The sequence below is a fragment of the Homo sapiens genome, chromosome 20, assembly GCF_000001405.40.
Source record: "Homo sapiens chromosome 20, GRCh38.p14 Primary Assembly".
Taxonomy (NCBI): domain Eukaryota; kingdom Metazoa; phylum Chordata; class Mammalia; order Primates; family Hominidae; genus Homo; species Homo sapiens.
The window spans coordinates 7,807,633-7,879,721 of NC_000020.11; the positions used below are offsets into that span (position 1 = coordinate 7,807,633).

The window sequence follows — 72,089 nt, forward strand, 5'->3', positions numbered from 1 at the left end:
TTAACCACATAAATGTCTTCTTTTGAGAAGTGTCTGTTCATATACTTTGCCCATTTTTGATGGGGTTGTTTGCTTTTTTTTCTTGTAAATTTGTTTAAGTTCTTTGTAGATTCTGGATATTAGCCCATTGTCAGATGGATAGATAGCAAAAATTATCTCCCATTCTGTAGGTTGCCTGTTCACTCTGATGATAGTTCCTTTTGCTGTGCAGAAGCTCTTTAGTTTAATTAGATCCCATTTGTCAATTTTGGCATTTGTTGCCATTGCTTTTGGTGTTTTAGTCATGAGGTCTTTGCCCATGCCTATGTCCTAAATGGTATTGCCTAGGTTTTCTTCTAGGGTTTTTATGGTTTTAGGTCTTACATTTAAGTCTTTAATCCATCTTGAGTTAATTTTTGTATAAGGTGTAAGGAAGGGGTCCAGTTTCAGTTTTCTACATATGGCTGCCAGTTTTCCCAACACCACTTATTAACTAGGGAATCCTTTACCCATTGCTTGTTTTTCTCAGGCTTGCCAAAGATCAGATGGTTGTAGATGTGTGGCATTATTTCTGAGGCCTCTGTTCTTTTCCATTGGTCTATATATCTGTTTTAGTACCAGTACCATGTTGTTTTGGTTACTGTAGCCTTGTAATATAGTTTGAAGTCAGGTAGTGTGATGCCTCCAGCTTTGTTCTCTTTGCTTAGGATTATCTTGGCTATATGGGCTCTTTTTTGGCTCCATATGAAATTTAAAGCAGTTTTTTTCTAATTATGTGAAGAAAGTCAATGGTAGTTTGATAGGGATAGCATTGAATCTGTAAATTACTTTGGGCAGTATGGCCATTTTCACGATATTGATTGTTCCTACCCATGAGCATGGAATGTTTTTCCATTTGTTTGTGTCCTCTCTTATTTCCTTGAGCAGTAGTTTGTAGTTCTCCTTAAAGAGGTCCTTCACATCCCTTGTAAGTTGTATTCCTAGGTATCTTATTCTCTTTGTAGCAATTGTGAATGGGAGTTCACTCATGATTTGGCTTTTTGCCTGTTATTGGTGTATAGGAATGCTTATGATTTTTGCACATTGATTTTGTATCCTGAGACTTTGCTGAAGTTGCTTATTAGCTTAAGGAGATTCTGGCCTGAGACGATGGGGTTTTCTAAATATACAATCATGTCATCTGCAAACAGAGACAACTTGACTTCCTCTCTTCTTATTTGAATATCTTTTATTTCTTTCTCTTTCCTGATTTCCCTGGCCAGAACTTCCAAGACTATGTTGAATAGGAGTGGTGAGAGACAGCATCCTTGTCTTGTGCTGGTTTTCAAAGGGAATGCTTCCAGCTTTTGCCCATTCAGTATGATATTGGCTGTGGGTTTGTCATAAATAGCTCCTATTATTTTGAGATACGTTCCATGAATACCTAGTTTTTTGAGAGTTTTTAGCATGCAGGGGTGCTGAATTTTATTGAAGGCCTTTTCTGCATCTATTGAGATAATCATGTGGTTTTTGTCATTGGTTCTGTTTATATGATGGATTATGTTTATTGATTTGCATATGTTGAACCAGCCTTGCATCCCAGGGATGAAGCTGACTTGATCCAGGTGGATCAGCTTTTTGATATGTTGCTGGATTTGGTTTGCCAGTATTTTGTTGAGGATTTTGGCATCAATGTTCATCAAAGGATATTGATCTGAAATTTTCTGTTTTTGTTGTGTCTTTGCCAGATTTTGGTATCAGGATGATGCTGGCCTCATAAAATGAGTTAGGGAGAAGTACCTCTTTTTCTGTTGTTTGGAATAGTTTTAGAAGGAGTGGTACCAGCTCCTCTTTGTACCTCTGGTAGAATCCAGCTGTGAATCTGTCTGGTCCTGGGCTTTTTTATTTTTATTTTTTTTTGGTTGGTAGGCTATTAATTACTGCCTCAATTTCAGAACTTGTTATTGTTCTATTCAGGGATTTGACTTCTTCCTGATTTAGTCTTGGGAGTGTGTATATTTCCAGGAATTTATCTATTTCTTCTAGATTTTCTAGTTTATTTGCATATAGGTGCTTATGTATTCTCTGACGGTAGTTTGTATTTCTGTGGGATCAGTGGTGATAGCCCCTTTATCATTTTTTATTGTGTCTATTAGATTCTTCTCTCTTTTCTTTTTTATTAGTCTGGTTAGTGGTCTATTTTGTTAATCTTTTCAAAAAAACCAGCTCCAGGATTCATTGATTTTTTTGAAGGGTTTTTCATGTCTCTCCTTCAGTTCCACTATGATCTTAGTTATTTCTTGTCTTCTGCTAGCTGTTGAATTTGTTTGCTCTTGCTTCTCTAGTTATTTTAATTGTGATGTTAGGGTGTCAATTTTAGATCTTTCCTGCTTTCTCCTGTGGGCATTTAGTGCTATAAATTTCCCTCTAAACACTGCTTTAGCTGTGTCCCAGAAATTCTGGTACATTGTATCTTTGTTCTCATTGGTTTCAAAGAACTTCTTTATTTCTTCCTTAATTTCATTATTTACCCAGTAGTCATTCAGGAGCAGTTTGTTCAGTTTCCATGTAGTTGTGCTGTGAGATTTTTAATTCTGAGTTGTAATTTGATTGCACTGTGGTCTGAGAGACTGTTTGTTATGGTTTCCATTCTTTTGCATTTGCTGAGGAGTGTTTTCTTTCCAATCATGTGGTCGATTTTAAAATAAGTGCAACATGGTGCTGAGAAGAATGTATATTCTGTTGACTTGGTGGGGAGAGTTCTGTAGATGTCTATTAGGTCTGCTTGGTCTATAGCTGAGTTGAAGTCCTGAATATCCTTAATTTTCTGTCTCATTGATCTGTCTAATATTGACAGTGGGGTGTTAAAGTCTCCCATTATTATTGTGTGGGAATCTAAGTCTCTTTGTAGGTCTCTAAGAATTTGCTTTATGAATCTGGATGCTCCTGTATTGAGGGCATATATATTTAGGATAGCTATCTCTTCTTGTTGCATTGATCCCTTTACCATTACATAATGTCCTTCGTTGTCTCCTTTTATCTTTGTTGGTTTAAAGTCTGTTTTATTAGAGACCAGGATTGCAACACCTGATTTTTTTTTCTTTCCATTTGCTTAGTAAATATTCCTCCATCCTTTTTTTTTTTTTTTTTTTTTGGAGATGAAGTCTCGCTGTGTTGCCCAGGTTGGAGTGCAGTGGCATGATCTCGGCTCACTGCAAGCTCCACCTCCCAGGTTCATACCATTCTCCTGCCTCAGCCTCCTGAGTAGCTGGGACTACAGGCACCCGCCACCATGCCTGGCTAATTTTTTCTATTTTTTAGTAGAAACGGGGTTTCACCATGTTAGCCAGGACGGTCTGGATCTCTTGACCTCATGATCTGCCCACCTCAGCCTCCCAAAGTGCTGGGATTACAGGTGTGAACCACACTTCATCCCTTTATTTTGAGCCTATGTGTGTCTTTGCAGGTGAGATGGTCTCCTGAATACAGCACAGTGATGGGTCTTGACTCTTTATGAAATTTACCAGTCTGTGTCATTTAATTGGGGCATTTAACGCATTTACATTTAGGGTTAATATTGTTATGTGTGAATTTGATCCTGTCATGATTCTAGCTGTTTATTTTGCCTGTTAGTTGATGCAGTTTCTTCATAGTGTCGATGAGGTTTACAAATTTGGTATGTTTTTGTAGTGGCTGGTAATGGTTTTTCCTTTTCATACTTACTACTTCCTTCAGGAGCTCTTGTAAGGCAGGCCTGATGGAGACAAAATCTCTCAGCATTTGCTTGTCTATAAAGGAGTTTATTTCTCCTTCGCTTATGAACTTTAGTTTGACTGGATACGAAATTCTTGGTTGAAAATTCTTTGCTTTAAGAATGTTGAATATTGGCCCCCACTCTCTTCTGGCTTGTAGGGTTTCTGCAGAGAGATCCACTGTTAGTCTAATGGGCTTCCCTTTGTGGATAACCCGACCTTTCTCTGTGGCTGCCCTTAACATTTTTTTCTTTCATTTCAACCTTGGTGAATCGACGATTATGTGTCTTGGGGTTGCTTTTCTCAAGGAGTATCTTTGTGGTGTTCTCTGTATTTTCTGAATTTGAATGTTGATCTGTCTTGCTAGGTTGGGGAAGTTCTCCTAGATAATATCCTAAAGAGTGTTTTCCAACTTGGTTCCATTCTCCTCATCACTTTCAGGTACACCAATCAAACATAGGTTTTTGTCTTTTCACATAGTCTCATATTGCTTGGAGGCTTTGTTTGTTCCTTTGCGTTCTTTTTTTCTCTAATCTTGTCTTCATTCTTTATTTCATTAAGTTGATCTTCAATCTCTGATATCCTTTCTTCTGCTTGATCAATTCAGCTATTGATACTTGTGTATGCTTCACAAAGTTCTCATGCTGTGTTTTTCAGCTCCATCAGGTCATTTGTGATCTTCTCTAAACTGGTTATTCTAGTTAGCAACTCATCTAACCTTTTTTCAAGGTTCTTAGCTTCCTTGCATTGGGTTAGAACATGCTCCTTTAGCTAGGAGGAGTTTGTTATTACCCACCTTCTGAGGCCTACTTCTGTCAATTCGTCAAACTATTTTCCATCCAGATTTGTTCCCTTGCGGGCAAGGAGTTGTGATCCTTTGCAGGAGAAGAGGTGTTCTGGTTTTTGGAATTTTCAGCCTTTTTGCACTGGTTTTCCTCATCTTCGTGGATTTATCTACCTTTGGTCTTAGATGTTGGTGAGCTTCTAATGGGGTTTCTGTGGGGATGTCCTTTTTGTTGACGTTGATGCTATTCCTTTCTGTTTGTTAGTTTTCCTTCTAACAGTTAGGCACCTCTGCTGCAGTTCTGCTGGAGTTTGCTGGAGGTCCACTCCAGACTCCCTTTGCCTGGGTATCACCAGCAGAGGCTGCAGAAAAGCAAATGTTGCTGCCTGTTCCTTCCTCTGGAAGCTTTGTCCCAGAGGGACACCTGCCAGATGCCAGCTAGAGCTCTCCTGTATGAGGTGTCTCTCGACCCCTGGTGGGAGGTGTCTCCCAGTCAGGAGGCACGGGGGTCAGGGACCCACTTGAGGAGGCAGTCTGTTCCTTGGCAGAGCTTGACTGCTGTGCTGGGAGATCTGCCATTCTCTTCAGAGCTGGCAGGCAGAAATGTTTAAGTCTGCTGACATTGCACCCACAGCCTCCCCTTCCCCCAAGTGCTCTGTCTCAGGGAGATGGGAGTTTTATCTAAAAGCCCCTGACTGGGGCTGCTGCGTTTCTTTCACAGATGCATTGCGCAGAGAGGAGGAATCTAGAGAGGCAGTCTGGCTACAGTGGCTTTGCTGAACTGTGGTGGGCTCTGCCAAGTTCAAACTTCCTGGCAGCTTTTCATTTTGGTTTTGATTTGTATTATTCTGACAACTAGTGAGGCAGAGCACCTTTTCATATACATGCTTTTCATTTGTATATTTTCTATGGTGGAGTTGTAGTTTCAAATTTATCCAAACAAAAAGTACACAAAAGAAAACAAACACAAATCTCTAGGTCCATTTAGTTTTACTGACAAATTCTGCCAGGCATTTAAGAAAGAAAGAAAGAAAACCAATCTATACATCCTCTTCCAGAAAGTGAAAGTAGAGGATATGCTTTTGAAATCATCCTATGAGGCCAGCATTATCCTAATACCAAAAGCAGATAGAAGCATTACAAGGAAAAACTGCTATAAACGTTTATTGTTCACGAATATAGACACAAACATTCATAACAAGTATTGACAAATAAAATTTAGTAATATATGAAAAGCATAACAAATCACAATTAGTGGAGTTTATCCCAGGAATGTAAGGTGAGTTCATCATTCATCATTCAGTCATTGCAATTTACCATATTAAAATTGGAACATTAGTACATGCAGGAAAAGCCTACAATAAAATCTAACATTATTAATGAAACGTTCACATATATTAACAATAAAAATGCTTTCAAAATACATTCTTATATTCTAATAAGAGATATGTATAAAAAAACCTACAGCTAAAATAAAACTTAGTGGTGAAAAACTAATTGATTTTCTCTTAAGCTCTACAAACTTTGGTCTTTGATGTTGGTGAGCTTTGGATGGGGTTTCTGTGTTTACGTCCTTTTTGTTGATGTTGATGCTATTCCTTTCTGTTTGTTAGTTTTCCTTCTAACAGTTAGGCCCCTCTGCTGCAGGTCTGCTGGAGTTTGCTAGAGGTCCACTCCAAACCCTGTTTGCCTGGGTATTACCAGCAGAGGCTGCAGAACAGCAAACATTGCTGCCTGTTCCTTCCTCTGGAAGCTTCGTCCCAGAGGGGCACCCACCAGATGCCAGCCAGAGCTCTCCTGTATAAGATGTCTGTCGACCCTTGCTGGGAGGCGTCTCCCAGTTAGGAGGCACAGGGGTCAGAGACCCACTTGAGGAGGCAGTCTGTCCCTTAGGAGAGCTCAAGTGCTCTGCTGGGAGATTTGCTTCTCTCTTCAGAGCCGGCAGACAGGAACGTTTAAGTTGGCTGAAGCTGTGCCCACTGTCACCCCTCCCACCAACTGCTTTATCCATCTTTCTGTTGATAGGCACTTAGGTTGCTTCCAAATTTTGGCTATTGTGAGCAGTACTGCAACAAACATGGAAGTGTAGATGTCTTTTAGATATACGGATTTCCTTTCTTTTGTGTATATACCCAGCAGTGGGATTTCAGGATCAAATGGTAGCTCTATTTCTAGTTTTTTGAAGAACTGCCAACCTGCTCTCCATAGTGCTTGTACTAATCTACATTCCCACCATCAGTTTAAGAGAGTTTCTTTTTCTCCACATCCTTTCCAGCAATTGGTATTGCCTGTAAAAACCGCAATGAAAAGCCACTTCATACTCACTAGAATGGCTATAATCAAAATGACAGACAATAACAAGTGTTGGCAGGATGTGGAGAAATTGGAACCCTCATACCTTGTTGGTGGGAGTGTAAAATGATGCAACCAATATTATTTGAAGTCAGTCTGGCAGTCCTTCTAAAGGTTAAACATAGAGTTACCATATGAGCTGGTAATTCCACTCCTAATTGTATACCCAGGGGAAATGAAAACATATGTCCACAAAAAAAAAGTATTCACAAATATTCATCTCGAGCATTATTCATAATAGCCATAAAGTAGAAACAACCCAAATGTCCTTCAATCGATGAATGGTCAATAAAATGTGTTATATCCATATGATCACATATTGCAATTTTATTCAGCAAGAAAAGTAATAAAGTGCTGATACATTCTATAATGTGGTTGAACATTGAAAACATGAAAAATAAAAGAAGTCAGGCATAAAAAATATACAAAAAACTGTATTAAATGATTTTACTTATATGAAAAGTCCAGAATAGGCAAATCTATAGAAACATAAGTAGAGTAGAGCTTGCCTAGAGTTGAGGATTGTGGGTGTAGGAAAGATGGATAGTGATGCTAAATGGATATCGAAGTTTCTTTGTGGGATGATTAAAATGTTCTAAAATTATATAGTGGTGATGGTAGTATAAGTCTGTGAATGTGCTAAAAATCACCAAACTATAAATGTGAAGTTGGTGAATTTCATAGTATGTGAATTAAATCTTATATTTTTTTATTTTATTTTTTTTTTTTTTGAGACTGAGTCTCAGTCACTCAGGCTGGAGTGCAGTGACACGATCTGGGCTCATTGCAACCTCCGCTTCCTGGGTTCACGTGATTTTCCTGCCTCAGCCTCCCAAGTAGCTGGGATTACAGGCATCTGCAGCCACACCCGGCTAATTTTTGTTTTTGAGTAAAGACGGGGTTTCGCCATGTTGACCATGCTGGTCTCGAACTCCTGACCTCAAGTTATCTGCCAGCTTCGGCCTCCCAAAGTGCTGGGATTACACGCATGCACTACTGTGCCTGGCCATGAATTAAATCTTAATAAAGTGTTTAAAAATCAAAAGAAAAGAAGCTGACATTTTTTGTCCATCAGACTGCAAAACCCTACAACCATATCAATGGGCTTATAGTTCCTAAGTGTGTAATTCCTCCCTGCCTGGGCCTAGAAGCTCCCTATCTATCCACATTCTTAGCCAGAGGTTTCCTCTTCTTATCTCATAATACTATTTGCCTAGTTCTCAGAGACCCCAGAGTCTTAACTGTCTCTTTCTGCCTTTCTGTCCCAGAAAATTGTGATCAACTACATAGTAGTGATGGGATTTTATCTCAGGACTTCCAGACATTTAATCCACATTTCTCTTTGAAATATAATTATCTGTTTGTAAAACATTAATACAAAATCAAAACAAATATTTAATTTATACTATAAACTGGATATATTAGAATAATCGTTTGCATTCAAGTTAATTTATTTTACATGAAATTTAAATGCATCTTCTACCTTCTGTCTACAAATATTTAAAATGCTTATAAATGAATCATTAATTAAGACTTGCACTACTCTAGGGCTTCTAAACTGATCTTTGTGTCACCTCTGGCCTATGCATACCTATGTAGTTATAATGTCCAAGTGCATGGACTTCTACCTAAGCACCCCCTCAATCTGGAACTGCATCAAGATCACTTGACTTGTTAAAACACTGATTGCTGGGCCCCACTCTCAGGGATTCTGATTCAGTGTTCTCCAGGTAGAGTGTGAGATTCTGCATTTCTGACTAGTTCGCAGGCAATACTGATATTGCTATACCCAGACCATACTTGAAGATCAAGGGGCTACAGCACTAGCCCCTGTATCTCATACTCAAGCCTCAGTCAAAGCTTACATTTATCACTCAGAGGAAGCTTCTGTCAAAGCAGTTGTTTAATAATAAGTTCACATATAGCAGTCCATCATGTTTTAATAATCGCATATTACTGCATTACCTTTATATGATACATTTTGGCCTTTTGTCGTTTGACTTTTACAATTACAATAAAGAATGTTACCAATTATAAGATATTGTTTGCAATTTATAACAAAATAGTGCCCTAATAATTCACTTTCAGGTTTTTAGTTCAGTTAATCTTAACACTATAAAACAAGGGTTTTTTTAAAAAAAAAAAAAGTTAATACATGTAATTATGGTTTCAAATGAGTGGAATTTTCTTGACTTTTTAATCAAAACAAATAATATAAATAAACTGAATGCTGACACATTTAATGAATTAAATGCTATAACTGCTAACCATAAAAGCCAGTAACCAATATCAAACATATCATTATGACCCTACTATTATTATAATATTATTTTAAAAGTGATTTTTTTATTTGAATTCATACAAGAAATTGTAGGAATAAAATGTCACATTAACAGTTTCATATACCAAGTTCCCTATAAACTTTTATTTTTAAAAATGCTCTGTTTGAGAAAGAAAGATGAAGAGAGGAAAGAGGACGGGAAAGGAGAAGGAAGGAAACAAAAATCATTGATCCAGAGCAGTGCTTCTCAAGCATCTCAAGTATTGATGTGCTGGGGAACTTATAGATCTTTTTGGGATCCTGGTCAAGTGCAGATTTTGATTTAGTAGGGTCTGGAGAGGGTCCATGATTCTAGCAAGCTTGTAGGGGATGCTGATGCAGCTTATCACTGGATCTCACATTGCATAGCATGGATCTAGATCATCACATGGCTTCAGAATCACTGATGGACTATCAAGAGGGAGATAAGTAAGCATAGCATTATTGGAATGGGAGTAGGCAATAAACAGTGAAGTATGTTTTCTATAACCCACTGAAGAGCACATTTGCTTAAAATGAAAATATAAAGTTGAAATTATAGCAATCTTATTGTCAAGATGGTTAAACACCTATTCTGATAGTGCTCATCCATTCATTCATTCCTGCAAGAAGCATTTACTAAGTAGCTATTGTATGTCAGGAATTGACTGTAACATTGTGTTGGATATAAGACAATAAAAATCTATAGTGTGGGCTGTGCTTTAGAAATGTGAGCAAAATGTCATGAGAGTTTACAGGAAGGTGAGAAATATCCTGTCTAGGACTTGATTACTAAAAAGCATCAATTATAATAGAGCGATCACATAAATTATACTAATTATATGAATTTTTCTCAAAATGACCACCACTAAATCAGGACATTTAATTCTTCTGGATAAAATGCCTGCAGAGCAAATCAGAATAACTTTAGCTCTTAGAAAATTTATTATTAAAAGAGAAAATATATATCTTTTTTTTTTTTTTTTTTTTTTTTTTTTTTGAGACAGAGTCTCGCTCTGTCACCCAGGCTGGAGTGCAGTGGCAAAATCTCAGCTCACTGCAAGCTCCAAGCTCCACCTCCCGGGTTCACGCCATTCTCCTGTCTCAGCCTCCTGAGTAGCTGGGACTACAGGTGCCCACCACCACGCCCAGCTAATTTTTTTGTGTTTTTAGTAGAGACGGGGTTTCACCGTGTTAACCAGGATAGTCTTGATCTCCTGACCTCATGATCCACCCGCCTTGGCCTCTCAAAGTGCTGGAATGAAAATATATATCTTATAACTTAGAAACACACACACTTTTTAGAACAATATACCAGCTGATTCCTGTTGCAAAAAGGGAATATTCCAAAAATCAGATCACAAAAGTGATTGCATTTATGATGATTAAATATATAACTACATTTCAAAATATATTGTAATGAACTTCTATCCTCTAACAAAACATGATATAGCATGCCATTTTTAATTTACTTGTCAATCGATCATACTTTTTAATTTTATAATTTTACAACCATTTTTAAATTTTGTAATTCTATAATTTTACTTTTATAAGTAAATAGCATCTGTTCTCAGTTTAAATTATATTTATACAGTTTGGATTTGAAGACTATTAAAGATTCAATTTAAATAATCTAATAAAACTTTATTAGTAATACAAACTACTACTTAAAATACATTATCGCATACCATGCAAGTATTACATAATGATTTTTGAATACTAATTTTAAAAGTCAGATTCATTATTTACTCACTTATTCATCTCATAAATAAAAATATTTTATGACATTGTTCTAGGTAACAGGGATACAGGATAATGAAAAAAGGAAAAAAAATCCTGTCTTCCAGGAGCTTATGTGATTGTTCCAGAGGACATTAAGTGAGTAAGTACAAGCAGCTGCTTATATACAGGGAACACAGGAAGGGCTGCAAGGGAAAGGAGTTGTAATCATAAATGGTGTGGTCAGGAAAGTTCTCACTGAGAAAGTGACATTGGCATATGTGTGTGTGTGTGTGTATGTGTGTGTTTTTGTGCGTGAGTCTATATATAATATTAATAATAATATATATACACAATATTAGAGATACAGAGCTTTTAAGAAATTGGCTCACATAGTCATAGAGGTTGGTAAGTCTGAAATCCATAGGCAAGTGGGCAGTCTGAAAATTCAGGTAGAAATTGATGTGGCAGTCTTGAATTTGGAGGCTAGAAACTCAGGTAGAATTTATATGTTAAAGTCTGGAGAAATAATTCCTTCTTCCTTGGGAAACCTCCATCTTTGTTCTTAAGATCTTCAACTGATAGGATGAGAACCATCTACATTGTGGAAGGTAGTTTGCCTTACATGAAGTCTGTTCATTGTAAATGTTAATCACATCTACAAAATACCTTTACAGCAACACATGGACTAGTGTTTGGCCAAGCAACTGATTACTATAGCCTAGCCAAGTTAACACACTAAATTAACAATTACAGACAGTGAAAAGAAAGATATAGGGTTGTAGCTGGAGGATGGTAGATTGTTTAATTAATATTTCATGTGGAAAGTTCAGCCTATTCAAAGAACAATGGGAAGGATCCAGGCTAAATATTTAAGGGAGAAAGGGATAAATAATCCAAGTTAATAAAATGACTGGAAAAGATAAGATATAAAAGCCAGGTTGAGGGATAGGACTTAATTGGAAGTGATATCATCTGACGCTAACGGAGAAGAGGGGTTAGACACTGAGAAGAGTGGAGCTATTTGAAATGACCCTCATGAAGAGTAAAAAGAATAAGATGACCATAAATCGTAACAAAATGGCCAGGAAAATGGAACTATTGAGACTGGTGACCAGGAATGTGTAATTCATGAAATAGTATAGCATATCTGCCATGTGGATCTGTTCAGATGTAAACACAAAGATGGCAATTAAATGGGGACAAAATTAAGATATTCCAATGTAAATATGGACAAAAGAGCCAGTGCCAGCTGGGTTACTGGCAATAATATTATTGCAATAACAAATTTGGGAGTATAAGATTTAAATGGAGAGAAATAAAGGAAAAAATGAGTGAATTGAAAGAAAGAATGGATAGGGGTCTATTGAGAGAGAGAATAATGACAGTGGGTCATGGTTCAAGTTGGGCAGAAAATTGGGAAGGAGACAACATTGTGCTTAGTGTATGACTAAGAATTCATGAAAGTTGAGCAGTTCAAGGTCCAGACAAAGTTCAAGGAGTGACTGTGGGAAGGGGCAGCTAAGGCAACTTGGAAGGGATGAGTATAAGGAAAGATATGTGGATGCTAAAGAATTGGGATGAAGAAGAAATCTATGGACCAGTTGCCCAAGTCTTTGATAAATGAAACGAGTGACCAAGATCTGGATAGAGGACAAAACCAGAGGATGGAGAAGGTGCTATGCCAGGGTAGCATGAGTTCAAAGTGGCAATGAGAAGCAAGGTGTATACCAATACACCTCCAAACTCAGAGGCACATAGAGCCAGAGAAAAGAAATGTCACTGCTTTAAGAGGCTTACAAGGAAAGAAGTGCCCTTTGAGGAATTACAGGTTATATTCAAGGCAAGGAGGTGGAAGAAACTCCATGGTGAAAAAACCTTTTCCAAACTTAAATAACGTTCTTCTCAAAGTTCCTGAGAGTTCATCTTTCCCTATTCATATGTACCTCATTTAGTCCTTAGTCACCCTCTCTCACTCTCTCACATCCCTAACGATCACATATTAATCTCTGTGGGCTTCTTCGTGATTGTTTTGTCCAATTTTATCTGGTATTAGTATTTTCTCATCACATGCCCATCTGAAGATGTTGTCTTCTTTCTTAACCTAAGTACAGAAATCGGATCATGCCCTCAACAGAGTGATTCCACTAGAATTGCTGCTGCTGATCCAGCTGCCTTCTAATGATTTGATTTAGAAAAATATAATAAAATAAATAAAATAAATGCAGAGTCCAAACAAAGGGCAAAAAGAAACCCAGGACCCACTCTGACTTACACAGCTATTAGCATGTCTCTCAGAAAGGTCTTTTTCAACCAAATACCAAAACCCTGAGTTCTTTTGCACAGCTTGTAAGCAAATGTTAGCGTGTGGATTCGATTTACATCTTCCTCGCAAAGAAAGAAAATAGGTTGTGAGGCAGAGGAGAGAGAATAACAAAGATTTATTTTGTAGAAATGGAATCACCACTGCCTGGTTAGAGATGGACTTGACTGATGAGTTTTCCGTGATAGCCTCCCAGCACTTAATCTTAGCCAAATATTAATGTGCTGAATTTATTACAGTTGAGCTCTGAAATTAAAAATGACCATCTGTGGCACATGTGTGTGGTACGTAGAACAGTAATATATTGTAGGCCAGCCCAACAAGACACAAAGGATATCGTGATTGTGACAAGGTGGGAAAACTCACTCAAACACCAAGACAGTTCAGTGAATCTAGTGGACACTGGTATTGGTCCTCTCTGCAGGTATCTGCTTTCTGAAACAATGCACGACATATATGAGATATTTATTAATAATTCCTTCAACATACCTCTATAACAGATGGTGCGCTCTAAATCTGGAAATGCAGTTTGCTTCACTGAAACAGAGCAATCAATTGAACAACACCAAATTCTAGAGGAAAAGATCACAAGTGTCAGACAAAAAGAAAGTAGTTTTTGTTATTGTTGTTTTGTTTTGTGGAGATCAACACTGTAATGAAGCTCAACACTGCAAAGTTGGCCCTCTAGAATTTTCATGTGAATGTCAGGATCAAATTAGGAAAGTGTGTATATACATTTTTTGACATATATATGTATATAAATATATGTATGCATATATACAAAGACATAAATATAGAGCATTTTCTCTAGGAAATAGAATTCACCAGAAATTAGCTCTTCCTACAAAGAGAACAGGATTTATATTTTAAGGCTAAAGATGAAAAAGCTTAATAGAAAACTTATTTTGTGACTTTTTATAGAGGAAACCCTTATAGGAAAATAAAAGGATACATTTGACTAGAAGTGGGAACCACAAAGCATAGATAAATATATTTATTTTGAATGAGTTTATTCATACTTTGAATTATCTGGGTCCAAAGAATAGAAAACAATTAGTTTACAAGTAATCTTGTTATGCCATGTCCTATGTATCGTAACAGAAATTAGGCTATAATTTGTGTGGTTTTGGTTTGTGCATACATGACTGAGTTTAGTTCGTTTGGTGAGTTGACAGCTAGACAAGATAGTATCAGAGTTCTAAAGTATTAGTGACTTGATAATACCTTCACAGTCCAAATGCTGTCCTATTAGTTACCTGGGTCTCTTCATGGGATTCTTAAAAACATTCTGCAGAAGGAAAATTAGTGGACTAGGAATAAAAATATTTCCTTATTACTAGCTGCTCAATACCTTTGATATTGTCAAGTTAGTGATTTTCACACTCAGAATGTTCTGGAAAAAGTCAGAAAGGACTGGATACCCAGAAAGATGTGACATGCAATATCCACAGAGCAGAACAAACCAGAATTGCTTTGGTATTTTACATTATTCAATATCCTTTCAATTGTAAGTGATTTAAACCCAATTCAAATTGAGCAAAAAATATGAATAGGCCACGAGAAATATAAATGACCAATGAAGCAATGAAAATATTTCATACTTCGAAAGAAATTAAAATTGAAACAATGAGCAATGAGATCTTTTTATTTCTAAAATGTGCAAGCTATTGATACAGGTTAAGAAGAATGGCCATTTTCATGCAATATGGTATGAAATGTTTTCAGAAATCAATTTGTCTAGAAAATGATAAAACTTACAAATGTGTCCTGATGTTTATTCATTTAGCAAATAATTTATTGAGTGATTATTATGTGCCAAGCACTTTGTAAAATATCTACCTCTCACAGTGGTTATGATCTGTAAGACAAGATACACATTACAAAAAATATAGGCATACTAATAAAGTAAACAATGTAAAACTGCCATTTTGGCAAGCACTGAGAAAGATCTATGTGGACTTAAAAGTGCCTAATAAAGGTAAATTGGGCAGTCCCAGAATTTTGGGAAAATTTTCTAGGGTGCAGTAAGCCTTAAAGAATTGAGTAAGTAAATGTTTACTAGTAAAGGAAGGGAAGTGGCAGGCAAATGTAATAATATGTACAAATAACATAAGGAAGGAAAAGGAATGAAGCACATAAAGGTCAGTGTATCAGTCAGGGTAAGCCATGCTTTGCTGCAGTAACAAACAAGCCTAACATTTCAGTGATTTAAACTACCAAAATTTTTCTTTCTTTCTTCCTTCCTTCCTTCCTTCCTCCCTCCCTCCCTCCCTCTCTCTCTCTTTCTTTCTTTCTTCTGTTCTTTGAGAAAGAGTTTTACTCTCATCGCCCAGGCTGCAGTGCAATGGCACGATCTCAGCTCACTGCAACCTCCACCTCCCAGGTTCAGGTGATTCCCCTGCCTCGGCCTCCTGAGTAGCTGGCATTACAGGTGTGTGCCACCACACTTAGCTAATTTTTGTAGTTTTAGTAGAGACAGGGTTTTACCAGGTTGGTCAGGCTGGTCTCGAACTCCTGACCTCAGGTGATTTGCTTGCCTCAGCCTCCCAAAGTGCTAGGATTACAGGCATGAACCACCATGTCTGGCCCAAAGTTTTATTTTGTACTCACATTTTATAGCAATTGTGAATTGACATTGCTCTAATCAGCTCTACTTCTCATTCCTCTCACTCTGGATCCATTTGATAAATCAGCCTCTGTCTAGAATATTATCAGTCACGATGGTAAGAGGAAAAGGCTAAAAGGCCTAAAGGTCATTATGTTAAGTGAAATAAGCCAGGCACAGACATACAAACGTTGCATATTTTCACTTATTTGTGAGATCTAAAAATTAAAACAATTGAGCTCATGGAGATAGAGAGTAGAAGAGTGGTTATTAGGGCTGGGAAGGGTAGTGAGGGTATGGGGGAAGTAGGGATGGTTAATGGATACAAAAAGGAATTAGAAAGAAAAAATAAGATCTACCATTGAATAGTACAACAGGGTGACTATAGTCAAAAATAATTTAATTGTGCATTTTAAAATAACTAAAAGAGCATAACTGGATTGTTTGTAATACAAAAGATAAATATCTGAGAGGATGGATGCCCTTTTACCATGAAGTGATTATTATGCATTGTGTGCCTGTGTCAAACTATCTTATGTACTCCATAAATAAATATATCTACTATGTAACTAAAAAAAATAATTTTTTAAATAATAATAAGACTAGTCATGGGACCTCAACAAAAGGGCCCAGGAAATGCACTCCTACTAGGTGCCCAGCTGGAAGAAAGCCAAACTCTCAATGAATAGACTAATCATATGTCCAGTGTGGCTGGAACTGAGTGGAGGAAATATGAGCCCAAGTGAGAAAACCTGACTTTATTCTATAGCCAATGTGAAGTCACTGAAGGCTTTACACTTTCAAGAATTTTTCCTGAGGAGAAAAATTACTTAGTTATGTAACATTTAATTTACAAGCTGGTTTATCATAGTAGTGTTTATTAATTTTTTCAAATGGCCAATAAACCTAAGTATTCAACAGGAAGTCTTACTCAAAAGTCAGTTGCTGTATCTTTATAATAAAATAGGATATAACTAGAAGTAATGGGCTTCGAAAAAATGTGACATGAAAAACATATATTAACTGAAAAAGTATGCATAAAATGCAGTATAAAATAAGATCTACTTAATTTATCTGCTCAATATTTTTAATATTTTAAATATACATTTAACATATGTGCATCAAAACTCTTAGAAGTACTATATAGATTACATATATTTTATCAGTAATTATTTAAGCTAGAATCATGATGTGCTTGGGTTTTACTTTTGTTGTTGTCATTTTATTTGTTATTACCTGTGCTTTATTTACGTCTAATTTTTTACAAAGAATGTTATTCCTTATTAGTAGAAATTTTTTAACTGGCCAGGACTCTATTTGTGATCATTAAAAAATAAATACCTTTTCTCTTTTCTTTTTCCATTAGAAAACATGACTGCACTTTCTGTAGTCGCTTGTAAATTGCATAAAAGTTATCAACATGTTGTTTTTCTTCTTGTTTTAAGTCATCTGAACACTGAAAATTGTGTATACATTAGCACTAGCTCAGACGCAGCCTCTAGTAAGAGGAAGTTTAACATCTATTCTCATCTTTTCAATTGCCTCTTGCCATGAGCGGCCCCGCAACTCAGGTTCCGGATCCATTGTTAGTCTGAGACAATGAAATGGCAAGTTTTTACCCGTCCAAAGTAACCCAATATTTTTGAGATCACAATTCTAGAGACCAGTCAAACACTCCAAATTTATCAAGCGATAATGACTTCAGGAGAATATTCCCTGCCTTCTCTTTTTTGGCATTCTTTTGATTATGGTAAAGGATGGTTGTAACCACCAGTAACGATTCAAGAATAACACAGGATATGTGTCACTGATGCTTTAATAAGAGCATATATATTGCTGAAAAACAGGCTGCCTTATTGTATATTCTTACTCAATCACTGGACATTTTACAGCAGTAAATTCTCTGATTTTTCAAGAAAACATTTGACGCAAAAACTCAAACCATATTTCAGCTCTTTTTCAGCTGCCAAAAAAGTAAATAATCTATTTAGCCAGACTTTGCAGACATTGGCCAAATGTTGGCCTGAACTCTGAGCGTATACCTGGATGGGTTGATACATCTGACACAATTGGGTTACCACAAACTGGGCTGTACATGAAAGGTCTGAAGAAATTTAAAATTAGCCTGGGGTAGAAATATTCCACCAGAAAGAGTATTGGTGAAGAGGAAGATTTGGACTTCTTGTAGGGATTGTTTTGTAGCTTTGTCGCAAATAAGTATGTTTTTGTTCTTTAAAGGGGAAAAAAAGTTAAAGAATGAGATAAGAGTCTCATTACAATCCTTGAAAACCAGCATGTTGTTTATCCAAATTACCTATTTGTGAATTCCCATCCATGGGGACATTGATAAGTGCCATTTAGATCTCATGACTCTTCACTGTACTTTGTATATCAAGGGGAAGTTCTAATTAAGGTAATATTTTATAATAAAAAAATTGTTATTATTTGTTTTTTCTGTTGAGCTATAGCTGGTGCTTCTTCTCACCTAGAGGTCTCCTATTTTGATCTAGTGAATGGAAGTAGGATTTGAAATAAAATTAAGGTCAAAATATGAAAATATGAAAAGTATTTACTGTGCAAGTGGCAGATTATACTTTTTCAACAAAATCATCTTTGAAAGTACTGGCTAATTCCTGCTTGAGAGGTACAAGTAAAGCGGCAGCCAGGAATTCTAGGAAATATTCTGCAAAATATGTCCAAAAAAGCACCAATCAATGTAAAAGAAGTTAATTAAAACTTGAGTCAGTAAGAAAAATAAATGGTGGAAAAGGCAAGTCATCAATCACTATTTCTATTTTCTTCATCTCAAGAGAAGATAAAAAGAGCAGAGGAAAATACCAAGAAAGGATTCAAGTCTGATTAACTCCACCAAATATTTATTTAGAGGCTACTCTATAAAAACATAGATGTACTTCCTCAAGTGAGAAAAAATCTATGATAAACAAAGTCCTTTTACTAGAATCTCTAAAGCGTAATTAGAAATAGGTGAATCTCCGGTGGCTCACACCTGTAATCTCAGCACTTTGGGAAGCTGAGGTGGGCAGATCATGAGGTCAGGAGATCGAGACCATCCTGGCTAACACGGTGAAACCCCATCTCTACTAAAAATACAAAAAAAATTAGCCAGGCATGGTAGCAGGCACCTGTAGTCCCAGCTACTTGGGAGGCTGAGGCAGGAGAATGACATGAACCCGGGAGGTGGAGCTCCTAGTGAGCCAAGATCCCGCCACTGCACTCCAGCCTGGGCAACAGAACAAGACTCCGTCTCAAAAAAAAAAAAAAAAAAAAATTGGTGAATCTCAGCGATGTGATAAGAGTGGGGAGATCGTCAGCACCTCCTAGGGACATCAAGACAAATCCCGGTTGGGCTGGTGTCAGATGCTATTAAGAAGTAGTAAAAAGGCTAAAATCTAGTTATAGTAGCAGAAGTAGTGTTAGGGTATGGCCAGGGTCAGATATCAGGAGAACCCAAGGCCACATCAAACTCTAGTGGGCAGATGAGAGCAACAGTTAGGTATGAATCAAGGCCCTTAGAAGTTATCAAAATGAGTAGTACTGGAAACCAGCGTATATATACTGTCTTTGGTGGTGGTTGGAATTGAGATTCTGCGAAAAGTTAGGTCTCCATCTGGATGAGCACAACTTCATAAGGCACAACACTCCAAGTTTATCTATCACCAAACACAGTGATTAAATTTAAATGTTTATTTCTAATAGATATTTCTACCCAACAAGGCAAGTGTAGAAGCCTCCATTGTCTGAGCTTGTCAATTGCATGCCTGGTCTCATCATGGCCTTACCACTGGCCTAAACCCACTGAACTCTCCTGATTTATGTATTTATATTCATAATTTCCAATAAATTTCTTTAGCTTTGCATTTCTCATAACATCCTGTATATGTGTGTATAAAATTAAACTAAAAATCCTTTGTGATAGTACAAATGAATAATGTCAAGAAAGCTCAGATATTAACCCCAAACTTTTAGAAGATAACATCTACATTCCCTATTTCCCTTAAAAATCTTACCATCAGTAATTAACATAAAATCAGAGACTTCAAGCTGGAAGTTAAGAGGTCATCTGTGACAGTTTTATTAAATGTCCACAAATTTTGGACACTCTTTCCTTCAAAAGTGGGATTACATCTCTCTTTCATCCATCTTTGTGGGCTTCTGACTCACTTGCAAATGGTCAAAAGAGGTAGCACAATTTCTGAGGCTATATCATAGTGGGTAATGCAGCTTCTGTCTTGAGCGCAGGGACACATGCTTTTACTTATATCCATGAGCTTACATATAAGAACCCTAAATATCCTGAAGAAACTATAATGTGCAGAAGTTGAGGACACAGAAAAAAATCACATATACATGCTCCAGTGGCAGCCCCAGCTAATCTCTCAGCCAAGTGCCAGGAAAACCTGAGTGAGGTACCTTGGACATTCAGTCCAGTAAGCCTTCTTTATATGGTTGCAACTACAGGCAATATATAGCTGCAACTGCATGAGACACGCCAAGTGAGACTACCCAGGCAAACCCTTCTGAATTCCTGACCCATAAAAGCTAAGGCAAAATAAATTTTTAAGCCTATACATTTAGAAGTAATTTGTTATACAGTGATAGATAACTAACTGATATACCATCTAATCCAAGTCCCTACTCTGGGATGAATCTTTTGGATTAAATGACTCTAATGCAAGGTATCTTCCTTCACATTAGCCATGAACCAATAGTTTTGGACAACACAATTTTGTTCCTCATGTTAGACCAAAATCTTCATTTCTCTAACTTTAAACCAATATCCTAGATTAGCATTCTCTGGCTTCTTAAACATGAAAGCTTGCCACGTAGACAAAAGCACTCTGTAAATATCTCCTTGGTCTTTTCTCCTGAAGGAAAACAATACCCGTTTACTTTTGGCCTTGCCTCAAAAGATAGAATTTTCAAAATTCTGTGTGTCTTTTTCTGAACATATTCCAATCGGAGAAGTCTTAAAATATAGTGTAACGAGTTTGACACTTCATCCCATAAATCATCTCACAGAATTTGGTGAAATTGTCTTTTCTAGGGCCTCTATTGTGCTAGACACAATATTTCATTAACGCAACCCATGATTGTGCTGGTCTATTTTTTTAACAGCCACATCATACCATTGGCTTATTTTATGGTTGTCATCAAATGGAAATCCCAGACCTCTGCCATCTGTACTGTGGCCAAACAAGCTCACTCAGGCAGCTGACTTTCTGAACCTAAACAGAACTTGAAACTTGTTTCTGCTTAATCTCATTTCAATGGTTTTGGCTCAGTGTGTTGCTGTCAGTTGACGACTTTTATTCTTGAGTCTGTCACTTATAGTTTTAGCCATCTATGCATCCTCACATCTAAAACTCTATCAAAATTATCCATAGAAATACTGAGTCAACAGGGCTAAGAGTATAGCCAGTCAAACTCCATTAGAAAATTACAGAGCCATTTGCCAACACATAACAGGCATATGTTTAGACACTAAATATCAACACTTCTATCATTCAATCTACTATTTACGTATGATATTCTTGCAAAAAATACTGTCACCTGCATTGATGTAATTGAAACAATTGGTATGTATTTTATGCGTGGAATTTTCTGTTCTCTAGAGATTCTAACAAAATGAGAAATCATGTGAATTTGGCATGATTTGTCTTGAACAAATGTATGCTAGCTCCTCGAGATTAGCTATATCATTTTCCAAAGGTTCATAAACCACATGCACGATAATCTATTCTAGAATATTGTATTAAGCTGAAAAAGAAAAGACAGTAATCCTGATGATGTCATCATCACCGTTTTTGAAAGCCAATACATAATTTTTATAGTTCAGATTTCTATCAGAAATCTTCTCTGATACTTCTTAAAAATTAGCATGTAGTTATCTTACACTAGTAGATACTAAATATTTATTGAATGAACTAATTAATAAATGAATGAAAAGATACATGAATCATTCCATTATCCTGCCTTATTTTCTTCATTTCGACATATCACCCTATGAAGGTAATCTATTGTTCACTTTATTTGGAATTCTCTATCTACCCCTGCTTATGAGTATAGACCTTGATCTATCTCAATAATGTATTCACAGTGCCTAAAATATAGCCCAAGGCATAATGTACTCACTTCATGGAGACAAGTTAAATTAAGGCAAAATAATTTAATCCAGCTAGGGCTTAGGTCTCAAACTTTCTCATTACTCAATATTTTTTTGCCATATTCATTCTACTTCTTCCAGTTACAAAAATCTTTTCCTTAATGAAGAAGACTAATTCACAATAAGAGTTCCATTTTCTTTCTGTCATTTGTTAATGTATTTCCAAGAAACACTTAATTTATTCTTATTCTTATGCCCAATATTCTTTCAAAACTGGATGCTTTAATTTAAGTTCCCATGAAAGCAATTTATTTTGGAGGTGACCTCAGGCAAGAAACACTGGGAAGGAAGTTCAGGAAACATGACAGGCAAAAGAAGAATGAAGAGTTTAACTCTTCCATCCAGAACATTCAGAATGCCTCCCTGAATCTTCAGAATTGAAGTAGTCATTCAGATAGACCTCAAGAGGTTGGTGGTGTGACAAATGTTTCAGTGACTTCACATTCAAGCATTTTCCCCACTTTTCCAAACCAAAGTTATGTTCTCCCCATTGGCACCCTAGGGAAGACTGACTTCTCCCCAGCAGATTCACATATATTTAAGTGAAACATCTGTATACATCTGACTCTTATTTCAAATAGAAAGGTTCTCATTATAATCTTTTACATCTATTATTTTCCCCATTTTGCCATTGACTCATTATTTGTCAAAGAAATTCTTCTAGAATTATTATGCTAAAATTAGAGTACTAATATATGATAAATCTATATCAAATGTTCTAAAAACTTCATAATTATAAGTAACTATGTTACTATTGTGTAAAATAAGCATCAGACATTTAATGGCATGAAATATAATTACTGTTCTTCTATTTTAAATGAAAAATAATTTCAAGGTAGTATAATGTATGCTTATTTTAATAAAAGCATGTGCATATGTGTGAGTGTATGTGTGTGTAAACATAATTGATACAGATGGTAGAATTTTGAGTGTTTTTTCTACTTTTTTGTGATACTATAAAAGTTATTTATTTACTATACACAGAACATGTCCATGTCCCCTATAAAATGTACATGTAAATCACTAAAAAGTATAATTTGGTGAACATTTTCTCAATTACAGTACATACTTAATCAGGTGGGATGACAGCTCTCTGTCTGCCTCAAAATAATCTAATTATAGCACCCAGTCTTCTTTATATCTAATGCAAAGTTAAGTACTTATTTTGGGGGTTATTTCCTAGTATATGTTTGGTGAGGCAGAGTAAACAACTTAACTCTAGTATATTACAGTCACTGCACAATAAACCAGATTATTACAGATTAAAACAAATCATTTTTTCATTATTTATAATAATGGGATCAAAGAAATATGGGATACTTTTAAATGGCAGATAACCACACAATTACTTACCTTTGATAGTATATTGGATTCTATAATTACATTAGTATATGAATGATGAAAAATACTGTTATGAATAATACACCTCAAACAAAACAACGAGGCCACACTGTAATGATTCACTAGATCGTGCTCAACAGACATTTACTGAATAAGGAATTATCTATTTTTCTCCTCAATTATCCAGTACAATGTTTTGCCCACAGTAAGGGCTCAATAAATATTTGCTGAACATACTGACCAGGAAAGAGGTGAGAAGAGATGGGCCCTCTTAGCTGGATATTAAATATAATTGGAATTTACCTGGGAAGGAGAGTAGTTAGGAAGATGTAAATTGCATGTGGTGTACAAGCAAATAAACGCAGATGCCACCACAGCAAATGATTAAGCAGAAAACACTGGCACCAAAATAAACAAACGCAAGATTTGCCAATAATGGCAAAAATTGAACTTTTATATTGGACCATACTTTTTCCCACTCAATTCAGTTTAAGACAGACCAACAGAGGCACTGTCAGACACTATGGCTATCTTCCTTGATATTCAGACATCCTAGTTTCCAATAATTTATTATGGACCCATTAGCCATGAATCAGTATAAACCTATTTCTATTGAGGAATTAGTTTCCACAAGTACAAAGTTGAATTTCCTTTTACTTGTCCTAAAATGCTTACTTTCAAATTTGAAAGGACTTCAATTATTCCATGTAGTTTTCGATAATATTTTTGTATCTTTTCTGACCAGAGTCAAAATAGTTGTGCAGTCATCATACTGCAGCACCTTCCACCCACCCTTTGGTCACTTGAACTGCCTTTCTTTGGTTCTTTTTCCACTTTCAGATATTTGTTTAAGTGTAGTAAGCAGAACTGTACTGGGTATTCCAGCTGCAGTTTGGCCTGTCATTGTCAGAATGGCTTCTGCTATGCCGTGGTCTTCCAGTCAGTCTATTTCTAGATACAATCTTTTAAACTGTTATCAAAAGACTGACTTCTTGATTTTCTTTCATAACTTCAGCTTCTAGAATGTCCGTATCTGTCATAATCATCATAGTGTGAAGAACTGTACACATTCCTCCCTTCCTTGGCTTTCATTTGATTTGGTGTCTTCCAATGCCCTGGACAAACTGTATTTCAATCTGCCGTCCACAAATCCACTTTCTGTCCAAATTATGTAAAGCATCTTCAGCATCACAAACATCCTCAAGTTGACCATAAGCAAATCTTGGACGGTGAGTGCAGAAATCAAGTGGAACATACACATCAACTATAGGACCATAACGACCAAATTCACACTGTAAATCTTCAGACCTGGTGTCATCGGCCACATTCCTGATGAGGAGAGACGTGTTAGGGGGACACAAGTAGCAAGACATGGAGGCATCGTGTCTCGGTCGGGCACACTAATGGGCTCAGCAAACCAACTGTGGCTCTGGCGGCCAAGCGTCAGACACACACAGCCCAGAGGGCTCTGCCATGGCAATCCACCTCTTCTCATGAGACTTCACTCCTGGCTCCTACCTCCGTGCAAAGCCCGTTTTTTTTCTACTTTTAATTATCTATATGTCTGATTTTCTTTTTCTAAAATAAAAGCAAATTATTTTGTAATAAGCAAAAAATATTGGCAATTGGTATAAGCAAATGTACAAAACAAGAAAGCAGATCAAGTAAAAGATATTACTTATAGATGCCTAATGGCAGCAAATATCCTTACTTTATCAAAGAACATGCCACTTACTACTAATTACAGTAACAATACATTTTTACCATTTTTCCTATTAAAATAACATTAGAGGATCATAAACTTGTGACTGGAATTGGTTCCTTCTGGTGGGTTCTTGGTCTCACTGACTTCAAGAATGAAGCCGTGGACCCTCGCAGTGAGTGTTACAGTTCTTAAAGATGGTGTGTCCGGAGTTTGTTCCTTCAGATGTTCAGATGTGTCTGGAGTTTCTTCCTTCCGGTGGGTTTGTGGTCTCACTTGACTTCAGGAGTGAAGCCATAGACCTTCATGGTGAGTGTTATAGCTCTTAAAGGTAGTGAGGACCCAAAGAGTGAGCAGCAGCAAGATTTATTTTGAAGAGCGAAAGACAAAGCTTCCACAGCATGGAAGGGGACCTGCGCAGGTTGCTGCTGCTAGCTCAGGTGGCCAGCTTTTATTTCCTTATTTGGCCCTGCCAACATCCTGCTGATTGGTCCATTTTACAGAGTGCTGATTGGTGCTTTTTTACATAGTGCTGATTGGTGCATTTACAAACCTTTAGCTAGACACAGAGCACTGATTGGTGTATTGGGACTTTACCCCTGTCCTATAAAGATGTTATGCCCCAAAAACGAAGTGGAGGGCCATTCCCTGAGGGAGGGAAGGGAACTCCAGAGTTGGAAGAGTGATGCCTTTTGTCCTCACTTATATGAATAGGAAGGATACATTGTCTGAGGCTCCCCATATCCTACGTTCCGGAATAGCTTTTGTCAGGCCTGCTTGTCTGAGGAGGGTTCCTAAAATTCCAGGTAGTCCCCCCTACAATTGGGCTTTGGGCAAAAATTATGTCTTTCTGATTGGTGAGCCTGGGTGCCTAAAGAAAGGGATAGAGTCCTGAAGTTTATACTAGAAGTCATTCTTGCAAGAGAAACTAGAAAAGCACCAGAGACAGGGAGTGGTTTTTAGAAGCGGGACTAGCCTCGGAGAAGAGAGGCGAGAGGAAGTTTGTCTGGCAGGCATCAGGACCCAGGAGGCAAGGGTCAGGATAGATAGGATAGATGGGAGAGTCTCGCTTGGGCGACATGACTTTGAGAGTTCTGCTCAGGGCCACAGGGTCAACCAACTTGTTGTTGGGACTCTGGAGCTGAATGGCTTTCCTCTCTGTCGAACTTCAGCTCAGCCCAGAAGTACAGGAAAAGCAGAAGCTGGTTCCAGGCAAACCAACGCTCCCAACTCCGAAGAGTAGGGGGTCGTTAGAGAGCCCTTTCCCAGAAAACCTGACTCCTGTGTATTTAGTCCGGCGGCTGCGCTGGTCACTTTTAACTGGCTGACAGGTGCCAGGTATTTAGCCCCCAAATTCTAAGGAAAAATAGGACAGAATAGCAAGTGAAAGGGGTCTGATGGTGCTCACTGCTTGGCGATAGTTGATAGTCCCTTCATGGTCGCCAAAATGTGTCCAGAATTGGTTCCTACCAGTGGGTTATTGGTCTCACTGACTTCAAGAATGAAGCTGCAGACCCTCACGGTGAGCATTACAGTTCTTAAAGATGGTGTGTCCAGAGTTTGTTCCTTCAGATATTCAGATGTGTCCAGAGTTGCTTCCTTCTGGTGGGTTTGTGGTCTTGCTTGGATTTCAGGAGTGAAGCCACAGATATTTGCAGTGAATGCTACAGCTCTTAAAGGTGGCGCATCCAGAGTAGTTTGTTCCTCCCAGTGGGTTCATGGTCTCACTGACATCAGGAGTGAAGCCTCAGACTTTTGCAGTGAATGTTACACCTCATAAAGTTAGTGCGGACCCAAAGAGTGAGCAGCAGCAAGATTTATTGTGAAGAGCGAAAGAACAAAGCTTCCACAGCATGGAAGGGGACCTGAGCTGTTTGCTGCTGATGGCTCGGGTGGCCAGCTTTTATTCCCTTATTTGGCCCCGCCCACATCCTGCTGATTGGTCCATTTTACAGAGTGCTGATTGGTCCATTTTAAAGAGTGCTGATTGGCCCATTTTTACAGATTGCTGATTGGTGAGTTTACAAACCTTTAGCTAGACACAGAGCGCTGATTGGTGCATTTTTACAGAGTGCCGATTGGTGCATTTACAATCCTTTAGCTAGACACAGAACACTGATTGGTGCGTTTACAATCCTTTAGCTAGACAGAAAAGTTCTCCAAGTCCCCACTCGACCCAGGAAGTCCAGCTGGCTTCATCTCTCAAACTAGCACTACTTCACATCCATTTTAAGTAAAATTTAGGTTGCAATATTTAGTTTATCTCCAGTTTTTCTTAGATGTTCTACATCTCTTGAACAAGGTAGAGAACAAAAAAAGGTGCCAGGAATTTCTATTACCTTTTTTCTATACCCTAATTTTGAGCGTTTGTGCTGATTAAATACAAAAAATATAAATATTAGTGATTAAGTAAACCTAATAAATTCACTTGATTCAAACATAATAATTGATTTTAATAGTTATCATTGTTTTCATTATCATTATCACACCATCATAAGTAAGTGACAACACTAAAATATTAGAAATTATAAGCAGATTATGTTGGTGGTAGATTATGTAGAATTCTTCCTGAGCATATCTTATAGTAGTATCTAGTCACTTTTTATAAGATGAGCAAAAGAAATAAGATGGCAGCTGGCAGGAAAAAAAATGTTTTTGAAAACACCTCATCAAGTACCTACCACAGAGATAATTGTGCTTTGACAATATCTTAAAGTTCCTCTCAAATTCTAGTACAAAAGTTTTTGTTACAGAGCCTGAATTCAGTTACATCTTGGATATACACAATACTATGTGATCTGTTTCTTTGTTGTTTGTCATCTATCACTCCAAATGACACATATTTGGTGGTAAAATAGGAAGACTTTTAATTCATTATTCCAGAGATAAACTGTTCCCCTTACTGAGTTTTCCACTTCTCAGTTCATAACTTTACAACCTAGAGCAGAATATTTTTGTCATGTCTATAACCTTCCCCAAAAATGTATAGAATTATCCTATCAATATGGTAGCCATAATTTCAAATTAAATAAAATTAAAATTTCAGTTTAGCAATTGCACTAGCCAGATTTCCAGTGCTCAATTGCCAACTATAGCTAGCAGCTACCATAACTGGGAGAACGGTTTTATAATTCAGCGAGTTCTATTGGATAGTGCTGAATCGTATATCAAATGCTGTCCAGTTACTTGTTAAAACCTAATTTAAAGCTAAGATTTTAATAACAGTGTAGTTTTGTCATAACATTTAATATTTGGCTTACAAGGTAGCTGATGTAATTTAAGATAGAATTAAATGCAATTGTTGCTAAAATATTCCACTCTGTTGCCACACTCTAGAAGTTATCTACAAATATACTCACAAACAGGCTGCTTTACTGGGTAACCAGGGTTTGAATTAGCCCTGCAGCATTATTTATTGCTGTGTAAGGAATCATTCCAAAATTTAATAGTATGAAAAGGCAATAGTCATTAATTATCTCCTATGATCTCTATAGGCCAAGAGTTCAGGAGCAGCTAAACTGAGCAGTTGTGGCTCAGAATCTCTCATGAGGTTGCAGTCAGATGCCAGCTGGGGCTTAGCCATCTGAAGACTCAGTGGTGCTGGATGATCCATTTCTAAGGTGGCTCACACAAATGGCAAATTGGCTCCTCTCCAAGGGACTTCTTGAGTGTTTTCACAACATGACTAGCTTCTGGAAGAGCTAGTAATCCCAAATACTAAAGCAAAAGCTGATATACCTTCTATGACCTAGCTTTGGATGTCTCATACCATCACTTCTACCATATTCTATTGGTCACACAGGTCAGCCCCAAGTGATTCAGTGTGGTGAGAAGCACACAAGGACATGAGTATCAGGGCACAATTGTCAGTGGAGGCCATCTTGGAGGCCAACTACTACCCTACACTCAGCCCACAGTGTTTCTTGCTAGAGTATAGGGGTTAAGCACAAAGAGTGAAAGACATTACCAAGGAATTTAGTCACACTGTCTCGTGCCTGAACATAGATTTGTCTAGTGATTCCCCAAAGGAAGCTCCATGTTTCATTCACCCTTTGAGCTTTCCTCAAATGATCAAGATACTGGAACACTTCCTGCTCACCAGCCTTCCCCACATGAAACACATTTACCACATAAGGACAGGAAACTTTACAAAATCAGATCTTTAATTGTTTTGACCTTAGCTGCAAAATGGAATGTCTTGGAGGTCTTTTTTAAAAAATTACTGATACCTAGGTCTCACCAGAGATTGTAATATAATTTGTCTGCATGCAATCCAAGAATTAGAAATCTGAAAAAGACCCCCAGGTGATTCCAATGTTCGGTGACAATTGAGAACCACCAATTAGAGGAAGACCCTTCTGAATGTTCTTTTCTGTGACTCCTCTCCTTCTTTAAGTGTTTCATCATACTTCACAGCCCTTAGTTTCCAAATTCTGGCTCTTGTTTTTCAACACAATCCCTGAGAAAACTCTTCACTTCCCACAAAAGTTGGAGAATATCTTGGTCATTTTCAGCATCTAGTTACCTCCATTAACCCAAGATGCAGCTCATCTTTACAGAATCCCAAGGGGCAAAAACTGGTTCTAGTTTTAAGACCAGAGAAGAAAATAGAATGTTTGAATCCACTTCAGGCCTTGACTGTAGGATGCTGCAAATAATTTTCTCACTATTTACCTAAGAAATAACCACACCTTATCAAAAGGAAAATTAATATTTACCTGAAACAACACAGTTCTATCTAACATAAGAAAACAAGTTCCTCCTGTTAACAAGACCTTAACCCTGCTCCTTGTGAAATAATAAATAAATCACCTCAGCATGATGATGTTAAGGCACATCTGATCCTTTCAAGATCTGGCTTATTTTGCAAGAGAAACAACAGTAGTAGAAAAAGACTTCTATTTTAGCCATCTGGACTAGTGCTAGCAGTTCTATCTATGTGGTTTCAGACCTTCATAATCTGTGCTCTTATAAACAGAAGAGAGGTGTCTCACTTTATTACACCACATCATCAAACAGAGACACTCCATATGTCTATCTTCATAGGTATTTTCGGAAAAAAAAGATCTAGATATCAGCAATTCTCACAATTTTAGCTTGCATATGAATTACCTGGGATCTTGTTAAAATGCAAATTCTGAGTCATGAGTGGGAACCGAATTCTGCATTTTTAACAAGCTCTGGGAGACATCACGTTGCCAGTTCACAGACCACACTCTGAGTATCAAGGATCTAGATACTATAGATAAATAAGAATAATAACTACAAAGCACTTTTCATTTCTTCCCTTTGATCTCATGCTTGTCCACAGAATTAAAATGGTTTTATCTCACCTCTCCTCCCACTTTTTTATTCACAAAATCTATAATATTTAGAGAATTCTATTATTCTTATACTTTTCCTCTTTTTTTATTATGGCAAAACGTCTTCTGAACTTCTTTGTGTTATAAGAGTACAGATGAGTTTGTGAAAGAAAGACTGATAGGAAACAAATCCAAGATCCCACAAAAAGGAATTAAATCTTCTTTACCAACCAGACTAAATATTTCACAAATATGTGTTCTTCTAGAATTGCTATCACAAAACATATAGAACATAATACTTACAAAATGATTCATGCCTGGGAGTATTATGGTTACATGATAGTCGGTAGTTTACTGGCTGTATTGCTTTATTTTATTTTAGTAGCCAATCTATTATTCAGGTCTTTAGGACACAGGAAAAAAAATATGCTCATTAGAAACATAGTACCTCCTAGCTTTGGGGCGAGGAATCTATATGTAGTCTAATTAGCTATAAGAGATAGAAATTATGTTCATTGTTCTACTATTTCTTTGAAGCATTCTTTGTCATTATGATCCTGGGCCATTCCAGTGGATTATCTTCAACGATAAAACCAACTAAAATATCTTCTGGACCTTCCTTGTACATTAATACCAGTTCAAGAAATTACTGAAATATTTTGAATAGTAAATTATTGAGTTAATTACAAGACAGTGAATAAAATTGACACCTTTCTTTTGTCTTTTATAATTATAAAAAAAAGTCTACTGAAAGAAAGAGCAGAACAAAACATTGAAAACAACTGAAAAGACACAAAATGTGTCTTTGTAATCTTGGCTACTTACTACAATCAGGTTAAGCTTTTCAAAAATCCACTTTTATTCCAAAATTATTTTAACTATAAAAAGTCACCAAACAAATATGACTCAGTATTTAACAAATTATATCATTCTTAGAACTGTTAGGTTAAAGTTACTCCAAAATATTTCCAATTAAAGTTTCTGTAATTGATTTACATTTGAGCACATAGAGAAAAATTTACTCCCAAATTGCTATAAAAGTAGTTCGGTACCCAATGTATCACCCTGGAGAAAAAAAAAAAATGACTGTTTCTTTTGCCTCCATGGTATCAGGCAGTCTAATCCTACAATATTTCCAAACCTCACCCATCCCAGAATAAATAAATGTATGAGATGACATTGCAAATTGGACGCCCAATGTTCACAAAAGCTGACTCTTTCATAAGAGTCACCCTTACCACAATCTTTACCTTGGAAATTACATCTGAAGTGGCTGGATCAATCCCTTCAAGCAGCATATGTTGAAATTTTAGTCTAACTCCATAGTAACTATAGCAATGTTTATTTCATTACAAACTATAATAATGAACATAAAGAACTTTGGACATAAATATTTGGTAACAATAGTGAAATTTCCTAAATCTGGTGACTATTGTTCTATTGGCCCCTGGAAGGCCATGAAGAAATACAAAGAACAAGTAACGACATTCTCAGACTCCAGAATTGAAAAATGGCTTAATGGGATTCTTCCCGTTTGCCTAGAAGTTAGAAGATGTGGAATCTTGTCCCACTTTGTCACTGACCATTCTTTTGAATTTGAGCAACACAATCAACATAAATGAGCCTTAGTTAATGTATTTATGAAATAAGAAATGGTTAGTTTCAATATATCTGAAGTCCTTTACATCAAGAAAAATATAAATTGTTCAATTGTATTTTTTTTTTTTTTTTTTTTGAGACGGAGTCTCGCTCTGTCGCCCAGGCTGCAGTGCAGTGGCACCATCTCGGCTCACTGCAAGCTCTGCCTCCCGGGTTCATGCCATTCTCCTGCCTCAGCCTCCCAAGTAGCTGGGACTACAGGCACCCGCCACCACTCCCAGCTAATTCTTTGTATTTTGTTTAGTAGGGACGGGGTTTCACCATGTTAGCCAGGATGGTCTTGATCTCCTGACCTCGTGATCCGCCCGCCTCGGCCTCCCAAAGTGCTGGGATTACAGGCATGAGCTACCGCGCCCGGCCATTTAATTGTATTTTAAAGCAAAATTATATTGTGTGCCTTACCCATTTCCCCTTCTCCAATGATCTCATTCTTGATCTGAAGCTTTTTGGAAAATTTCAGCCAGTAACTCTGAATTATTAATTATACTCCTGGCCTTTTCTAGACAAGGGAATATACAATAGCCTACAAATGTGGTAAACAAATTATTAGTCAACAGATATTTACTGAGAAACTACTAGAGACAAAGTACTATATAAAACTAATTAGTATTAGAGCCTCACTGGAACCAACTATGGGGCATAACTGGTAATATTATTAAACAGTGAAGCTCCCAGGTAATGGATTAGAGTAGAGATACATACCTTAAAGAGGCAGGAGACTCTCCATCTAAGCCTGGATAGTTCCCAGAGGGACAGTGTTAGCATACTTGAGAAAGAAATGCATTTGATAGAAACAGCATTGATCAGCCTTGGAAGCATAGAGATATAACCTTGAGAACCTGTCTAGCACAATTTAGATCCACTGGTACCCCTATTGAAGAGTCCTCAAGGATGAAAGAGATATAACTATCAGGCTAAATTGTAACTGGAATTTAGTTCTTCCAACTAATTCCACTTTCATGGTATCCATGCCCACTAAACTACCATCTGATTCTAATTTGACATCCCACATATCTGTCACTGTTAAGCATGGAAAATATGATTTCCCTCGAATAAAAATAATAGATTTTTCTGACTGGGATTAGCAGCTCTTGGTGCACTGATAAATCTGTATTCTGAGCTTCTTGAAGTGTTGGCAGGAAGAAGGGGCTGTCTATAATGAACTTCGTATAATAATGCCAGACTTTCCCAAGGAAACCACACATCATAACCGGGCTTCTTTCCCCTTAAGCTTCAACACATTTATTTATTCTTTATCTCTGTTCTCTCTTATTTCTTCTTATTCTTATCCTCTTCCCTCTCCTTCAATTTGCCTCAACAAAGATAATGAACTGACGTGGGCTTGGGTTTTAAAAATATTTGGGATTAGACAGATGTTAGAAGAAGGCATTTCAAAGAGAGGGGCAATTAAATTGGGTTGGGGGATTAAGGAGACCAGCCTCAGGCAGTTTAAGGAGTGATGCTAAGTGAGGTGAGACTAGAAGCTTAAGTCATGTCCAGATCATAAAGATTTCCAAATGGCATTAAGGAATCTGGCCCCAGGCAGTTGACTGAGAGTTTTTAGGATTTCTCAAAAAATAAAGACATAGACCAAAGTTGAATTTTAGGAAGATTATGTATATTAAATACAATCATACATGAAGGAGTATGTGTGTAGTATTAACTATAAACTATACTTAACACAAAAGTACATAGGTCAGTACTTTCAACTTCAATCAAAGAGATTACACATTCCTCTTTAGTGAATGGAGGTAAGGAACTTGTAGAAAATGACTAATGTTTACTCACAAGGAGACAACTGGAAGGAGCTGGAGGGATGTGGGTATGTACATGAGTAATGGAAGGAGGAAAGAAAAGAAAGAATAGAGATTTCTATAATTCATCCAGTACCTTTCCTCAGGGGTAGAGTTTGGCTTTCAAATGACCAGCAAGTCAACATTGGCAGCAGCTCAGCCACCAGAGCAATATCCAGGAAGCTACTGGAATCACAGAGGATTTTGAAACACATGTGTCTGGATTTCAGTGTTATTCCTGAATAAGTCTGTAGTCTTCCCTCAACACCTCCTTCTGTGAGAAATGGAAACTCGGGCAACACAAGGCAAGGAGGGACAACTGGACACACCAGCTGAATCATAACATCTGGTGAAGACTTCTCTGCTATCACAGAATCTGAGAGATGGCTAATACTCAGACCAGCTCCCAAGAGTAGCTTTTCCTGCAGGAGGGTGCAACAGCCTCAGGATTTCAGCTCAGGGGGAAATATGTCTGTATGAGTAGGAGAGAAATGGAGTTGTGTGTAAGCATATGTTTGTGGTTTTCGAAGCAGAGGACAAACACAAAATCACATAGCCTCCTGGTCTGATGGGTTTCCCTGACTTGGATGTTTCAGTGATGCAGTTTGGCCCTAGAGCCTTCATCTGAGCTAAGGTTCCCTCCCTCCCTTTTTGCTTCAGCTCAGTGTTTTGCTTGAATCTGAGTCATAAGCTCCTTAAGCTGGCAGGAAGCGGATAGTCGGGCTGGCAGCTTGCTCTCCCCCAAGCAGAGGGAGTGTCTTGGCTGACACCTAAGCAACCTTTTCCATCCCCAGACTCTGTAACAGAACCAATGAGCATTAGAAGAATGGAAGGCTGGGCTATACTCACAGAGTAGAAGAGAAAAACCATCCTATAGAAATCCAATAGCTCAAGCCATGGTTTTAAAAAAAATGGCTTATGGAATTTCCTCAGCCACTCATGATGTCCTTACAATATTTTGTGTTTATCCCTCAAAGCTTGTCTATGTACACTCTCAACCTAGCTCCCACCCCAGCTCTACAGGTCTTTATTCTCCATCCAGTTTCTGAATGATTTTCCCCTCTAGCAAACTCCATCCTTCCCTCTACTTCTCCTAAACCACAGCCACTCTAACAGCTAAGTTCATACTCTGAAAGCTTGCCCTGTAGGGACTTAGAGCAGAATACTACCAAGTATGACATCTTGGCATGCTGAGTACTTTGAAATGGAGGAGATAGGAAAGGCCTCTGCAACAAGGTATCTCCAACCTTTTCCCTCTTTCTTCTGTCTTCTAAGACATGTCATAGAAACCAGATTCCTCTCCCAAAGGTGGGTCATAGAAATTAGAACTCCTCTACCCCAAAGCAAACCATAAAACTTAGAAAGGCCACATTCTGACTTACCTCCCTTGAAAGTAGGCCATAAGACCCTCATTCCAGAGGGTCCTGCCCCATATCCAGGGGGAAATAATGCTACACAGAGAGATCAGGAAGAATCTGAACAAACAGGTCTTGCTAGGGTCTCCTCTTTCCCCCAGTTTATTACCATTAGATCATACCTTTTTTGTCAAATCATGTTTCTCCACAACTATCCACTTCTTTCATTAGACTTAGCATAAAAACACACAGCTTTCCCTGGGTCTTCAGGTCTTCATTTCTGAAGGCTCCCATGTCATGTAAAACTTTGTTAAATAAATGTGTGATGTGTTTCTCTTGCTAACCTGTCTTTTGTTATAGGAGTGTTAGTCATGGCCTTTGTGATGGATGAGGGAAAGGTATATTTTTTTATCCTTTCGGCCCCCATTCATGGGCAAAGTAATAAGCTACAATCTGAAGGAATTAAGGAAAGGCCTCTCTCCTGCCCAGTTCCAGAAGTCCTGCTTTACTGCATGATGAAGAGTACAGATGTGATCAGAAAGGAAGGAAACACTGAGACATTATCACTCATTGATACTCCAGCTCCCATCAGTTGTCAAATTAACTTCAACAAAGATCAAGGGCACAAGCAAAGAAGGAATCAGATTTGGGGGAAGCAGAAAAACTAGGAGAGAAAAGTCTGGCATATGAAGCTTGTCATACCTAATGATACTACAATGTGGGTGACCTTGGAAGCTGTAGTTCAGGAAAAGGGAGGGTGGGGGTCTGAACACCTGGATGGAGAGAATCTGCCAAAAGAGCTAAGGGGTGTTGAAAAGTCATGGCAGAATGTTGGCAGCAATCCTTACCTCCTTCATAGTTTTTCCTTCCACCAACCTGATTACTTAAGTTTAGGACTGAGACTTGGCAGGATTTTTGCATGCAGACCCCAATAGAAAAAGTCTGTCTCACCCAAGACAATTCCAGCACTCTGTATGCTCCTTTCCCAACTCCTTCTGACTCCCTTGCAACATCCCACCATCATGTGCCTTCCCCTGGCCCTGATCCCAGCCTACTCAGACCTCACTTCTGACATGGGGCAAGACTTCAAGCCCAGGGCCTCTGGCCTTTTTTCTACCTGATGATTCTCTGCTTCTTCCTGTCTGCACCATTGCCTGATACCTTCTGATTGCTCAGACCAGAGCTCTACTGTCAATCAAGTGCTTGACCCCCAGAAGGCAGTCTTTGGCTTTCCAATTTAGGGAAAGTAAAAACAAAACAGAACAAAAAATATCCCTAAAATATTTGAAACAGGTTATGTTTGGAAAGTTAAAGCTGGTGAATGCTGAATGTGTAAAATAACGTCTCCCACTATTCTAGAGAGAACTTTGCAAAGCAGCTATAGTTCCTATATTAGAAATATATGCAGTTTTGTTATGAATTGAGCTCTTTCTTTTTACAGACACTGGCTCTTTGTTTATTTCAGATGTGAGCAGCTACACAGCTGCTCCCCCGTTCAATATTTGCAGCATATTAGTTATGAGAGATAACACTGAATTATTAATACAAATAATGTGTTAATACTGACCCACCTGTATGTGGAAAGGGCCTTGGAAAATAGTTTCTACGCTTATTTTAAAATGATATTCAAACGAAATTTTCATAGGGGAGAAGAGGACACACATTCATAAGCACCAGGCTCAAGAAAGTCCATCTCTTTTTTTCAAATTTGTTTAGATGAGATGTGCTCTTCACTCTTTCCCCACAAGTCCATTCTGAACATTTGAATGCCAATCTCCTTGAAGATAGATTGATCTTAGAGGAATTCAAACAAACTAAGATTTTGTGGCTTGGTGTTTGGGCATTGCAGACCTTATCTGACAGTCTGGGTTTAGAAATATAAGGAACAGAAGCAATCAATCAGAAAGCAAGAAACTTAATAACAAACTGGTAGGAAACAGAAGTGACTGCAGGAAAACTTCATTCATTCAAAGAGTTGAAGAAAGACTAAAATGATGAAATGTGACTTACAGAAGAAAGAGTTAGGTGAGAATCTAAATCTAAATTCTTAAAATAATTCTGTCTCTAATGAGATATGTCACCTGAAGCAGAACTAAATGTTTTCTAAAGTCTCATAATATGATATAATATCCCATGGATGATGTACTATTCTATGTTCCTTTCTGATTTCAGCCTCAGAGAGGTGATGCAGTCAAAGGGACATCGTTTATACAAAAATAAGACTCCTCAAAATAAATTCTTTATTTGCATTTTTTGAAATTCTTGAAGAGAACAGACAATCTCCAATAATACTTTAAAATTCCTCTTTACTTTTATCCACAGAAGACATAGAAGAGTTTTCCAAGATACTTTCTTCAAAATAGCAAAAGAATATTTCCCTCTAACCCTCCTACCTTCCAGAAATTGACTCCTACTTACTTCTGGCCCTTCACTGCTTCACCACTTTATTATGACAATTGGTTGGCTGCTTTTTTTGCTAATCCTTTCCCCTCTCCTCTCACATCTCAGATCCCATCCTTCTATGGTCATGCTCTGGTTCTCCATCACAACTGCCAGAAGGACTGGACTGACCCTCCTCAGATGACAGAACTGAAGGGAGCCAAAGTCCTATTTGTCCTACAGTGGATGTGAGAGACTGAACATGCATAGAGGAATGCTTTCCATTGTCATACCAGATCTCTATCGATTCCAATAGGGATGGCACCATGTACGAGAGGCTGAAGAAAAGACCAGGTCAGAAAATGAGACATAGAGTTTATTAAGGGGACTTACATACGGAGACAGTCCAGTGGCAGAGGATGGACAAGAGAACTGCAACCATTTGTAAAAAGCATGCAGGTCGTATAGCATTTTCACTTAGCAAATTCCACCTGGCAACCTCCATTTAAGCCAAACAAAGGCCCTCTATCCCCTGTATGGCCTGCATTCCAAGGATGGATTGGGGATTCAGATGTCCTTCATAGATAAGGAGTGGATCTCCAGGTTGGCCATTGCTGGATTCATTAGTCCAGGACTCTGAACACACTTTCTTCTTAGATCATAGGGTCCTTCTCCTAAGAAGGACTCCTAAGAATATGCTTAAGTTATTGCTCTCAGGTGCATCTGTCATTCACATGTCCATTTTGATAATGACTCATGCATGATCTTAAATAGAAATGATATTTTAAAATATATAGTGTATTCCAAAGGATTTTCCAAATAGAAGCCCTAAACTTTGATGAGTTATTGTGAAGTATTCTATCTTGAAGTAGGCCATATGGCATTCAATGAAAATTAATGCATTAGAGCAACATGCATTTGTGTGGATGATTCTCATGCATATCTTCCTCTCCTCCAATACTCTGTTGTTTGAATACCTAGGTCTCCCCAGACTTTCAGCTATCTCTCCTCTACCCAGGTTGCCCACCAAGCCCTGCCTTGGTTCTCTCCTCATGAGTCTGGAAAGTTTCTCAAGGCAGTAAGCTGTGGCAATTATAGGACTTACCACATTTATTTGCTATCGCTCAAGAATCATTGTTCTGTGGCACTTGGTGACCAACGTCTTAAAAACTTTTTTACCCATGTATTTTGTCTGATTGTTTGTTTGTTTGTTTGTTTTTGAGATGGAGTCTCACTCTGTTTCCCAGGCTGGAGTGCAGTGGCGTGATCTCAGCTCACTGCAACCTCCACCTCTCAGGTTCAAGCGATTCTTCTGCCTCAGCCTCCCGAATAGCTGGGATTACAAGAGTGCACCACCACGCCCGGAAAATTTTTTGTGTTTTTAGTAGAGATGGTGGGGCAAGGGTCTCACCAGATTGGCCAGCCTGGTCTCCAACTCCTGACTTCAGGTGATCAGCCTGCCTCAGACTCCCAAAGTGCTGGGATTATAGGTGTGAGCCACCGCAACTGGCAGTCTGATTGTTTTGATTATTTCAGTTAAACAGGTAAATAAAGTTCTTAATCCATCTTGACCAGAAGGAAAATTCCCACCAGCTGTGGATTTAACAGAAACTCAGGCTATATTTGAACTAAATTGCTAAAGATCCACAGCTTCAGATACATAACAGCCCTTCTTCCACCAACCCTTCTTCCACCAAAACCAGATCTCAAAGAAAATCCCATAACCTTCACTATGTTTTGTGCTTTCATCACAGTGTACAGCCTCGCTCAGGGAGAGCGACCTCTTCTTGGGTGTGTTAGTTTCTGAGGGCTGCTGTCACAAATTTCCAGAAACAACAAAATTTCATTCTTTCACAGTTCTGAAGGCTAGAAGTCCAAAAGCATGGTGTCAATTTATAATTATCTGGAGGCAATTCCAATGTCTTCATTTTATTCTAACACACAGCACCCAGCATTGTACTTTGCTCCTCAAATAAGCTCTATAGTGTTTATATAATGTTTAATTTAATTGTAACAGCTAAAAGGCTTTTCTATGAAGGTGATTTCAGCCTCCAGTTTTCAATTTAGGAATTCCTAAAAAATAGCACCAGGTGTACAATTCTAACATGTCTGTAAGGAACACCTGACTAGGGAACAAACTATTTTTCCCACCTGTGTGGAAGTTACTGGAATGCTAAGCTGGAGAAATTTCACTACCTTGTAAGCCACAGAGAAAGAAAAAGTGGTCTGTAGAAACTATTAGTTAAAGCTAAGACAGAGTCAATCATAAAATGCATTCCTGACTTCAGAGATAATTGAAAAGTGAAAGATAGCAGATTCAGATTCAAACACATACAGTGTAGATACGTGCTTTGTTTCTGAGCAAATGGAGATGGCTATCTTGCAAGTGCCCTTTCACCCTGTCCAGAAAGTTTCCCCAACTTTCTACACTATGAGATTTGACCATCTTCTAACCTCCTCACCCCCAGACATCCAGCTATACTACATCTCACAGGTCCAACCTAGCTTGGCCAGTCTTATTTAAAATTTAAAACAGAAATACCGAGGCTGGGATTCTTTGTAGCGAAGTCACATTAATGGCAATTGTCTGACACATGGTGCTGGGGTGTCTCATAACTTTCCTTTAGACTACTCTTTCCAAAGGCTAAGGGGTTTAATCCTCCCTTGATTCCGCAAAATACCCCGACATCATTCCAGTAAATTCTTTTTTGTGGCTTAAGTCAGCCAGAGTTTATTTTTTGTGGCCTGAAACCCAGAGAACCTTAACTAACACAATGCCCTAAGAACATTTTCGGAAAGATATGCAAGAAATTAATCTTAATTATCTTTGAGAAATGAACTAGGTGTCCTAATGGTGTAGAAGGCAACTTCTGCTGTTACTTCATAACAACGTGTATGATTGGATGTTGTGTTGTTATGGTCTGGAGCAAAGGGTTGTCGTTGGAGCAAAGGGTTTCCAGTTTGGAGTTTAGTCTGATTTGGGGTGTTCATTTTTACACCGTGAGCATGTATTACTTGCATACATTTTTCAGCTAGGTTTAGTGTGTGTGTGTGTGTGTGTGTGTGTGTGTGTGTGTGTGTGCTTACTGTCATATTTGAAAAGGAATAACACGATGATAGCTTTCTGATTTTTCACAGCTCATGTTTGTCCCTATCCTGGTCCAGCCCCCTTATTTCACAGACACACAAACTGACCCTAGAGTAGATAGGACACAGCCAACTATTTTACAGCTACCGTGAGATCATTGCTTTAGACCAGCCTAGAATTGATCTTGTTGATAATGTTCTTGTCTTAAAAAATAATGATCTTATTTTTAAATGCAGTAGATACTAAATGATCAAACATCTTCCTGTGAAGTTGCCTTATGTGTTCTCCTTCTACATCATACTCCAAATTTACTCAGCTTGAAACTTTTGCTGGTTAATAATCTCCTACTTTGAAAAGAAGGTCAAGCTTAGATGGATTTGTTATTGATCACACTTGAATGTGAATTGTCTTAACTGGGTTAAATGTAGGCAGACACTTGGATAAAATCCCTCTCAGTGAATGAGTTGGGTGTTCTGATGGAACTGTGATAAATTTAGGCTATTGGACGTCACTTAGGAATACCGTTGTAGTTCTCTCCTTCATCTTTCCCCGCCACTACCACCTAAAAAGAAAAAAATTAATATGGTCAGAAAAATTATATCCCCTGGAAGGAAATTAGCACAAGTCAAGACAAATAGACTAAATTAGCCATTTGTGGAAATAGTCCATTCTGGGAGTTGACCTGCAAATGCCTTGTCGTTAGAGCAAAGGGTTTCCAGTTCAAAGAGGGCTCAGGAAAATTGGATGGCATGTTATAATTATAAAGCAGTAAACTCTGCAGTTGTATTTTACCTTGCTTAGGATGATGTCATGGTGCTTTAGCAACTGACTTTAAAATAAGAGAGTGTAAGAATGTATTATTGTTCATCCAGGACTGTCTTGAGAATCAGAGAACCACCCAGGATCACTCTGATTCTACATGAGGGATCTCAGTAATTTAAACAGGCAACAGGTGCTTCCTAGGCCACTAAACTTAGTGGAAATGGGGTCACAAAGAGAGAGAAAGGAGGGAGGGAGAAATGAGTGAAAGGATGGAAAAAGGAAGTGACAAATGAAAGGAGGGCAGAGCGGGGAAGAGTAACGGCAAAGAAATGAGGCAAAAAGGAAGGAAAAGCCCCTTCTCCAGAAACAAACGTAATTCTGCCCCTCAAAGTGTTAGACTGTTGGGGCAGAGTAATGATCCTCTCTTCTGGTATATTGTAATAATGTTTTTAACCAGTTTTCCTGATACAAATTTACATTATTTTGTAGTGTGAATCTAAATATGGAAGTTGTCAGCTCACTCCTGCTTAAAATTCACTAGTCCTCCACCTCCTTTAGGGCAATGTGGTTTTTCGGTTAAGTTTGCCTTTCCTATCTCAGAACTTCACCTCTCAGCCATGACCCTTCATAGTGCCCTGGAGTTTTGTTGATCTGTGCAGAATGCCTTGCTTTTTTATACCCTTGAGGCTTTTGGTATTCTATTCTCTCTAGGTAGAATGAAAAGTCTGCCTTTCAACCCCCTAACCATCACCCCTTTTGCCTTGCTGTCTCAACCAGTGAGACGCTCTTCAAACAATATTTCTTCTGTAGAGCCACGCATGCCTCTTCATAAGAGAATGATTCATTAAGATTCTATTGGCATATATCAAATAAACTGTGGTTGTCTCAGTGAATCCCTCTCTCTTTGTAAATATTGAGCTCCTAAGGAACAAGCACCTTCTCATGTTTACCAGCATGTATATATACCAGTCTCCCATGTATACTCATAAGTTTATCCTCAAAAGTACTTGAATTAATGAAGAAGGCAATAGAAACTATTTTCTAGAAAATGCACTCAAGTCTTGAAAGTGACATAAAAATTTCTTGGCGATTTTTAAATTATTTAGGGGTGACTGTTAAGTTGTAGAAAATGAATAGCAATGTGAATGATTCCTGCCCATAGCAATGCAAATGAATTACACAAATCCCTGCAAGTCAGATTTTCATTTGAACCAGTCAAGATCTTACTGGTCCCCATGGCCGGGCACGGTGGCTTAAGCCTATAATCCCAGCACCCTGGGAGGCTGAGGCGGGCAGATCACCTGAGGTCAGGAGTTCAAGACCAGCCTGGCCATAGTGAAACCCCCATCTCTACTAAAAATACAAAAAATTAGCCTGGCGTCGTGGTGCACCCCTGTAATCCCAGCTACTTGGGAGGATGAGGCAGGAGAATTCTTAACCTGGGAGGCAGAGGTTACAGTGAGCCAAGATCGTGCCATTGTACTCCAGCCTGGGCAACAAGAGCAAAACTCCTTCTCAAAAAAAAAAAAAAAAAAAAAAGATCTTACTGGTCCCCTCATTTATCTCATTTATTAATGAGTCAAATAAAATCTTTGACATGCATTCATTTCACATTTGGATGAGAGTCATGATTTTACTATTTTTGAAAATTATGCTTTAACACTGTAATAGAACATTTTTATTGAATATGTCTGTGCATAAACTACCAAATAGCATAGGTTGACTGTGTGTTAATAGAATATAGAGAATGTTTTCTATTAAACTTAACACAATAGCTGTAAGGCAATGTGGAAGTGAAATTAATGTATCTGTTAAAATCATAATACTAAATTAGAACACGAACAGAATAATGTAATAGGGCCCTTTAAAGCAAATGGTTGCCACGTTTACATACACACACTCACACATGCACACCCTACATATATATCTACAAATAAATATGTGCATATGTATATGTTAAAATGTAACTGATACATTGTAGTCAGTATGTTTTCCATAAAGTAATTATAAGTTTATAGGTTTCTCCATCACAAGTATGTATCACACTCTATTAAACATGTGGTCATGAGGGCACAGTGTTAACTCTATTGCTTAACTCTTTTAATCACTCTTACTCATCCTTGCCTGTTATTTGCTTTTCCATCATTTTCCTTAACTAAAGCCTATGTATCATCCCCCTGCCAGACATCCCCCTTCCACTTATTTGAGTGGAAATAGGAACTTTCCCAATGAAGGCAGCTGAACAGACGGCATTAAGCAAAAACGTTTCAAATCTAATGGCCCATTAGTCACACTCAACCGATGATCCATTGAAATGACTGACCAGGTAACTAGGTCAGCTAACTCAAGGGAAGCATTTACGATACAGCTCTCACTTTTCCAAACCCACGGACCACAGCTTCAGCCTCCATTCACAAAGACAGGATATGGACCCAGGAGCCATGTGGCTCATTACCTGTGTGGTGGGAGTTGCTCATAGACACAAGCATGCTTCAGAGGACTGGGAATACAACTTTCTCTAAGACTGAAGTTTAGATTATCTCTAACTCTAAGAGAAGGGCACTGCAAGGTCACCAGTCTAGCACTTTGGTGTTTTTTTTTTTAAAGCACTACATCATTTCTTAAGATACATATTACATATGATTAAAACTTTATCCTATTTTTCTCCCTCTCTTAGCTGGCATTCCTTGGGAGTGGAAAAAAAAATCAAAGGCATTCCCACACAAAGGTCCACATTGAAGTGTGTTTAAGTGTCTGATTAAAACTAACAAAAGACAGGAAATAGGGAGTTAGAATTTAACTCAGTCCTGAACTCACCCTCTTGTGCCTAGGTACCAAGGGGTCAGGAAAGAACCTCTAGGTTCAGAATTAGCTGCTTCTGTTTCCTTTCACTGCTGAGATATTATACTTCAAAAAAATATTAAATTGACAAGAAGCCCCCAAGTGCCTATAACCCCCACAGGGTGGTAATCTGTGCATATCTCTAGTTTTAAAAGGCATGATTCAACCTTACACCTCTTCAAAAGTACAAAAACATCTGTTACCTTTGGTAAATCCCCTTTCCTGTGTATCTGTTTTCTGGATGTACTGAGTTATTTCCCTTTCAAAAATATAAATGAATCAGAAAAAGAAAAGAGGCCAGAAGCAGGAAAAAAACAATGATTTCTTAGCAGATAGCAAGCAACAACTTATTTATTTCTGGTTTTCTCTGCTGAGGAAAGCACTAAATTCATATTCAAACTTAATTTTCTAATCTAGGATGACTTCCAGTACACCAGGTATGATTCTGACTCTTCCTGGTCATTTTTCAAATTCGTCCTATGGTAATAATTGCAACTGCCTCCAGCTTATTCGCAGGTGGAAAGTGCACCTCCTCTGCAAAGGTAGACTGCCTTTGGGACCTAGACCATCTTTGTCTAGAGTTCTCTCACAGCAGTGCTGGCATAGACACTACTCAGGTTTGCGTGTAAGTCTGCTGATTGGAACTGGGAATGCATTTGGTACTTTGCATGATGGTAAACCATAGTTAGCCTTCCGTGATCCACAGTATTGCTGAGGAAATTGGTGAGGGTTATTAAGACTCCAGGTACCACGAGTAGCAAAGGACATCCTTGGGGAGAAATACTCAGGGTTCTAACAACTCAGAGTCCGTGACACTCTTGTCCTTGGATGCCCTTCATCTCATGCCCCATGACTTGAGACAGATAGATGTTCTAGCAGATTCTCTCCAGATATGGAAAACTGCAGATGACTGGAAGTTCCTGCAAGTAAAAATCTCCCAGATGAATTTGCAGAGCAAGCCCGCACCTCCCACACAAAAGGACAAGAGAACTGATCCTCTTTTCTCATCACGTCTGTCAGTTTATATTCTTCAACCCCCACAAAGAAGTGAGCAAATCATCATTCTTCCTTTGACCAAGAAAAACAATGCCTTTCTTTACATCTACTAGTAGAAGCAACATTATGAAATAAAAATGAAAAACATCCAAGCAGTCACAATGTTTAAATAAGAATTGTTGGTGCACTGTCTCCATCAGTTGAGTAAAAGTTTAAAATTGTTTCCTGCTTGCCGGTTCACACCTCTCACCCTCTTCTTTCCACATGCAAACACGCATTTTTCATTTTCACTTAAATCTTATAAGAGGGAAACTCAGGCATTGAGAAGACTGTTCGGTGTAAGTGCCTCGAATAAATAACTCAGTACTTTCAGAGAATAATAAAGCCTATAAAAAAAGAAATAGTTAAAAGTGTCATGTAATTTTGCATCCCAGCTGGTTAAGTTTTGAGAGTGACAGGGGTGAGAACAAATGCTAAACCTGACTGGGCACCAGGACAAGAGCCTCCATCTGGGACTCTCCCAGACAAACCTGAAGTTGGGAGGTCTGTCTCCAGGTAAAGTGATAAAAATTTCTGGAGTGACTTTCAGAAATTTGTACTTAGAGAGGCAGTGGGAGACAGAGGATTGAACCCAATCATGCCTGGCTGAAGTGAGCTTTGGAAAGAGCCACACAAAATTCAAATGCAGGCTGGATTTGTGGGGCCAGAGGAAATAGGTAGATATTTAGTTTATTACACTAGATATTTGAGAGGTAATAGAGGTTTATACTGGCTGGTACCAATAGGATGAATGTGAGGGATTATTGATGTGAAATGAATAGATCTCAAAACCTCATGTCTATAAACAGGGTGAATCAGAGGTGATTTTTCTGAGTAACTGAGTGATGTCTTTAGCAGTACTTTGGGAAAAACTAAGGCCAAAAGGTTGAGTAATATACATGATTTTGCCAACTAATAATGTGACCTCTAGATCTACTTTTTAGTAAAAAGATGCCTCTATTTCAGTGTGATAAGGGCCATGAAGGGGACATGAACAAGAAACTCTGAGGTCCTAAGAACTGATTCTACTTTTGCCAGGTGTGGTAACACCCTGGACTACAATCTAAAGATGGACCCTGCTCGCTCAATCTCTAGTTTAATTACCTTTGGTGAGTAATTGCCCTTTTCTGAGCCTCAGTTATAGATTTGAAGCTCTCATATAGGTATGTTCCTTCATTGCTCTGTACTTTGGAATATGCAGCTCTCTCTAGCAGAATGCCCTTTTCCATCTTGTCTACCCGAGAAGCCCTTTGTCATACCGAAAGTTACCACCTCTGTGAGACTTTCTCTGAAAAATCATCCTCTGGAAACGTAGCCTACCAATCATCTGTCTGTTGATTTCTTGCGGCAGATACAACTTCCTCCTTCCCAGACACCTTCCAGGCATATAGCATGGCTTAGCCCAATGACACATAATCAGAAATCTTTTGAAATGGGGATTCAAGAAGACCTTTTACTTCTCTGGTTAAAAGGAACAGCCATCACATTCTTTTCCCATTTTTCCTTGTTTCTTCAAACCACCTTGAACACCATTATAATTTTGGAGATAAATCAGCCATCTGGCAACCATGTTGCTACCAATGACAGAATGAAATCCAGCAAACTAAGTTGTGGAAGATATGATCAGTAGACTCATTTATGTCATGTTGAAGCACTGAACCAGCCCTGTACCTAATTTTATTCTTCCTATTATAAAGACAAATAAGTCCCTGCTTTCCAACCCCTGTGAGCAAGTCTTTTCTTAAAACTAAAAGCATACATAATTGACACACTATCAGTTAGCTATTGCTGAGTAACAACCCCCAAATCTGCAGGTCACCTAGGTAGCCCTTCTGATCTGGTCCATGTTTCTGTTGAGCTGTCCAAACATCTGGAGGCCACATTGCCAGTCTGGCTAGACTAGGAAGGCTTCAACTGGGACAGCTGATCTCTACTCCATGTTCTCTGTCATCTCCCACCTGGCTAGCCCAGGCTTTCGCACATGGGAGCAGAAGAGTTTAAAGAGAATGTGGAGCATGCAAGCCTCCACCATCACATCTACCATGTTATTGGCCAAAACAAGTAACTAGGCCAGCCAGATGCAAGGGGAGCCATGGAGTATTGAAGGCATGACTGCTTGCACTCAATCTGTCAAACAATTGTAAAGTGTGAGAGTTTGAGAACAAGGATTGTGAGATATTTGTAACTCCTATATAGTAAGCCTTCCCTCACCTTATTTTTAGCCAAATGTTTGCTCTGCTTAATTTACAGGGCTATTGTTAGAACCCTTTATTTCTGAGTTCACAGTAGATCAAGTAGGAGGCCTTTAGAGATGCAAGGAATCAGATTACCACATACTCAATTACTGCTGGTATAATTAGATTTTTGAATGCATACTTGCAGAGCAAAGTTTTCATCCATCTCCAGGGACTTTGGAAGAAGACAAAAAGGAAACCAATACATAGAAGAGCTTTAGCTCCTGGCTGAATTTGAAAGTGGAGTTAACACAGAGTGATTCTTATCCTTGCCATCCAGTTATGATTACTTGTTACCAGTGGATAGCATGTTGTACTTCAATCACCTACTTGAGGTAATACTTATTTTTTTCCTGGGAGCAAACTCTCCCACCTGGTCTACATAGGATCTTTCACGACCACTTTCAGCAAACCATCCTCATTGTTCCCCAGAATAAAGGATAAAGAAGCTTAGAAAACTTGTGAGATCATGTCTTCTAAAGGAAAATTTTTGACCTTGAACAAGTTGGAAGTAGAGAACAGTGCGTCCACCAACTGGGAAATAATCAATGAACATCCTACCCCTAATATATGATGCATCAGAGACTGGCTAAATTCTCACCAGTTTCTTGGCACACAGCCAAAGTACATTCCCCTGACATTCTGCATCTGGGTGGGGACATATGACTGTTTTTTGCCAATGGAATGTGAATGGAAGACATACCTTTTGGTATAATGCAGGGGTCTGCAAACTATAGCCTACAGGGCAAATGTGGCCAATCACCTGTCTTTGTAAATAAAGTTTCATTGGAACATAGCCACCCTACTCATTTACATATTGTCTAAGGCTCCTTTCACACTATATCAGCAGAACTGTGTAGTTTTTAACAGAGATTGGGTGGCTCTCAGAGCCTGAGATATGTACTATTCTTTACGGAAAAAATTAGCTGACTCTTGGTTTAAGGCATGTTAAAGTGAGGTCCTGTTTCATTTGCTCCTCATCTGCTATCTGGAAGATGTCAGGCCAGTTTTTGAAGCACGACTGGATCTTGCAGAGCCCCATTATGAAAATAATTTTATCTCTGAATGGATGCACAAAGCAGAGGCTCCTGTCCAAACAACAGACCCATCCCCATTTTCTTGGAATTCACATTGGAACATGATACAAGCAAAAAAATAAAACTTTATTGTGTTGAGGTACTGAGACCTGGGGACTGTGTGTCATAGCAGCAAACACTACTTTCCTTGACTAATATAAATGAACAGAGTACAATGCTCTACACAAATATGATATTTAAAAATTGAGTAATTGCAGCACGGAAAAACAAAGGCATTGGTCTAAGACCTATAGCAAAGCTTGGAAGAGACAAGAGTGGTTATCATTTCCCCCAGCATTGTGATGAATTGGCAGAGAATTACTGCAGACCAATTCTAGCACCAACCTTAAGGTCCTTCCCATGTGATATGACTCAAGGAAAATTGAAGATTCCAGCCGAAAAGAATATCTGCTTGCTGGCTTGTCACTGATACCTGCCTAATTGTTTTTTATTATTAAAGGCTGCCTTGTTGTTGAAATGTGAACACCCCAGAAAATCATTAGCTACTCAGTATTAGAAAGGATCTCATTATACTCTTTTTAAAGGAGAACCAGATAAATAAGCCAGAAATGTATTTTTATTCTCTCAAGACAGTTAAAGTCCTAGACACCTGGAAGAGAGGGCTATAAAAAGAGATAGGAACTTCTTGCAAAAATAGATGGCTGTCTAACTTTGCCCCCTTCATTGGTATAAGGCATGACTCAGGAACCTGGCAATCGTCTTGAACTCAGAGGCCAAGATGTTTTCCTAACTACAGTGCCCTATATTCCTTACCTGCTTTGTCACTTCCTCTTCAACATGAGTCACTTCCTCTGAGAACTCTTCAGATCCATTTCAGATGATTTCTTCTTTCGTCTTTCACAACCCCTGCAATTAATAAATGCCTTAGGAAAGCACTTATTATACTACATGGCAAGTGTAATTTTACACATCTGTCTCTCCTACCAGACTTCAGTGCAGGGCCATTTCCTGGCATAATTTCTGGAATATAGAATATATCCAATAAATATTTGTTGAGTTAAAGGTAAACTGTTCTCTAGACAAACGGGCCCCCAGATCTGGTTAAGATTTAAAATTTCTTGAGGAATACATAAATATGGACTCCCAGACCTACTGAGTCAGAATCTATAATTTAGACCATGAAACTGTTACTTTTCACAAAGTGATGGTGGAGCATTGAGTTTTACTCTCCAAGAATCTAATCAAGCATTAGTCTTTTTCTTTGGTGGTTGGTACTTGCAAAGCCTCACACATACCATGAAAACAAGGTGGAGAATACATTCATTTATGTATTTAGTCATAGTTATTGAGTGTTCCTTTTGTGTCAAGCACTCCTCTGGGCTTTGGAAGTAGAGTAATGAATAAAATAGACAAGAATCCCTGCCCACATGAAATTTATATTCCAGAAAGTTAAGCAAGACAAATTAAGTGCAGATTATGTTTGTAATAAGTGCTGAAGAAAAAATTAAGCTAGGAAAGGATCAGAAAATGTGAGAGAGGGTCCAATTTTAAGTTAAGCAGCCAGGGAAGGCCACAGTAAGAAGGTGACATTGATTCAAGATCTGAAGGATATGAGAGTGAGAATCATATTTGGGGGAGGAGCATTCAAAGATAAAGAACAAGTAAATAGATCCTAAGAGAGGAGCACCCCTGGAACATCTGAGAAGGAGTCAGGAGAACAGGAGTGAGTAAGAGAGGGTCAGTGATAGGAAATAGGATCCCAAAGTATAGAAGAGGTCACATCACACAGGACTGCGTAGGCCACTGTAATGTCTTTGCACTTCCTCAATGTGAGACGAAAAGCCTTTAAAGGGTTCTGGGCCAAGACTTGACAAGGTCCAATTTACCTATTAACAGCATTTCTATTGCTGCTGTGCCTAAATTAAAGTGTGGACAGGGGCTGATGCAGGGGAATCTATTAGAAAACTTTTGTCCTAATTCATGTAAGTGATGATAGTGGATCAGACCAGGGTGTACCAATGGAGGTGGTGAGAAGTTTTCGGATTCTGAATACACTGTATTTTAAAGGTAATTCCAACAGGTTTTGCTTGTAGCTCAGGTGTAGAATAAGAAAGAGGAGAATCAAAGACAACTCCAAAGCTTGGGGGCTGAGCAAATAAAAGGATGGTATTTTCATGTATCCAGATGGAGGAGATAGGAAATTGAGTGGCTAGGGGATGGATGTAGAAGCTCAATTGTGTTAATTTGAAACACCCAATTGGAGACCTAAATGAGGATAGAAGTCATCAGTAACCTACGTGTTTCTTCCTCACTGATCTTCTCTGGCTTTGACCTCCAATGCCCTAATTCAAATATCTACTTTCTAAGCAAAGGCATAATTGCATATGTTGGTAAAATTACTTTTCGAAACCATAAAGCACTATCAAATGAACATTATTATTATTTATACATGGAAATACCAGGATGATGCCATAAACCCCAAGAAGTGCCTTTCATTTGGTATTTTAACAATCAGGCTCTAAGAAACTTGAGTCCACAGTACCTCAGGGTTTTGGGGCCAGAGGAATAAAGACTGGATTTTTGCAAGCAAATATAGTGCCCTTTATGGAAACCTTCACAGTTTGCTAAACTTTTGGAAAATGAAACACCCATCATTAAACTGTAACCTAAGGGGACATGAAGAAACAACTAACCATGCACACCCACCTCTTCTCTCCCGGGAAGTAAAAGCATTATGCGCAACTAAAGGAACTACAAGTTCAATTGAGAATATGTAAAAACCCATGGGTTTCCTTTTTAAAGAAACCAGAGTCCATACTTGCAATCCATCTCCCACTTCCATCCCATCTCGCAACCACCAGCTCTGCCCTCATTCCCACTCGTCAAATCTTGGTAGAAACAGCTGTCACCACAAAAGTCATACTGGGCCAGGACAGACAGCTGGCTCTGTGATTCACAAACAAATTAACCTTGGGATTTTATTTTGAGCAAAGGGGCTTCCTATCCTATGTCCTTCATGGCCATCCATTTTTTGCCCTTGGGTAAACACACACCAACTCAAATGTCACACATGGGGCTGAAGGACATTTGGGGTTTTCAGGGTCACTACCCACTATTGCTTTTAAAAAATATTTCCTCTTAATCAAAGGCCTTTATCTCTTGACAAAGTTTCCAGTGAAAAAGTGTACCTAGTTTAAGTAGCCAACTCATGCCTGGGGTTTAGCTTCTCAAAGAGGGAGGGGTGTGAACATCGTTGTTCCATTAACAATTTAAGGATCAGCTCTCAAAGTGTAGTCATAAGGCGTAGAATTAACAGATGACATAATGTGATATTTAAAAGTTTTAAGAAACCAGCAAATACATGTCTTGCAGCACAGCACCATCTACTGACCAGACAGAGAAAGAATATGGGGGTGGGGGAAGAAGGTAGAGAGAAAGGATGAGAAGGGCTGAGAAGGCTGGGGGGAAGAGGAAAGTGAAAAGAGGGGAAGAGGAAAGTGAAAAGAGGGGAAGAGGAAAGTGAAAAGAGGGGAAGAGGAAAGTGAAAAGAGGGGAAGAGGAAAGTGAAAAGAAGGGAAGAGGAAAAGAAAGAAAAAACAGGACTTCAGATTTCCGTTAATGCAATTCCACATTCCACAGATAAAGAAACAGAGCCCAGAAAGTTTAGCTGAATTCGCCAAGGATACAAAAGGCTCTCAGGTCTCCTATTTATAAGGAAAATTATTTTCACATTTTTGAGGTTTAAAAAAGAGCTATCCTGCTGTAGAATTTGAGAAATTAATCATCATATATCAAAGGAACTGATTAGAGAGTGCAGATATAGACCCATACGTTGAGTCTGTTATTTTTCTACCTTTGTACAAAGGCAATTCAATAGGGAAATGATAATCTTTACAACAAACTTTGTTGAAACAATTTTGCAAAAACTATGTAACCTCAACTCATAGTTCACATCTTGTGTGAAATTTTTATACACCTTGTATAAAAATTCAATATGTATTATAAACCCAAGTAAAAACTATAGAACCTTAGCCGGGCACGGAAACCATCATTCTCAGCAAACTAACACAAGAACAGGAAACCAAACACTTCATGTTCTCACTCATAAGTAGGGGCTGAACAATGAGAACTCATGAACACAGGGCGGGAAACATCACACACTGGGGCCTGTCGGGGGGTGGCGGGTTAGGGGAGGGAGAGCATTAAGAGAAATACCTAATGTACATGACGGGTTGATGGGTGAAGCAAACCACCATCATACGTGTATACCTGTGTAACAAACCTGCACATTCTTCACATGTATCCCAGAACTTAAAGTATAATAAAAAAAAATGGCACAACCACTTTACAAAAGTCTGACAATTTCTTTATATAGCTAAATATACATTTACTATATGACACAGCAATCCTACTTCTAGGTATTTACGCAAAAGTGAGGAAAATTTATGTTTTTAAAAAAACTCTGGGCCAACTGTGGTGGCTCACACTTGTAACCCCAGCACTTTGAGAGGCTGAGGCAGGAGGATTTGAGCCCAAGAGTTTGAGACCAGCCTGGGAAACATAGCAAGACCCCATCTGTACAAAAAATTAAGAAATAGAAAGTGGTGGTGTGCACCAGTAGTCCCAGCTACTTGGGGCACTGAGATTGGAGGATCACTTGAGCCCAGAAGGCCAAGGCTGCAGTGAGCTGTAATCGTACCACTGCACTTCAGCCTGAGCAACAGAGAGAAACCCTGTCTCAAGAAACAAAACAGAACAATATAAAATTGTGTATGAGCATTTATAATTCCTTTAGGTGTGATCACAGAAAAAATTCTCAGAGCTGTACAACAGAAAGAGTAAATTTTGCTGTATGTAGATGATATCAAAAAAAATGTTTAAAATGGTCTGTAGTCCGGAATACATTTTTCAAAAGCATGGAATTAAAAGTATATTCTACCCTCATACACTATTTGTTTATATAAGTGAATTTGTTCTAAAAAAAAAAAAGGAAATATAGAAAATAAAATGAATAGTGACTCCTGCCTCAAATATCCTATATTTTTAAATAATGGAAACTTAATTGGTAAGTTTTTAGTCCAATATGAATAGTTGGTTACATTATGAATATTTTAAGAATCAAAATTTGTTATACAGAGTAAGGCTAGGCACAGTGGCTCATGCCTATAATCTCACCACTTTAAGAAACCAAGACAGGAGATTCGCTTGAGGCCAGGAGTTTGAGACCAGCCTCGGGAACAAAGTGAGACCCCATCTCTACAAAAAATACAATTTTTCCAGCCCTGGTGGCTGATGTTTGTAGTCCCAGCTGCTGCTTGGGATGCTGAAGCAGGAGGATTGCCAGAGCCCAGTAGTTCAAGGCTGTAGGAAGCTATGACCATTCTACTGCACTGTAGGCTATCTGACAGAGCAAGATCCTGTCTCAAAAAATATGGACAGTGGATTGGGCGTACATTTGTTGCAATCTTTGAAGATGCTTTTAACATGAATTTTTATCCATATGAAATGCCTCTAAAAATTTTTTCTGGTAGCTCACCTAATACAAATAAGTGAATATACAGTTCTGAGTGCTGTCTCTTTCTTTTCCAGCTTAAAATTTACATTCCTATCAACCTTCATGGAGCCATACATTTGTTCCTACAACCTACATGACATCTCTGCTCCAAAGAGTTCAAATGTTGCCCCATATATGCAGAACATTTATTGACTTGAATTTATGATGCCAGGAGTGATAGTAAATCAGCGAGAAGTGGGAGAAAAACTGTTAAGAACCCTCACAACAATGAAAGCCAGTTTGCCACATTAATATTTATCTAATCAGTGGTTTCCTTGCTGCTTCCCAAGGTCTCTAGTCCACTATTAAAATTTGCCTATTTAACAATTATTTTCTATATGTCTGTTATGTAAGGTATTGTGCTAAAAATAAACTCAGGTTATTGTGGTGAATCGAAAGACAAAGGAACTATCCTAAAACAGCTCACCATCCTAGGGAGGATATATAGATACATAAAGTCAGAAATTATGGCACAATAGTATCAGAATGATGATGGGAAGCTTCAGGAGCACAAGAGAGGAAGGCAGGGTCACCAAAGGGAGGGGTATAGAGCATGGTCAGTAAGAAAAAACAATTATGAGGGCATAAGCATTAACCTGGTTTATGTCCACTAACCATCCATTCACCAGGTTGATTGAGGAAAATGGGCAGTAAGAGAAGAAAATATGAGCAAAGCCCTAAAGGCTTAGAAGTCTTTGGCTTTCTGTAATCTTGTAATTAAAGCTTCGCCACATGATGAAGATTATGCTTGGAAAATATAAAAATTCAGTAAAACTTTTTAAAAATTCAAAGCTTGATTTAATTGATCTGTAGCTATCCATTTGAAGTAATCCATTTGGTGTTAAGTGAAAACAGAGAGGCCAAACTTTATCTAGAGAAAATGCTATCCCTAAATGACATAATTACTTGGTCTTTAATTGGGGAAAATACTTTGGTATTAGAGTGACATTCAAGAAAACTGAATTTTCAGAGAATGTCGTCAGTAGGGTAAAAAGTAAAGTGTGTTAGTCTTCATAACCTTTCTAGTTCTGACATTGTACATTTGAAGGTAGAATCTGACCAGACTGATTTCTGATAGATGTTGTTTTAGAAATAGATAGTTACTCTTACTTTTTATGAATTTCCTGCAACAGAAATATCTTGAACATTTAGTCATGCCATTTCTTTGCATCGAAGTTCATCATTGGTAGAAAAAATATCCATTCATTCAGCAAGTCTTTATTTACTGCCTACAATGTGCTGCAATTCAAAATCCTCATTCGTATTATGTACTTGAGTAATAACTCTCATCAGTCATATAAAGTCTTAAGATGTACACAAAATTTCTTAACCAGTAGCTTAATTGCTTAGGTAAGCTCTCCCTCAGACCTCAAAAGCTGTAATGAAATGAGAACTAAAATGTTGCAAAGCTAGCCATATTTTTGATCTGTGCCATTTTTAAGATGGTGTTTCAATAAATATTATTCTTTTACCATGCCATAAATTCACCTCTCTATAACTTTAATAGCCTAGTCATAATTTTATCGTTCTCAATTTTAGTGAATTTGTATGTCTTCAACCATCAGTATTTGCCCTTCCAAAATATTTATAATAAGTAATTCAGAAATAGATTCTTCACACCTACAATGATCTGGTCTTCAACAAATTCGACAAAAATAAACAATGGGGAAAAGGCACATCAACAAGAAAAAAGAATCCCATTAAAAAGTGAGTTAATGCCACGAATAGACACTTCTCAAAAGAAGACATGCAAGTGGTCAAGAAACATGAAAAAAATGTTCACCATCACTAATCATCGGAAGGATGAAAATCAAAACCACTATGGGATACCACCTCAAAACAATCAGAATGGCTATTATCAAAAAGTCAAAAAATAACAGATGTTGGCAAGGTTGCAGAGAAAAGAGAATGCTTATATACTTTGGTGGAAATGCAAATTAGTTTATCCACTGTGGAAAGCAGCTTGGAGATTTCTGAAAGAATGAAAAATAGAATTGCTACTTGACCTAGCAATCTCATTACTGGGTACACACTCAAAAGAAAATAAATTCTTCTACCAAAAAGGCACCTACACTTGTATGTTCATCACATCTCTATTCACCATAGCAAAGACATGGAATCACCCGAGATGCCCATCAGTGGTGGATTGGACAAAGAAAATGTGTGGTACATATACGCCATGGAATACTACACAGCCATAAAAAAGAACAAAATCATGTCCTTTGCACCAACATGGATGCAGCTGGAGGCCGTTATCCTAAGTGAATTAACACAGAAACAGAAAACCAAATACTGCAAGTTCTCACTTTTAAGTGGGTGCTAAATATTGTGCACACAGAGATACAAAGATGAGAACAATAAACACGGGAGATTCCAAAAGGGAGGAGGGAAAAAGGGGAGAAAAGAATTGAAATACTACCTACTGGGTACTATGTTTACTGTTTGGGCAATTCTTCTACAGCTATTTAGCTAGAAACAATTTCTTCAGGTCCTCGTTTCTCCTCTGCAGTAATGCAGCATGGGGCTGTGTGAGATATCCTTTCATGTGGATAATGTATTGCTTTGGGCAGAAGAAAGCACTCCTACAATAAATCCTCTACGTGAGCTGCTCCATAAGGAACTTGAAAAACTGGGCAAAACAATGCAAGAAGCAAGCATGAAACTTGAGGTTGTTATCACTGCCAACACACAAAGTTAAATACATGCAACTATTACCAAGTATGTCTGCCCAAGCTAGTCAATGGACCAACTTCTCACTCACTGTATTTTATATTTATAAGCCAAGAGAGAAACACAACAAAAAAAAATCTCACCCTTATGTTTAGAAGGCAAGAACAGAGGACAAGAAAAAGGTAAATTTTGACTAATATTCGCTATTTATTTTGGGTAGTTATTGTTAACTCTTAGAAGTTAAATCAAAAGAAATGTGGGATTCCACCTGTCTTGGGCAGGGCTAGGGAATGTTCACTCTCATTTTCATTATATCCTCTTTGAAGCTACATTCGCCATGTCCTCAATTTTCATTACATATATGTCATGCACTTCCAAAACTGAACCTCATAGTGGCCAGAGAAGCAGCATGTTGAGAGAGACTCACTGATGGGCAATTGCTTCATTACCTCCTACCCACTTGATAACTACAGAGATTTTGTTCAAGTCCACTCTGTGAATTTCACACTTACAGATTCGTAGCCAACTTAATTCAGTGCTAATGCCCTCTATAAATCTGCTTGGAAATCTTGACTAGTCCTGAACCTACATATCATAGTCCTTAAGTCCCACTAGGACTAAGAACTTGACGTACAGAATGAAATGCATTCCTCATCTGCAACTCCTGCCCTCAATCCCACATCTACAATAGTCTCCATCGACCCCATGTTGTTTCTTAGAAAACTGGGTAGAGGATAGTACCTGCTACAGGGAAGATGGCTGAGCTCCATTCAGAGGCTCTTGTCATGTCTGTATGCCCATCCACAAGCTTTAGTGGACTTTGTTTCACATGGCTTGCACCTGTGACTCCATTCAGAAGACTGATCTTGGGCAACTGGAGCCACTTTGCTGCCCAGGGAGTCAGAAGTACCTGGGAATTTACAGGCTTCAAGGATGACCAACAATTCCAGTTTGCTTAAGACTAAAAGATATCTCAAGATAATTTAGTGTGAAAGCAGGATGGTGCCAGGCAAACCAGGACAGCTGGTCACCCAGTGCACCCCCCACACCAAACTCCAAAAATGGACAGCCCTTACCCTCAAATGGGAACGAACTTTTGGGTAAAACTATACCGCAGAGCTCCTTGCAGGACCCAGCTGAGGCTGGGCATTTCCTTTGCTTGTCATCTTCCATTCTGTGTCTGGTTTCCTCCCTCTCACCTCCCCATGTCTGCTGGAAGTACTTCCTTCATGAGTCTTAGGCACCCATTCTCATCACAGGGGAACATTTCTGGGGATCCCCACTGAGGACACCTGCCTCTCTATGAATGTTAGAAAATTGCATGATGTATCTACCACTGAAATCCATAAGGCAGTCACAAATTTCACTTCAGCCAAATTTTTGAGCCTCCTCTCCTGAAACAAAACTGATAATGGAAATATTGGCAAGTAGAAAAATCCCTCATCTTGTTAATTGTTTTTGTGTTGTTTCCATAGCCTCAGGTCAACCTAGCTGTGGCAGTGATGGCAGCAGAGGGTGAAAGCAGTACTGATGGGCCAAGAAAAAGTAAAAGGAGGAAAACAGAATTTAAATAATAAACCCAAGTGATCAAGACGTGATTATTTCTTCTACAGTGGGGCTTAAAGGCTATTTTTCCTGAAATAAGACTAAAATCTAGAGTACATTTTTAAAAAATAATTTGCTCTACTACGATATGTAGTAATGTATTGATATTATTTATATAGACTTTAAAATATGTTTAGAAACTGTAACTCTGTAAAATATTAACCTGAACTGGAATGGCCCTCTTTAAAAAATATATAATTTTTTTTAAACTCTCCTTCACTGACTTGCTCTTTCAATGAACCACTGAGGTCACTATATGATGAGGAGCAATTTGCAATAATTTACCAAAATAATAATAAGGTAGCTCTATATCCTGTGTGTTTGATTTTTTTAAAAAGGAGTTTCCCTTTCAGGACCCCATGAATGTACAAGGTTCAAACAAAGTGCGGGGAGCTAATGAACAGACTGTGTTTTCCTGTGCCGGGCCCCTGTACAGAATGACTTCATTCAGGGCTACGGCTCGCGCATGGAAAGTGCTGGTAAAAAATCCCACAGAGTTCAGACGACCTTTTCCTAACTTTCGTTTTTTTTTCCCTTGTTTGCCTTTCGGGCCTAAGCCAGGGAAAACATAAATATTCATCAGCTGATATTTGCAGTAGCTGTGAAGTTATGAATGAGGCCATGCGGCTTTCCTCCTATCCCATCTACAGAATGGCAGCTTCTCCACTCAGCTCCCAGCCAAACGACACTTTCCGAAATCCCCAAAGTGTACTAGAAGGCTTTTCAAATTCAGTCTTTTTTTTTCCTTTAATGCTCAAAGCAGAAATGCTGTCTGCTTAATGTTTACCCTAGGATTATAGAAGAAGAAAAAGAAAAACATTGCTTTGCCAAGCTTTAAACTTTCAGATGCCTTGACGTAACAGGCAAATATGCTAGCAGCTCAAAATATTGGTAGTATATATCAATGGATATGATGGGGTCAGGGATTTTTAATATCAAACACTAGACAGATACCTGAGGCATTTATTGTGTGAAGGGCAGAGAAAAAAACCATCGATTTGACCTGGTTCTACTGCTTTGTTAGCATCTGGACAGGTGTTAGAGAGAGATGCTGGAAAACAGTTTTGAATAAGATTTCAAATAGGTCCTCAATGATGAGATATAAAAAGAATGAAAATTGTGCCTGCCATAAGGTCTGGGATGGAGCTGGTCTTTCTGTCGTCCAGATTCCTCACAAATTAATGCTTTAAAATCTGGAATCTTTTCATCTTCCAGGGTCTGTCACTCAAATAAAACTTTAGTAGAAGGTGAATTGTGAATGGAAGAGACCGTAGGGTAACAAACAGCAAATAGCCATCAGTGTCTAGGAACAAACAAAACCTGTTCTGGGCTCAGCATAACCATATGTCTTTGAGCTTCCTGGATCTGGTCCCCGTAACACAGAGGTCTGAAGAGTCACCTTCAGAAACAGGAGGCATCTTTGAAAGTGGTGGTAAAGACTTTGTCAACAACACTTCTGAAAATTGCATTGTGCCAAGAGGCAACAAGTGATGAGTAACAGTGATAATGCAATTGTGGAACAAATTGATTCAAATAGTACTACAGCCCCCTCTCAAGCATTCATTTCTACAGATGACTGCTAGACTGTTTGGTGAATCCAAAAGTAACCAGGATTGTGGCACAACTTTTGATACAAGAAAAAGGTTTGTGATTCTAATAGAAAATGACTTTTAAATAATATTTTAAAAATGTATGATTTTGAAATAAAAAATGGAACAGCAAAAACGTCAACAGCACAACAGCTAATCAATCAATCCCCAATGATTAGTGAATGTAAAGAGTGAGACATGTTTTTATAGATAAAGAATGTATGTATCAATGTCCAATATTCTCCTTTTGACTTTCCTCATCAGTATGTTTTATTCAAAGCTCAATATTTGGTCTCTCCTTGTCTCTGTAGAAATGTTACCTACATGATGGGTTTATTGGGTAATTTTAGGGTTGGAAGATTATTTGTAAGAAGTGTCACTAACTACAAGGTCCTACTTGGTGAAATATTGTCGGGAATATTCTCTATTTTTGAATTTTCATTCATTATTACAGATCAGGATCTCTTATAATCATTGTTCTGTATTTTTTATGGGGTTAGCCATATTACCTATACCTGACAGTGGAAATAATTTTCTAAACCACCAAACCAAAGAGATGAAGAAAAGGGTCTCAGGTGTTCAAATAAGGACCAGTTCCCAGACTGGCAAGAGAGCTGACTGGAACAAATGCTCGTGGCTTGGTTGCTGTCTGTTTCTCCATTCTGAAGTAGCCTTGCCAGGCCCAGAATGGAAGCCAGAGGCCAGTGCTCAACTGTGTTCTCCTTGGCTCCAGCCCTCACCAGAATAAGGCCTGATGAAGAGCTATGGGACAGTGTCAAAGGCAATGACCTTCTGCAGGAAAAACTGGACAGCATACAGGAGTGACGGATTGTCATGCATGTCCAGAGACATTTAGGAGGCCAGCTGAGTTAGCATAGGCAGGAAAATATTTCCTCTCCCTCTATTCCTTGCCCAGGACTGAGAATTTTGAGCTAGAAGTAGCAGAGAGCAGAATTAGTTGTCCATCCTTCTCTATGAAACTCATTTTGCAAATCACATCAGATCACAATGTCAAAAAGCATTCCAGTTTGATACTCATTACACTTATGTTAACAGAGAAGAAAGTCACCAGGTTCAAAAGTGGCCTGTAAAATCTTGTTTACAAGAGATTCTATGTTTTGAGCTTGGACAGAAGTAAACAAAATCTCTCATTTGGCAATTTTTCTTTGTCTTGAAAGGGATATTTACATGTTAAAGACCACTATTTGAGTTATATATTTTTTTCATCCCTCTGCCTTCTCTGGAAATGCTGCATTTTCCCCCATGAATACCTCCCCTGTTCAAATACACAGCTAGAATTTTCAACAAGACAAGAGAACATTGGATACCCAGAATCAGATCACTTGATGCATATCACAAGTGTAGCTCATCAATGTGGCCTATGTAATTTATAAACTAAATTGAGAGATTTTTGACAGTAAACAGGGCATTATTAATTACACTGGGAGAATGAGTATAAAACCAAGATTGTTATGAACACACTGTAACATATGACCATCCTACACATGGATTCTTCTAGCTGATTCTCTCTACTCTTATCTTCAGTTGCCACTTTTGCTATCTAGATAATATGTTGCTTTTCTATGAGGAGATTTATTAACACCTTATTTGGCTGTTGATCACAGCTATACCAAGTTATCATCAATATGCTTCACTTAGCCTGCATCTTCCTGAGATTGTCTGGGAAATATTATCTTCCTTCTGTCTTCTCCTCAATGATTTTAATGGTTTCAAAAGCATATCACATAGCATATCACATAGACAACTGTGTGTTCTGCCTATATGTAGAGCTGACACTAACTCAATAAAAGTAGATTGTTCATTTCCATTGCTGCGGAGAGACTACTCAGTGGATTCAAGGAACAGTATTGGCTCTCTATACTGAAGTATGCTTAGAATCAAGATGATTAGCAAGGTACAAAAGGGTCTCAGACCACTTCCATGGGGTCAGTGTTTACACCTGTTAGAGAAGGGCACCTTTGTAGAACAGCCACTTTAACACATTGGGTTTGGATTTGAGGGTTCCATCATGCCTGAGGATTTCCAACTCCTCTGTGGTGAATTCCTTTTACTGTCTGTTGATCTTGAAGTGTCCAACTGTACCTTTTTTGTCTCATATAGTTCCTTCTGCATTGTAATGTGGAAAACAAAATTGTACCACTTCAAAGGTGATAATTTTTAGAAGTAATAATTGACTAAAGTCTACAGTCTATTTAAACTGATTAAGATAATTCTAACAGGAATTTGCATAAACACACTTTTACTTTTCTTACCATTAAACCTTGATGAATTTTATTATTAAAACTGTATTAATTATCTCCAGCTCTGTGACCATTAGTTGACTGGCCTTGAGTAAGTCATAATCTTTCTGGTCAGTTCCCTAAACTACAGATGAAGGGGCTGGATTTTTAACATTTCTCACACAGCATTCCACAGAACTCTGGTTATTTCCCATATTAATTGTACACATTCACAAAGGACTAATGGGAAATCCCTGGTTTAACAAATGAGATTTTCTTACCATAAGACTTAAGACACGCTAATGGGCAGAGTGTCTTTTCAAACCACAAGACTCAACTTTAAGTTTACATGATTAATTTATGCACATCAATAATAAAGTAACCAAGAAGTTACATTTCCAAGAATAAACACATTAACTTTGGAATAACATGTTAAACTCCCATCAAACATTCTTGGTCTTAAACTGACATTACGGTTCTGGATCACTGATAGGTGGTTAAGCAAACAAAATAAGACACTACTCATAGTGGGTCTCCAGACCATTTCTTCCAAAGCATGTAACTTCCCAGTTGCAACGTGATGCTGTATCCATTAGGTATTATAAGACTAAGGTCAAAGAATATACAGGGTGCCAAGTACACATGAATTCTAGAAAAATAGGTGATTTTTTTTTTCAGAGTCTCACTCTGTTGCCCAGGCTGGAGTGCAGTAGTGTGATCTCAGCTCACTGCAACCTCCGCCTCCCAGGTTTGAGCAATTCTCCTGCCTCAGTCTCCTGAGTAGCTGAGACTACAGGCACACGCCACCATGCCTGGCTAATTTTTGTATTTTTAGTAGAGACGGGGTTTCACCATGTTGGCCAGGATTGTCTCGATCTCCTGACCTCATGACCCACCTGCCTGGCCTCCCATAGTGCTGGGATTATAGGCATGAGCCACCACACCTGGCCAAAAAGAGGTACTCTTTTAGAACAAGTATGTCCAAAATCTTGCCAATGTCCAAAATATTTTATACTAAAAATTATTTGTTGTTTCTGTGGGAAACGCCTATTGTTTTGTTTCCAATAAAGCTTTCCTACTCTGGGGAAAAAGGTACCCCTTCTCTTCCCTCTTCTCCACACTACAACATTTAGAACTCAAAGTAGCCCCCAATTCATATAGTGCCCTTTCTTCCTGACCAAGTTTGATTGGGCAAGAGATGGGCAAGAGACTCAATTAGCGCTCTGCTCTCAGATAATATTGAACTGGAGCTGGAACAAGAGAGTGAATAATTCCTCGTGGCAGAACCAAGAGATAGGAATCTGGGGAGCTGCAGATGGCCATGTGCCTCACTAGGAGGAGGATGCCAACCTAGAGTGAAAAAGTATAAAGGCTACATTCTGAGGGAACAAACCTGGAGAAAAGCAAAAGTAGTCCTTGTTGCTTTCAAACCCATGGTCCCAAGTTTCCCTGGGCCCAATCGCATCCACGCTTTTCCTGTGGCTTGGTATTTCAACACTTCCTGTGATTGAGATACTAAACACTCCTCCTTTTCCTTCACCTGGTTCAAGTTGCATTTTGTTCTTTCCAACAAAAGATCATGAGTTATGAAATTTTAGTTGAACATTGTTTAGGATGCTTAGATAAAAATTAACTTTCTCACAAAGACTAAAGGAGTATTAATTACTTACCACTTTTTAGGAACTAACTCTTGCACAATTGAGATGCAGCATGTATCTTCATCCAACTGATGTGCCCAGTACTGAGTATTGGGCACACCACAACTGTGAGGTGCCCACAGAATTCTTTTTTCAAAGACTGGATTGTAAGACTGCTTCACAGACTACACATGAGTAACTTCTAGCCACATAATCTGACATATTTTAAGTAATGTTAAAATTCTATGACTTTGTGATATTTCAATTATTTATTAATCTCAATTTGATAGTTATTTGCTATGAGAATAGAATCAAATAAGTATTTAAATGCTGCAATCTATATTTGAGAAAATCATACTTTCATATTATAATATTCTCTGTTTATTTCTGTTATGAAAATTAAGCATATTTTTACAATAGCAGTTTATGATCATGAAAAATTCTTATAAAATCAATGTTCTTAAAATTTTCCATTAAATGTTGTGATTTTACATTTTCTCAGTGGCATACTTTTAAGTCTTTGCTATATTTGATTCTAAGCATAGAATGTTAGAGTTTTTTAAAAAGTCAGTAATATCCATGACATTAGTTAACATGTTTATTAGTTAATTTAACAAATATTTACTGAATACCTATAGTTTTTATGCAAGGTATTGGTAAGATAGCAAAAAAGATACATTTCCTCCTTTCATGAAAATGACAGTCTAGTTCTAGCACTATTTCCTCATCATTTTTCCATATTGATGCTTCTTCTGTGCTTAGGACGACATTAAGTTTACCCATACGTCTACTTAACAGCATGTAAGGAAGTAAAGATCATCACATGTCAACCCCAAGACTATGATGGATTCTATAAGCATGACTTGATTTCCAGGCGTCTTTCCCACATGCTTTCTCACCCCTGAAAGCGTTCAGTGTGGCCAGAACTGGAGGCAATGCCACATGAGTAGACAGACCGCCACTGAAGGGTGGTCTTTCTATTGTTCCAGGCACTGTATTTCTGTTACCAAAGTGCAGAGCAGAAAGCAATGTGCCCTGACAGAAAGAGCTCTTTGTCAGGAGTCCAAAGACCTGGATGGCAGCTCTTACCCCAATACTCATCAGGGAATGACCTCAGTGCTCAGAGAAATATCTAATGGCATCTGGACAACCTCTAGAAAATTATAGGTTGTGTCCAAAAACTTCCATCCCTGCAAACTTTCCTCTCACTCTCTATATGAAACTGCCTACAAATTTTTAAAAATAGTATATTGCTTTAATAATTGAAATCCTATCATGTGATAGCAGAGGACATGCATAATTACTGATTTTAGTAAATGCTTTAATAGTGCAGACAAATTCTGATTATGAACATTTTCTGATAGGGGCCAATATTTCTGAGTTTCAAATGAATCTAGACTGGAAAATAATGTTGGCTTTTATAATGAATAGACTACTAAGAATACCTGATTTATGCTTTATTCCTGAACAAGAGTCAAAAAGACAGAATGGTCAGGAGTACATAAAATAAATTATAATTGATAGGAGAGTTAGATTCTTGCAGGATGTGAGTCTTATTTTGTTGTTATTTTTGTTGCAGCTGTATCATCTCTCATTTCCCCTCTACTGGGCAAGGTAAAAGACATTAGAGGATCATGTAAACCTCCATCATCAGGAAGGTTTGAATAAGCAATAGGAATGTAAATATTTGTGAAAACAACTAGAGACTGAATAGTTGTAATTGATTCATCATATATAATTTTAATTAACATTTAAAATAAATGTTGTTATTTTATTAACCTGAAGCCTTGAAGAACTTTGGAAGCAGGAGTGTTAACAAAGAGGATGTTTAGTAGAGGAGGGAGAGATTCTCATTCCTGAACTTCTGGAAAAAGGACGTCTCTCTAATGGGGAGGCAGTTTCGACATTAACCTCCCATGTCCTTTTAACCACTCCCCTCCAGAGAAAGGCCCAAAACTGTGGGGAGTGCTCTGCTTTCCACAGACCTTCTTTATATGTTTAGTTGCTTGCACTTGCATCATTTTCTCCATCATTTGCCTGCCCAATAAAGGATGGACAAGAGATGGCAAAAGAGTTCAAAGCCAATCAAATAATTCTGGATAAATTGTTAACAGACCTGGAATAAGAATAGCCAAGAAAAATTTAGCTAAAATAAGATTTCGGGGGAAAATCTGTGGATTTCATTTAGATTGTGTTTACATGACAACAAAGTATTGGGTTAACTCAGTGGAAAGTAGGCAAACTGTTTATGCAGTTATGTAGACAAAACAGTTGCATCAGTGATTACCTTTTCAAGTTGTGGATTCTGGCTTTCTTATACACTGCCCTGCCCATAATGATGAATTTATAATAACTGCATAAACTAAATTTTTGGTAGATTAGCATTTTACTAATTTCTGAGTCTTCCAATATTTTTTGTGGTTTTGTGCAGTTTGTTGTTTGTGGTGCTTTTCTATTTATTTATTTATTTTGTCATATATGTGGCTGGGAATCTTGGAAACAGTGAATGTTAGCTTTATTAAGTCAAATAATTGAAGAATTTTTAAAAAGATTTTCTTCCTGACTACTTTTGTGGTGTATTAAAACCAAAATATTACTACTTAAAACAGGGATGTTCACACTATGACACATATTATATAAAATTACTATTATTCAGAAATTCTTAAAAAAAGACTTGAGAAATATTGCTCTTTAGTACTTCAACTAGATAGTATGGTTATAGTATCAAATAATATTTAAACCAAAATTCAAACCAACCCCTCTGTTAGGTATTGATATGGTTTGACCATGTCCCCACCCAAATCTCATCTTGAATTCCCACATGTTGTGGGAGGGACCCAGTGGGGGGTAATTGAATCATGGGGGTGGGTCTTTCCCATGCTGTTCTCATGATAGCAAGTAAGTCTCATGACATCTGATGGTATTATAAGGGGGAGTTTCCCTGCCCAATCTCCCTCTTTGCCAGTGCCATCCACGTAAGATGTGACTTGCTCCTCCTTGCCTTCTGCCATGAGTGTGAGGCTTCCCCAGCCACATGGAACTATAAGTCCAATTAAACCTCTCTCTTTTGTAAATTGCGAAGTCTCAGGTATGTCTTTATCAGCAGCGTGAAAATGGACTAATACAGGTATATACCCAAAAAAAAGGAAACCAGCACATCGAAAAGACAGCTGCACTCCCAGGTTTGTTGCCGCACTGTTCACAATAGCCAAGATTTGGAAGCAACCAAAGTGTCCATCAGCAGATGAATGGATAAAGAAAATGTGGTACATATATACAATGGAGTACTATGCAACTGTAAAAACAATGAGATCCTGTCATTTGCAACAGCATGGATAGGACCGGAGGATCATTATGTTAAGTTTAATAGCCAGGCACAGAAAGATGAGCATTACATGTTCTCATGTATTTGTGGGATGTAAAAATGAAAACAATTGAACTCATGGACATAGAGAGTAGAATTTTGTGTAACACAGAGGCTGGGAGGGGTAGTAGGGGATTCAAGGGGAGGTGGGAATGTTTAATGGATCCCAAAAGAGTAGAAAAAATGAATAAGACCTAGTATTTGATAGCATAAAAGGATGACTATAGTCAATAATAACTTAATTGCACATTTTAAAATAACTAAAAGAGGGTCATTGGATTGTTTTTAACAACAAGGATAAATGCTTGAGGAGATTAAAAAATAAAACAAAATTCAAACCAAAACTATATTTTTGTATATGGGATAGCTATTGTCTACTATTATTCAGAATATTTTTTAAAAACTGAGTGGTTTGCACATTAATAATAAAACTAAATAACATAGTATTAAAAATAAAGAAAAATCAGAGCCAAAATATGTTATTGGCTTGGGCAATGCTATTTGTTCATATGATAAAGAAGCCTGTGTTCTTATGTCAAGGAGATGCCCACATTTCTTGAGAAAGACTTCTTATTGGTGCCATTTTGCTGTTTAGGATACAGGGTTTCATTCACTCTGCTGGAAATATTTCATTATATCTAAAAGTTTTGTTCATTCTTTCCAGATTTCCAAGATATAAGTCATTACATTACATGCCAAATATTTTTATTACTATTCTTTTCATAATAGCTTACACGTGCATTATTTTTACTGTTTGAAAGCATCACTACTTGTCATTACGTCTTACTGATTAGCTATATTACTATTCCACCTAAAGGATGAAATCTAACATTCAAGATTATTTTCTCAAGATTTGTCAAGTTTGACTTGAGATTTCTCAAGTTTGTCCACTCAACAGCTGGGCTGTGCCATGAACTCTAAACTTTAGACAAAATTATTGTGCTTTTCTAGGTTATCCTTACCAAAAAGGTAACAGTAAACTGAATGGAAAGATTAATAAGAAAAACAAACCAAAAATAATTCCATAAAGCAGCTTTAGATCAATATAGCATTACCCAAATAATTTTAAAATTTTATTATATTTGTTATTGCAATTAATTTACATGCTATATAGAATAACTTATAAATTGTATTACATTTATCATTGCAGTTTATCTGTCTACCATAAGGGTAAGAGCTACTATAAAATTGTATTTTTTTAAACTGGAAAGCTACATCAAAAAGACTTTATATGACTTCGCCAGGATAATCACATAGCAGGGTTGGTCAACTTAAACTAGTCTTGAGTCTATTAGATTACGTTTCCCCAGTGCTCAATTTTATTCATAACATCTAGATCTGTGCTATTCAATACACACCCACTAGGCACATATGACTACTTAAATTTAAATTAATTAAAATTAAATAAAATGAAGCATTGAAACTAGACACATTTCAAGCACCCAATAGCCACATGTGGCTGATGGCTACTATATTGGAAGTGCGGGTAACATTTTCATCATCACAGCACATTCACCAGATAGCACTGGTCTGGATAACAAAAACCTCTAAGGAAGTTTGTTGTCAAAGAAAAAATGTTCAATAATTTATAATATAATAACCATTGCTATTAATGTCATTATAATGTGTTTGGTAAGGATCACATAGAAAAGTAGAGAACAATGTTGTAAGAATATATGTTAATAATTGATATGAGACTTATGCTGGTTGTTTTTTGTATATTCAAATTTAAAATAAAATACAGTGGGTTAGGCATAGCTGTGCTTCACAATTGTAAGCCATGTGACATTTAGCTTTAACTTAGCTTAAGTCATTGAAATTCAAAGACAAAGAAATAATTTTTTAGACATTGGGTTTGGAAAGTGGATGTGGGGAGATTATGTTAAAACATCACGAGCAAAAGAGTAAGCCAGTTTTTATTTCTTCACATAAAATTCAATGCCAGAAAGCAATCCAAAATGTCTACAAACAGAAAATGTGACCCCAAAGTAGTATACCTATCCATGGTGTCATTCAAATACAAGAACATCAAGTAGATTTTTAAACATGCACAAACTTAAAGAATACCAGCTATTTTTGAAATTACAGTTGGCCAGTGAAATCTAGGGAACCAGGAGGTGAATCAAAGGTAAGAACCAGAGAATGGAGAAGCTATGACAATTATAAGTACCGAGCCCATTTAAATGAAAACCAGTATTAAACAATTTTGGAAATCAATGATAGAGAAGACAATGATTTATACTTTGATAATTTAAAAATTATATATATACATACATATATATATATATATATATTTTTTTTTTTTTTTTTGAGATGGAGTCTGGCTCTGTCACCCAGGCTGGAGTGCAGTGGTGTGATCTCTGCTCACTGCAAGCTCCGCCTCCCGGGTTCATGCCATTCTCCTGCCTCAGCCTCCGCAGTAGCTAGGACTACAGGCGCCTGCCACAACGCCCAGTTAATTTTTTGTATTTTTAGTAGAGACGGAGTTTCACTGTGTTAGTCAGGATGATCTCGATCTTCTGACCTCGTGATCCACCCGCCTCAGCCTCCCAAAGTGCTAGGATTACAGGCGTGAGCCACTGCGCCTGGCCCTAAAAAGCGGGTGCAGTGGCTTATGCCTGTAATCTCAGCACTTTAGGAGGCCGAGGTGGGGGGGGATCACCTGAAGTTAGGAGTTCAAGACCAGCCTGGCCAACATGGTAAAACCCCATCTCTACTAAAAATACAAAAATTAGCCAGATGTGGTGGCACATGAGTGCAATCCCAGCTACTCAGGAGGCTGAGGCAGGAGAATCACATGAACTCAGGAGGCAGAAGTTACAGTGAGCCAAGATCACACCACTGTACTCCAGCCTGGATGACAGAGTGAGACTTCATCTCAAAAAAAGGATATATACATATATCCTTTTATATCCATATATATATATATGTACACACACTAAAGGGGAAGAGAAGAGGAAAAAAGGAGAGTAGATGTAAGAGACTACTTCATTTTTTATAGCAATGAGTTAACTGGTGCTAAAATTAAAGAAAGTGTATGCCATAAATCAAAAATTACTTTAATCTTTTAAGTTTTCATAATTTTCCAAATACATTGTGTAGGCACTTTTAATCTACGATATATCTTTTTGAAAAAAAATTACCTTAATTTTAAATGTTTCCAACTTTACTTTTCCTTCTACAAATTCAAGTAAAAATAAATTGAATCTCTTACTCAAATATAACATGTATTGTATAGTCCTATTTTAGTAAAGCTGTAACCATCCAACAGGTTCATTTTGCCCACTGCACAGATAGAGCCAAATTTTCAAGCCACAAATTGGCAATACAGAAAGAGTTTAATACATGTAGAGCCATCTAAACAGGAGACCAGAGCTTTATTATTACTCAAATCAACTTCCTTGAAAATCCAAAGGTGAGGATTTTTCAAAGGTAGTTTGGCTGGCTAGGGAATGGGTAATGCTGACTGGCTAAGGATGTAATCATAGGAGTTTGGAAAATGGTCCTTGCGCACTGAGTCTGCTTCTGGGTGGGGGCCACAGGACCAGCTGCGTCAAGAGTCATGGATCAGTGTGGGGCCGCCCAGTCCTCAGAAATGCCAAAGACTGAAAAGACATCTCAAAAGGCCAATCTTAGGGTACACAATGGTGATGTTATCTGCAGGAGTAATTGGGGAAGTTCCAAATTTTGTGACCCCTGGAATAAAGGCTGATCATCCTTTAGGCCTACATCTTAACAGAATTTAGGCTCCTCTCATCCTCCTTAGCTTTACAAGGGCTGTTTAGTTTTTAAGAAGGGCTGTTATTATTTAAACTATAAACTAAATATCTCCCAATGTTAGCTTGGCCCAAGCCCAGGAATGACCATGGAGAGTTCAGAGGTCAAAGGTAAGATGGAAGTTGATTAGATCAGGTCTTTTTCACTGTCATAATTTTCTCATTGTTATAATTTTTGCAAAGGTGGCTTCAAAACCACTTCTATCTATCCAGTTGCTACTGATTATTCAAACACAGCAAAGTCTGAGATGATATTCACCCAATATAAATAACATTTATCTCTCTGTGGTAAAATCTGTGGTGATGTTTATTTTACTCTGTAAAATATTCAACTTTTCTCTAAATAAATACTATAAAATAAAATACTTATTAGAATGTCTTTTATTCTCTTTCCTGATAATAATCATTATTAAACTATTAATATAAAATAATATTTTCCTTTGACTGTTGATTTACAGTTCATGATAAATTCTCACCTATTTCACCATGCTGTGTTCATAATGACCCAGAGAGGTAGACAGATGCTGCCGCCCTCATTTCTCAGCTGAGCATCTGAGGGTCCTCAGATTACATAACAGTTCACCCAGCTAATCATTCAGATCTTCAGGATTCTAACTCAGTGCTTTTGAGCAGGTTAGTCTTGATCTTCATTAAGTTTAGTAAGAAAGCTCGAACATACCATGTAAAGAATCTTACCATGAAAGACTCTATCAATATGAAGATTCCACTGTTAGAAACAGACTCAGGATGTTGACTGTAATGGAAAATAAATCAGCGTTAAAGACAGATGATCTAACCAGAAAAGATACATAGGAAACCAAGCAAGGTTCTTTTCCCCTGTGATGCTGAATCAAAGGAACAAACAAAATCAAGCCTATCACTCACTTGAATTCCAGCTCTTCTTTTGGCATCATTCAGGGTAACACAATTCTTAATTTTTAGAAGGTCCTGGAAAACTTTCAATAGAACTTATACTCATTATCTAAGATCAGAAAAATGTCAGTGGAAAAGCAAACAGATAACTGGATTTAAAAATAAAAAAGTATCTTTTTCTTTCCTCCAACAATGGGCAAGTACATTAGGGAGGAAAGAAGACACCTATTGCTCAAGTTTGATTTGGGTAAGAACAGGAAATTGCATCTTTTAGAA

General features: G+C 37.9%; 2 pseudogenes, besides 4 other annotated features; one reads left to right on the forward strand and one right to left on the reverse strand.

Annotated features, from left to right (window-relative positions):
• Window positions 1–23,768: 23,768 nt before the first annotated feature.
• Window positions 23,769–24,762, reverse strand: SRSF10P2 (serine and arginine rich splicing factor 10 pseudogene 2; annotated as a pseudogene).
• Window positions 43,339–43,840: an enhancer, noted in NCBI's record as "NANOG hESC enhancer chr20:7831618-7832119 (GRCh37/hg19 assembly coordinates)". NCBI's record gives its function as "activates a minimal SCP1, AML or CMV promoter by ChIP-STARR-seq in naive H9 embryonic stem cells {active_cell/tissue: H9 hESC(naive)}" and the evidence as "EXISTENCE:reporter gene assay evidence [ECO:0000049][PMID:30033119]".
• Window positions 43,841–44,341: an enhancer, noted in NCBI's record as "NANOG hESC enhancer chr20:7832120-7832620 (GRCh37/hg19 assembly coordinates)". NCBI's record gives its function as "activates a minimal SCP1, AML or CMV promoter by ChIP-STARR-seq in naive H9 embryonic stem cells {active_cell/tissue: H9 hESC(naive)}" and the evidence as "EXISTENCE:reporter gene assay evidence [ECO:0000049][PMID:30033119]".
• Window positions 48,771–49,970: an enhancer, noted in NCBI's record as "MED14-independent group 3 enhancer chr20:7837050-7838249 (GRCh37/hg19 assembly coordinates)". NCBI's record gives its function as "activates an origin of replication core promoter dependent on BRD2, BRD4, P300/CBP and CDK7 cofactors, and independent of MED14, by STARR-seq in HCT116 cells {active_cell/tissue: HCT116}" and the evidence as "EXISTENCE:reporter gene assay evidence [ECO:0000049][PMID:35650434]".
• Window positions 49,197–49,397: a silencer, noted in NCBI's record as "peak4140 fragment used in MPRA reporter construct". NCBI's record gives its function as "represses an SCP1 promoter by STARR-seq MPRAs in K562 erythroleukemia cells {active_cell/tissue: K562}" and the evidence as "EXISTENCE:reporter gene assay evidence [ECO:0000049][PMID:32103011]".
• On the forward strand, window positions 59,697–59,984 carry HSPBAP1P1 (HSPBAP1 pseudogene 1; annotated as a pseudogene).